This window comes from Lagenorhynchus albirostris, chromosome 11 (assembly GCF_949774975.1).
Source record: "Lagenorhynchus albirostris chromosome 11, mLagAlb1.1, whole genome shotgun sequence".
NCBI classification, from domain to species: Eukaryota; Metazoa; Chordata; class Mammalia; order Artiodactyla; family Delphinidae; genus Lagenorhynchus; species Lagenorhynchus albirostris.
The window spans coordinates 42,790,624-42,851,571 of record NC_083105.1 but is presented as its reverse complement, the minus strand read 5'-3'; the positions used below and the strand labels follow the sequence as shown (position 1 = coordinate 42,851,571).

At 38.3% G+C, this 60,948-nt stretch overlaps 2 protein-coding genes across 5 annotated transcripts; one reads left to right on the top strand and one right to left on the bottom strand.

Annotated features, from left to right (window-relative positions):
* Window positions 1–367: 367 nt before the first annotated feature.
* Window positions 368–19,572, top strand: GLIPR1 (GLI pathogenesis related 1). The gene is made up of 6 exons (XM_060165270.1): window positions 368–663; window positions 1,465–1,710; window positions 10,900–11,012; window positions 15,022–15,107; window positions 17,927–17,953; window positions 18,053–19,572. The coding sequence occupies exons 1-6, from the start codon at window positions 472–474 to the stop codon at window positions 18,205–18,207; spliced, it is 819 nt and encodes a 272-aa protein (XP_060021253.1). The 5' UTR covers window positions 368–471; the 3' UTR covers window positions 18,208–19,572.
* Window positions 18,988–38,771, bottom strand: KRR1 (KRR1 small subunit processome component homolog). Of its 4 annotated transcripts, none has more exons than XM_060165265.1 (10): window positions 38,629–38,771; window positions 28,255–28,427; window positions 26,777–26,911; window positions 26,464–26,589; window positions 26,293–26,376; window positions 24,911–24,967; window positions 23,090–23,260; window positions 21,011–21,088; window positions 20,808–20,901; window positions 18,988–19,300 (listed from the first exon to the last, which is right to left on the bottom strand). In XM_060165265.1, the coding sequence occupies exons 1-10, from the start codon at window positions 38,711–38,713 to the stop codon at window positions 19,158–19,160; spliced, it is 1,146 nt and encodes a 381-aa protein (XP_060021248.1). In that variant the 5' UTR covers window positions 38,714–38,771; the 3' UTR covers window positions 18,988–19,157. The 4 variants fall into 4 exon arrangements, with proteins under 4 accessions (XP_060021248.1, XP_060021249.1, XP_060021250.1 ...); XM_060165266.1 differs by having other exon boundaries at window positions 28,279–28,427; XM_060165267.1 differs by lacking the exon at window positions 24,911–24,967.
* Window positions 38,772–60,948: the final 22,177 nt, after the last annotated feature.

Sequence of the window (60,948 nt, the reverse complement as noted above, 5' to 3'; positions counted from 1 at the left end):
CATTGTGAATGAATTCTAGGTCGAGCGATGATGTTAACCAGATATTCTAACCACGGTGTGCTGATGTGACTCCAAAAAAAATGTTTTTAAAAAGTATTTGGCAAGACCTTTATTGAAATAAGAGATGTTTTTGTTTAACCACCAGAACCTCAGTAAAAATTGGGACTATTATTTCTGGAGATTCCAGAACTTCCTTTGGAAACATCCCCCAACTCAAAAGAAAGTCTGATGTAACCTCGTAAAAATCCATGTTGCAATAGGTGCTGTGTCACTGAGAACCACCGAAAAGACAGGGTTAAGGGCACAAAACGAGCTGCAAACCATATATGGAGAAACCCTTTTCTTCACACTTGTGATGAACTCATGTTCTGCTTTCCGTTTTCTCAAAGCTGAAGTCGACTGTGCTTTGTAAAACCGGCTCACCGACCCTCGGGACCTGCAGTGCCTCTGGATTCCAGCCTCCGGGTCTCCATGCCAGACAGTCTGAGCATGCGAGTCACACTTGCTGTGACACACTGGATGCTCTCTGTGGTCTCCAGTTCTTCCTCTCCAGCAAATACTTTGCCAGATATCGAAAATGAAGATTTCATCAAAGACTGTGTTCGAATGCACAACAAGTTCCGATCAGAAGTGACTCCAAAAGCCAGTGATATGCTATACATGGTAAGAAAAACATGAGGGCTTGTGGCAGAAGTCAGTCAAAAACAACTAATGTGGATTGATTTTGGTGGTGAATCCTTGGTAATCCTGACCAGTGCTCTTGCGGTGATGAAGGTGTGCTTTAAATTCACCACCTGCGATCAAAACGAACCCAGTTTCTCTCTGCATACTCAGTTCTTGTTATAAAGCAAGTATGTTTTACTTCTCTTTTTGGACACGTCCTTTGCACACGTCCTCAGGTGCAATTTATGTCTCTTTTTTGCCTGTTAATTTTTGTGAGGTTTTTTTGGTTTCGTTTTTTGTCTCTAAGTTGACTTTTTTTTGTTGCCGGCAGAGTACTGACTGTCTCAGGGAGGCCGCAGGGCGTCTGGGGGAAAGGCTAGGATTTTGATTCAGTCAGGCTTGGGTTTGAATCCTAGGTCTGTGGCTTTGGCCTGGTTTTTTAACCTTTCTGAGCTGCTTACGATAGGGGCTATCGTAGGTATGAAATTACAGAAAATATGTGAAACCAGCATGTTATTTTGCAACATAATAGACCTTCAGTGAAATGTTGTTCTGTGTCACTCACTTTGATTCTAAATTCCTCGAAACTAGATTATCATGTCTCCCACTAACGCTAGTCAAAACTTGAAGACCACAATATGATCCTCCACATACGGAGGACCTACATGTTCGTGGTCCTTCTCCATTCTGGACATCGTGCCTCACCTCCCATGCAAATTCCCACTTTGCTCACTGCGGTTACAGCGTTGGGTAACAGGCTCCATTCTTGACCCTCCTAGTGTTTCGTATTTATTTCTGCAGACTTGGGACCCAGTACTAGCCCAAATTGCAAAAGCATGGGCAAGGAACTGTCAGTTTGCACACAACATACAGCTGAAGCTACCCCACAAGCTGCACCCAAATTTCACTTCACTGGGAGAAAACCTCTGGACTGGGTCTCTGTACCTCTTTTCTGTGTCTTCAGCCGTCACAGACTGGTACAACGAAATTCAGTACTATGACTTCAAGACTCGGAAATGTGACAAGGTCTGTGGCCATTATACTCAGGTAAGTATCTGCCTTATATTCTCTGGAAGCCGTCGTTTCAAGGGTGAGGAGAAAGCTGGAATCTGGTGTTAACAAAAATATAGAGTAAGCTAGTGTCCCTGTAAATATTAGAGAGTAGGGGTTACAGGCTTACTTTAAAAATAAATAAATGGAGGGCTTCCTGGTGGCGCAGTGGTTGTGAGTCCGCCTGCCGATGCAGGGGACACGGGTTCGTGCCCCGGTCCGGGAAGATCCCACATGCCGCGGAGCAGCTGGGCCCGTGAGCCATGGCCGCTGAGCCTGCGCGTCCGGAGCCTGTGCTCTGCAACGGGAGAGGCCACAGCAGTGAGAGGCCCGCGTACCGCAAAATAAATAAATAAATAATAAATAAATAAATAAATGGAACAGACTTCAATACCAGAGGAGATAGTGCTTGAAGAGTGTAGTTACATGGACATAGGTAAAATGTGAGGCCCACCAATCTGCACAGCCTTTGAATAATTTTGATCACACCTGTCTTCCCGTGGTATTTTGTGCCATTTGTGAACAATCAAAGGACCTTATGAGTAAATGGATTTATTCCAGGTACGAGTTCTCTAGGAAATTTGAGTCAATTGTTCTGGGACTATAAAACTGGGAGAAATAAGCCTCTCAGACAGAAGCATCAATAAGAATTGAAGGGGACTTCCCTGGTGGTCCCATAGTAAAGACTCTGTGCTTCCGCTGCAGGGGGGCATGGGTTCGATCCCTGGTCGGGGAAGATCCGCATGCTGCGCAGTGTGGCTTAAAGAAAAAAAATTGTGGTAATAATAGTTGATGCTTCCATATCCTCTTAGTCTTTCAAACATGGACTAAGAATCTATGATGTGCCACATGAAGACGAAAAAAAAGTCCCAGACCCAGTGGAGAGGTCAACATATAAATTTGTACAAATAATCCTGTAGCTACCCTGTACCCACATCTACAGTATTAGTGTCAATAGCCACATTCAGAGCTTCTCGATGAGATTTTTTCTTTCTTTCTTTCTTTTTTTTTAAAATTCAAGCTGTTTTTGGCTTCCTAACTCTAACTCACATTTGCAACATGGTGGAAACAAATCCCTAGGAAAAGTCTTCTATAATCTTCTTAATATGCTGCCTCCCTATACTGGCCACATTTTATTTATTTTATTTCCTGGCGGTCCTTGTCAAACCAATAACTAAAAGTAGTGAACCTATGTTTGACTGGTTTTAACGTAGAAAAAAATTGTTGAAATGATGTCTGAGAGCAAAAGCATTTCTAACAAGCCAGTTAACTTGGAATATTAGGTGTTTTTAAGAGCAAAATGTTGGTAGAAAAACTCAATATAGTTCAGCCTTATAAAGATACTGACCTCACTGGTGGTGGTATAGATGAAACACGTTTGGCACAGTTACAGGAAATTGTTATAATGAGAGGGAAAGGGTTGATGTCAGTGAAATTTTCATCTTAAGGTTATTGTAATCAAGGAGGAGCTATGAAATCATCAGTAGGCTTGGTCCCTTTCTTGGAAATATAAGTAAGGTCTCCCCTAGACTTGCCCAATAAGCCATCAATTTTGGTTTATATTAACAAATAAACCAGAAAATAAATTTCATTGGATTCCCACAAATCCTAAAGGGCAAGAAAGCTAAATCCAGAGTGCCTACAAGCGGTATCTGGTGCCATTATGCACTATGGTATTAATCTCCAGGAGTAATTGTCAGTCTGAAGGTGCTGACTCTCAGTCAGTGTTTAAGCTTCTCCCCTATTCTAGGCACTTTGTAAGGTACAGGTCATGCGTTTTAGTCCAGACTCCTGAAAAAACAGAGCCTGAGATAATAGCTTACGTGCTAAGATTTTACTCGGGAGTACGATCGCAGAGAAGTGAGAGGGAGGAGAAATGGCTTGTGGGGCAGGGAATGAGGGACACAGCTGGGAATGGCCCCTGACCCTTAGGAGGTGACTTTTATTTGGAAGAGACGTGTGTAAGTGGATGTGTTATAGCGTATAGCTAGTGCAGCTCGGAGAAACTGACAAGGTGCCATGGGAGCAATGGGGACAGAGCAACTGACCTGGCCAAAGGGAGGTATGGAGACACAGGACTTGTTCATACAGCAGGAGACATGTAAGTTGGTTCTTAAACTGAGTGAGAGTTTGTCAAATAAAAAGGAATGTAAAAAGAACTCCAGGCAAAATTAACAAGGTGTAGAAGGTGTACAATGTGTACAAATGAACTTGGCATTTCAGAAGAATGGCAAGCAGCTTAACCCACCAAATACACAGTAATCCAAAGACTGTTAAATTGACAACAGTCTCCTAAACCCTGCAAGTTAAAAGATACTTCATGTCCATCATTCCAGGAAGTCAAAACAAGAGGAGGAAACTTCATTATATGTCATAGAGGCCTGAGATCTCAGAGATGGCCCTTCCCAAATTAACAGAGCTTACTTGTAAATCTTCCTCTTGCATTTAGGGGAAAAAAAAGAGGGCTAATATTTGGGACATAAAACATTTCCTAAAATCCAGTTCCTTTCAGACAGGTAGCAGAGCCAAAGTGAGTGATCCTAACCTGTTCTCTTTAAGAGACCACTACAGTCTACCCCCCAACTCAAATGAGGGAGAGGATGTCCAGGGCCCTCTGGGTCTGGGAAGAGACAGCACCAGCAACTACTTTTTAAATGAATGTGGTACTTCGTTCTCTACATGTAAGATCTCATTCAACTCTCACCACACACCTCTAAGAGATGCTATTATCCATAGATGAATAAACAGGCCCAGAGGGGTCAAGAAGTTGTTATCCCAGTGTCATTTAGCTAGTAAGAGGAAGAGTTGGGATTCAGATATAAGATATGTTGCTTATCTAGTAAAGTAATAGTACTTAGTAGTCATTGAACAAAGTTTAGGTTTCTTCCATGAGCTGTTTTTCCATCAATTGGAAGAAGGCTCTGACAGCTTGATTGAAGACTTCTTGTTTTTATCCTTGCAAGAAATCTTGCTAGGAGGTCCAAGATTACTCAGTTGCCATTTTAAATTCATGCTGGAAATTACCTCAAGTGGGTATTTATAACTTCCCACTTAACCCTCATGTTAATTGTTAATAAAAAGCAAGCTATTTTCAGATTTTGGCCAGTGAGCAGTGGTTGTACAGAGTAAAGACAATAGATTCAGATGCATTTTTTTTTTTTTTTTTGGCTGCATTGGGTCTTCTTTGCTGTGCGTGGGCTTTCTTTAGTTGCGGCGAGTGGGGGCTACTCTTCACTGCGGTGTGCAGGCTTCTCATTTCAGTGGCTTCTCGTTGTAGAGCATGGCCTCCAGGTGTGTGAGCTTCAGTAGTTGCAGCACCCGGGCTCTGTAGTTGTGGCATGCGGGCCCTAGAGCGCACGGGCTTCAGTAGTCGGGGTGCGTGGGCTCAGTAGTTGTGGTGCACAGGGTTCAGTAGTTGTGGCACACAAGCTCTAGCTGTGGTGCACAGGCTCTAGCTGTGGCGCACGGGCTTAGTTGCTCCGTGCATGTCCACTGCATTGGCAGACGTATTCTTAACCACTGCACCACCAGGGAAGTCCCCAGATGCATTATTACTTCATTAAAGTGTGATATTTCTTGACATGTTAACTCAACGCTTTAGTTCTGTCTTCACTAGAGATTTCAATTGTGGAAGAATTCTGGTGTATTGATATGGAAGATTATTTAGCTTAGATATTTTGTTGCCGACAGTTCATCTTTGTAAAGTTTGGGAATAGTTTGACTTAAAAAGCTGGGCGGTGGACTCCTCTGGTGGTCCAGTGGCTAAGACTCCACGCTCCCAATGCAGGGGACCATTTTAAATTCATGCTGGAAATTAACCTGCTCAGGGAACTAGATCCCACGTGCCGTGACTAAAAGATCCCGCGTGCCACAACTAAGACCCAGTGCAGCCAAATAACTAAATAAATATTAAAAAAAAATAGCTGGGTGGGCAGCAGCTCAGGTTTGATAGTGCTAATAATGCCCACTAGATGGCACTATTGATCTCATTTCTTTTTATCCCCACCCGTTGAAATTTTTATTTTTACACCCTCCCAGAACGAACGGAAGTGTGCGATGTTTCAGTTTGTCTAGCTGATTTTGTACATGTTGCATATTACTGATAATGAGTCAGATGGACTCATACTGAGAATTGAAGAAAGGGGAAGATGGTGTATAGGGGTTGTTAGCTAGAAGGAAGAGACATGCCTGCCCCCACTGGGTTGGGTTCCCCAGATGCAATGTTTTTGTTAGGTATAGTTTCCTGATTCTGCTAAAAAGGAGAGCACTCTGGAAGCATCTTGCTTAGGGCATGGACTGTCCTCACAGCACTTTGTGGTCAAGTAGCATTAAGTTCCACCCCTCATCTAGGAAAAATTGGGGCAGTATGTATTTATAGATTTGTTATGAGGTTAAACATGTTGCATGTAACATGCTGAACACTACCGGCCACTAGGAAAATTCTCAGTGAGTAGCTCTTAATTTTTTAAAATTCTTTTTGTTTACCATATGAAAAAATGAAAACATGCAACAGGAATCTACCTGATTAAAAAGAAGTTTCAAAAGTTTTAAAGCAGAAGAAAATTAGTCATAAGAGAATAAAACATGAACATCTGCTGAGAGCTTGCTATGTTCCATAAGCTGTTCTAATCACTTTCTTATTAGCCCATTTAGAATGTCAAAATAAGCCTGTGGAGTAGGTGGTGTTACCCTCATTTAATAGATGAGGAAGCTGAGGCCAAGGTCACACAGTGGGTGGCTGAGCTGAAATATAAACTTGGTCTTTGTAACCCCAGAGCCCACAGAGTTGAACCCAGAAACTGAATGCCCATGAAGCTATTAAAAAGAGGCCAACTTGAATGGATGGATAAACTGATAAATCCATGCAATAAATATTACTCGGCAATGAAAAGGAGAGTGACTAGTAATGAATTCAACAACATGAGTGAATCTCAAATGCTTATGCTTAGTGAAAGAAGCCAGATTGAAAAAGCTACATTTAAACTGATTCCACTTATGTAACATTCTGGAAAAGGCGAAACCACAAGGACAGAAAATAGATTAGTGATTGCCAGGGGCTGGGGGTGGGAGCTGGCCACAGAGGGGCACAAGGGAGCTTTTGGGGAAATGTTCTAGGTATTGAATGTGGTGGCGGCTGCACAACTACATGCTTTTGTCAAAATTCATAACCTAAAACGGACGGCCTCTATGTTAATTACAACCTGATTTAAAGAGAGCCCAAGTAAAACACAAGACGAACGGTAACTAACATTTGCACTGTCTTGGAAAAGAGAGATCAGAAATGTAAAAGAAAGTAGAATAAAAGAAATAGCATAAAGCATTAAGTGTGCGTGGGAGGAACCCAAAGATTAAGAGTACTTGACACTTGAGATACAACACTGGAGGAAAGTGCTCGAAGACCAGAGGATCAGAATATAAAATGATTGACTCAGGCGATCGTACTCCCAACATGGCCCATTAGCATGCATAAGAATCACCTGAGAAACTTGTTAAAATAGAGAAACCTTTTCGCTGAATAATGTTCCAATATGTGTGTGTGTGTGTGTGTGTGTGCCTGTGTGTATGTGTGTGTATATAAATATACTACATTTTCCTTAAGGAAATCCTGTCATTAGCATGGATAGATCTACAGGTAGTACGCTAAGTGAAGTAAGTCAGACAGAGTCAAATACCATATGACCTCATTTATGTGTGGAATCTTAAAAAAAATAAAACGAACTCTTAGAAAACAGATTGGTGGTTGCCAGAGGTGGGGGATGAGTGAAATGGGTGAACGTGGTCAAAAGGTACAAACTTCCAGTTTTAAGATAAATAAGTCCTGGGGATGTAATGTACAGCATAGTGACTAGAGTTAACAATACTGTATTATGTATTTGAAAATTGCTAAGAGTGTATCTTAAAAGTTCTCATCACAAGAAAAAACTTGTAACCATGTGTAGTAATAGGTGTTAACTAGCTATTGTGGTGGCCATTTTGCAATATATACAAATACTGAATCACTGATTCAGTATTGTACACCTGCAACTAATATAATTTTGTATGTCAGTTATATCTCAGTTTTAAAAAAATACAGATTTCAAGGACAATTCCAGTGACTCTCATGCAGTAGGACTGAGATGGGCCCAGAAATCTGCATTTTAAACAAAGCACCCCAGAGGAAGTCACTTTGAGATGCAGTGAATAGAAATGAAGAAATATAAAAGTAAATACAAAAATGATTGGGAAATTAAAGTACAAGCATCAAACCTGAGAATGAATGGCCATAAAACTAGGTGCTCTCGGGGAGATAGAGGCCTGATTTACTTGGTTACCTGGAGTTCCCTGCAGGGGATTCCAGGGTGTGAGATGGGAAGGGAGACACCCCACCTCAACCAGGGAGGGCCGTCCTTCACCAAAGGAGAGCACTGATCCTCTGTGGGAGACCAGTACCTGCCTCCGCAGCTCCTCCCCAGTTGTCACACAAGGAGGAGGACAGAATGGAAAGTGTCCCGGCCCCGCCCCCCGACACTGCCCAGCCCTCCCTAGCTCCTCCCCCACCTCCTACTCCATCCATGAGCCTTGGAGGAGCTGCCTCCATCCTAACCCTCTTCCCCTACTCTACACTCTCTCCCCAGAGAGCTGTTCTTAATTGATTTTTTTTTTCTTTTTTTTTTGAGTAAATTTGACCTTTTTCAGCAGACACACCAGCCTTGTCTCAGTTCTGTGAGTCTTTCCCACCTCGGGGTTGGTTCGCACAGGTGTGCCCTCTGCTGGGAACCTTCTCTGGCCTCCCGGACCAGCTCACTTTCAGCTTCGGCCTCACTAACTCAGAGCAGGATCCCTGCTGTAAACTCCCTGAGCGCCCCTTCACAGAGCTCAAAAACCCTAGCCTAATGGTTTCTTGACTGCTTTTCTCTCCATTTTGTGAAGGCACCCACTGGCTCCAGCTCATTCATCTCCCTGTATTTGGTACAAGTAGTCACAAAGTTGCTAAATATATATATACATATATATATGTAAAAATAATTTAAAATTCTATTTTGTATCACTGTAAAAAGGAGTGCATTTAATTGCTGGCTTAAATCCACACTAGATTTTTTTTTTTTTTTCTTGTGATACCCGGGCCTCTCACTGTTGTGGCCTCTCCCGTTGCGGAGCACAGGCTCAGCGGCCATGGCTCACGGGCCCAGCCGCTCCGCAGCATGTGGGATCCTCCCGGACTGGGGCACGAACCCGTGTCCCCTGCATCGGCGGGCGGGCGGACTCCCAACAACTGCACCACCAGGGAAGCCCCCACATACTAGATTTTTAAAATACTTTACTTTTTTCTTCAGCCTTCTATTACAGCAAACAGTCTTAGTTAGGATGAGCTGTGTAATTTGTGTGGCCTAATGCAAAATGAAAACGTGGATCCCCTTGTTCAAAAATCATGGGAAAAGTACCACTGAAAGTGCTAAAATGCCTGCAGCACTGAATTAAACCAGGTATGGGGCCCTTCTGATCACGGGGTCCAGTGGGACAGCACATCCCTCTCCTGGAAGCTGGCCCTGTTCTTGCTTTCCCTCCTATGCCACTAGCCACTCCCTTTCAATGTTTTGCTGGCTGTTTTTTTTTTCTTTATCCCATGCTCTCATTTAGTTGTTTATTATCTTTGCTTACAAGATCTAATCCATTCCCACGTCTTCCAGGTTTATGTCTCGAGCCATGCTCTGTCTTCTGACCGGCAGATGGTCGTCTGACAGGCATCTCAAGAGTAGCAGGAACTGAACAGAACCCCTTGTCTGTGTTCCCACCCACTTCCTCCTTCCCTCATTTTCCCCGTCTCAGCAAATGTTGTTCAGACCCAAATATTAACTTGATTTTTCTCTCTCCCTCTTACCCCACCCTCAAACCAAAAGCAAATTCTTTCAGCTTTACCCCTAAGCTGAACCATGAACCTGGTCAATTCTAGGGAACCCCACTACCATCACCGAAGTGAGAGTCACCATCTGCTCTTTCCAGTACCAGTGAAGCAGTCTCCCGAATTCCCTCCCTCTTTTCACCCTTGTTCTTCTCAGTCCATCTAGTTTAGCAGCCAAAGTGACCTTCCTAAGACCTGAAAAAGGGACTCTCCCTCCCTCCACTACAAGATTCCCCATGAGCTGCTCCTCTCTGACCTCATTGCCTGTGATTTTCCCCAACTCCTGGATCCCAGCTCCGCTTGCCTTTATTTATTTATTTTTGGCTGCGTTGTGTCTTCGTTGCTGCGTGGGCTTTCTCTAGTTGCGGCGAGCGGGGGCCACTCTTCGTTGTGGCGTGCGGGCTTCTCCTTGCGGTGGCTTCTCGTTGTGGAGCACGGGCTCTAGGCGCACGGGCTTCAGTAGTTGCGGCTCACGGGCTCTAGGCGTGCAGGCTTCAGTAGTTGTGGTAAGTGGGCTCAGTAGTTGTGGCTCACAGGCTCTAGGTGCACGGGCTTCAGTAGTTGTGGCACATGGGCTCCGTTGTTGTGGCTCGCGGGCTCTAGCGTGCAGGCTCAGTAGTTGTGGTGCACCGGCTTAGTTGCTCCGCGGCATGTGGGATCTTCCCGGACCAGGGCTCGAACCCGGGTCCTCTACATTGGCAGGTGGATCCTTAAGCACTGCGCCACCAGGGAAGCCCCTCTGCTTGCCTTCTTTCTGCCACTCTTGCACGCAAGCAGACTCCACGCCAGGGCCTTTGCCCCAAGGGCTCCCTCTGCACGGATGCTCTTCCTCCATCAGTTGGTCTCCTGCATGTTTTGAGCGCTGCCTCTTCATCATTCAGGCCTCATCTCAAATGCTGCCTCCACACTCGAGACGCCTTCCCTGCACATCCAAGTGAAAGCAGCCCTCTTTCTCCCCAGCAGTCACTCTCTATCCTGTTAGCCTGTTTTATTTCTTCATTGCACTAGCTGTCAAAATTAGCTTAGTTATTATTTATGTTTATCTCTCTCTCTCTCTCTCTCTCTCTCTCACACACACACACACATACACATACACACACACACACACACATACACATACACACACACACACACACACACACACACACACACACACTTTCCAACCAAATTCTGACTACCTAAAACTTCCCTGGCGGTAACTGCTTTGCCTAAGTAGAGTTAACATGCCTGTGTTTATGAAGGCCTAATCATACTCAAGTGTTCATTTTAGTATCTCTCTCTTCTTAACAATCTGTATTTTCTTTCAGATTGTTTGGGCAGATAGTTACAAAGTTGGCTGTGCAGTACAGTTTTGTTCTCGAGTTGCTGGCTTTGAAAGTCTTCGCAATGGAGCACATTTTATATGCAACTATGGACCAGCGTAAGTGCCCAAATTAACCTCTTTCTGGGAAAAGAAAAAAAAAACTATTTTAAAAGTATTTATATTCATTATAGAAAATAAATCTGGGTAATAAAAAAAGTTTAAAAGAGAAAATTAACGTTACCCTTAATTACTCTGCCCAGAGATTTACTCCATTTACACTGATACCTTTTTCTTTGTATGTGCATTTGTGTTTCTGTCTGTGTGTACACCTTTATAAACACTACATAAACACACGAACACATTTTTAAGAGTAGGAAAACTAAAATGTTTTCAGGGACATAGATTAATTGGATATTGTAATAACACCACAAGATGGGAAGATTAATATTCCATTTAATATTTATTAACTTATTAAAAACTTTTCAAAGCAGAACAAAAACCCACTCTGAATTGAATTTCTCAATTTATATAACTTATTTCATTTACTTTTGACAGTTTTGTTTTTGAAACAGACATCATTTTTCTCCCTTTGGAAAATGGGAAGACGCATGACATTCTCCTCCCACTTCCTTTAAACTTATATATGTGTACTTATGCATCGTACACATACTTAGAAAACTGAGATGATGGAAATACACATTTTCTATTTTTTACTTAAAATTACATATGAGCATTTTCCATGGCACTGAAGTTTTAAACAGATTACAATAATTAAAAACAATGCCATAACGTTTGTATAAAGCTTACTATGTACTAAGCATAGTTCTAAGTGCTTCGCATATATTAAACTTATTTAATCTTCATAAAATGTCTGTAAGTTCTACTATTACCCCTGTTTTGCAGATAAGACAGCTGAGGCCCTGACAGGCAACCAAGGAAACGAAAACTTCCTACTTCTTTATTGGGCAGAATACTTTAGGTCCCTTTGTCTTTCTGTGTTTTTATTTTATTGAAGTATAGTTGATTTACAGTGTTGTATTAGTTTCTGGTGTACAGCAAAGTGATTCAGCTATACACGTAATAGTTTGCATCTGCTAATCCCAAACTCCCACTCCATCCCTCCCTGACATCCCCACCAGCTCTTGGCAACCACAAGTCTGTTCTCTTTGAGTCTGTTTCTGTTTTGTAGGTAAGTTTGTGTCATATTTTAGATTCCAAATACAAGTGATAGTATATGGTATTTGTCTTTCTCTTTCTGACTTACTTGACTTACTTTGATAATCTCTAGATTCCTCCATGTTGCTGCAAATGGCATTATTTCATTCTTCTTTTATGGCTGAGAAGTATTCCATATATATAAATACACACCACATCTTCCATCTTCTTTATCCATTCATCATAGATGGACATTTAGGTTGTTTCCATGTCCTGGCTATTGTATATAGTGCTGCAATGAACATTGGGGTGCATGTATCTTTTCGAATTATAGTTCTGTCCAGATATATGCCCAGGAGTGGGATTGCTGGATAATATAGCAACTCTATTTTTAGTTTTTGAGTACCCTCCATACTGTTTTCCATAGTGGCTGCACCAATTTACATTCCCAGTGAGGGAATGTAAACCCTCACTGTTGGAGGGTTCCCCTTCCTCCACACCCTGTCCAGCATTTATTACTTGCAGACTTTTTAATGATGGCCATTCTGACCGGTGTGAGGTGGTACCTCATTGCAGTTCTGGTTTGCATTTCTCTAATCATTAGTGATCTTGAGCATCTTTTCATGTGCCTATTGGCCATCTCCATGTGTCCTTTGGAGAAATGTCAATTTAGATCTTCTGCCCATTTTTTGTTTTTTTTTGTTGTTGTTGCTGTTATTGAGTTGTATGAACTTCCCTTCGTCGGTTGCATCATTTGCAAATATTTTCTCCCAGTCCATGGTTTGTTTTTTCGTTTGTCTATGATCTCCTTTGCTGCACAAAAGCTTGTAAGTTTGATTAGGTCTCATTTATTTTTGCTTTATTTCTATTACCTTGGGAGACTGTAGATATCTTTGTCCTAATCATTCCCATCTAGACAAAAGTCAGGCCTTTCCAGTAGCATGTTTCTCCCAAGATGAATTCTATTTCCCTAGAAGTCACAACTGCCTTGTTTTTAGCTTGTTTTTGAAGTAGCAATTTTCCCCTCTTCTTTAAAGTATGGAATGCACAATTAAAGTATGAAGCAGCATAAATGACTGCATCAAAAACATTCTAGAATTTAACGACTCAATGAGTACTGTGCTTTTTAACAATGAAAGATACTCCAGTGATTAATGTCCATTTTGGATATCTTTTATAATTATCAGAATCTCTACTATATTCCTTTGACTATTTTCCACAGGGTAACATAAGCAGAAGGGTAAATTTGAGAGTAAATTTGAGACAACCTAAATTAATTTGGAGCCAAACGAGATTTGAACATATCTTTTTAGTTGGAAATGAGGTTTTAATAAAAAGTAATGTCTCAACTCTGAAAATTAACGCATAGTATTAAGGGAGAAGTGTCCATGAACTTGGATTAGAAAAAAGTTACATCTTTTTCAGTAACTTCTATTGAAAGTAATGTTTATGAAGATAACACTCCAATCATTATCAGCAATAGCTGTGACTGTACAGCACTACCTGTATCTTTATCACAGATATGTTCATATCACTTTGTAGTTGCTGCATCTCTCTCAAAATAGTTTTTATCACTACCTTGAAATTACTGTAATTATTAGACTCCCTGCTAGCTCTTACCTAATACTTGAGAAGTACATATTAGTATATCACAAATATTTTTAACATGTTAATAACTATTTCAACTTAATTTGTTTCCTTTATAATCCTATGAACTTTATTTTCGGTATTTTTAAACTATTTTGAGAAAGGGCCCATGCGCTCCACCAGGCTGCCACAGGGTACATGACATGAAAAAGTTAAGAACTCCTTTCCAAAAGTAGAGTTCCAAAAAAGATTAGAGCAATGGCAGGTTCACTGAAATAAATGTACAGCCTTTCATCATTACTACTCCAGAGATATTCATGGGGATATAAAATGTTTGGTTATTATTTCATTTTCTAATCTGTGATCTTGGTCAATTACTTACATTCTGTGCCTCAGCCTCTAGCTATGGGGATTAAAAAAATTATAGTATCTTCCTCATAGGGTTATTGTGAAGATTGATTCATTCGAGGATACTCAGAACACTGCCTAGGGCACGAAGAGTATTCAGTAATTATTATCTATTATTCATATCACATCTTTTATGTGAAAACAAATTGCATTTTAGAAACTACCCCATATTTCTTATTTTATATATATATATATATATATATATATTTTTTTTTTTTTTTTTTTTTTTTTTTTTTTGCGGTACGCGGGCTTCTCACTGTTGTGGCCTCTCCCGTTGCGGAGCACAGGCTCCGGACGCGCAGGCTCAGCGGCCATGGCTCACAGGCCCAGCCGCTCCGCAGCATGTGGGATCTTCCCGGACTGGGGCACGAACCCGTGTGCCCTGCATCGGCAGGCAGACTCTCAACCACTGCGCCACCAAGGAAGCCCTCTTGTTATATTCTTTTGGAAAGCCCTTTCCCCAGCCAAATGGCTCCCATCCAATAAAAACTATGGAGGTTTGCTAGACTGAGGAGAACAAAAATGTGGGTCATGATGGCTTTTCTAAGACGGACAGTTTTTTGGATGGCAGTGATCACATAGGCCAGACAGTAAGTAGAGGGAGTACTGCTCTGAAATCAGACAAATCTAGGTTTCGTTCTGACTCTGACATCTGTACCTTGTGATTTTTGGCAAGTTACTTTATTTTTTAGAGGATCTGTAAAATAGAAATAAAAATAACTTCTTCCCCGAGTTGTCTTAAGAATTAACTGAGATGATTAAGACATAGGTTCCTAAACACAGGCACCTAGAATGAACTCTGCAAATATTAGCAGGCTTCCATTTCTGCTTCCCCCTCTCCTCTTCTCTTCCCAACCCTCTGAATCTGCAGGCTTTCATCCTAGGATTTAGCCAAGGACCATAATAAATTGCAATTGGGAAAAAAAAAAAGGAAACCAAAAACTCTCCTAATGGACAGTTTTCCTCTACTTCACAGAGGCAATTACCCAACCTGGCCATATAAAAAAGGATCCACATGCAGTGCCTGCCCCAGTAACGACAACTGTCTGGACAATCTCTGTGGTGAGTAAAAGGAGCAATCTACCAATAATACAATGTGTTCAAAACTCTTGTAACTTTCTACAGAGCTAAGAATGCAAACGTTTGCTTTATCCTAACAGCTGTTTTCAGGGAAAGTGGCATCAGGGTTGCAATCAAACCTGGGAATGAATATATGGTTCAAGAGAAATTTAAAGAAGCAAATAATATTCTTTAGTTAGCGCTAATCAGACAAACAACAAACGACTCTGATGCTGGGAAACTGTAGACCCAAGATTTGCTAATTTCAGCAAGATCAAAAATTTGTATAACAAAGTTAACCAAAAGAATTCTGAATTGTGTGATACTACCTGTCCAAGCACTCAAGACTTGCATTTTCATCTTTAGAATCAGATAAATAAAGCTGCAACGTGGCACTTTTTACTAGTTAGACAGCATTTAATGAGGAACAGTGTAGGCCAATGAAGCTACATTTCCAAGGATGTTTTACATAACTTTGAAATATTAATACACAATTGGCCAAGAGTCTATTTATGGTTCCTGTCCCAGACACATTCCTTTCCATCTCAGTATGTTTTTTCTTTACTTTTTGCCATGGTGTGAAGGAAAACCTCAATCAAGCTACTGCAGTTGTGCAAATCCTCTAGGACTTTTGTGTCCAGATCTGTAACTAACTGAACCCCTCAGGGCTGCAGGGCTGGGGCGGGGTGCTAGGAGCAGAAGGAGGGTAGAGTAGACTGAGTTTAACTGCATAAATTTTTGTTTGGCCAAAGTATTGCATTGCTTACACATTTCCTAAGGTCCTTTCCGGGTTTAAAATTATAAAATTCTTTTCAACTGCTTTTCCCTTCCTCCTGATTTGTAAACAGTGAGTTCTCATTTTTACTCCAGCTACAGAGACGCTTTTTCTACCAGCTTTCTGAGCCAGTCATTTCTCTCCAGTTCAACCATTCTTTCCCTCATAATTAGTTTTGTTTAGAGAACTCACTAACATGTAGCCATAGTGCAACAAATCCCTTCTCAGAGCACCAATGTTAACTGAATTTTTCATGTTACTCCAACACTACGAAAGCATGTCTTTTTTTTTTTTCCAAGTTAGACAGTATGACGTAAGAGTTAAAACCACAGATTTTAGCGTTCAATTTCCAGTTCCACCATTGTGACGCTGGGCAAGTGTCTGGACCTGTTTCCTCATTAATGAAATGTAGACGGTGGCACCTCTTCACAGGTTTCGTGAAACGAATGAAAAAAAATTATATCTAGACCAAGTGCCTGGCATACAGTATCACTCAGTAAATATTATCTATTATCCCCAAATTCATCCTTCCTGTAATCTCAGATCTTGAGTTTACTCTTGGTATTTTGGTGTCTTCTTTGTGCCCAAGTTTTAGATGATATGTTTTTATGCTCATGAACAAGACTCACTCATGCTTCTTTAGAATCTCTGATGAAAACTGAGACAATAATTTTAAATTATGTAAAAAGTAATTTAGCTGTTGCCACTGGTTAGCTGTCTTTCCCACTAGACTCTGAATTCCAAACAGGCAGGAATTATGCCTGTCTAATTCAACTTTGTAACCAAAGTGCCTAGTCTAGAAAGCAAATAATTGCTAATTTGCATATTTCCTTAAAAAAATCATTCTCTATAAAAATCTAGACAGTAACACCACCACCAGCACAATGATAACAAGAAGAAAACTGCTGGAGTTTTAGCTTTTAATCTTAGAGATCTAGCCTGAAATGGTCTCTAACCTTGTGGGATAAAATTCAGAAAATTAAGGCTGTAGTCCAATAATGAAAAGCCCCTGGGCTCTTAAGAGAGACAAAGGAAAACGCACGCTAATTTGCAGGAGGGTAAGGGTTAGAGGATAAAAGCTTTTATTTATCAGATTTTGTCTCTGACAAATTGTGGCAAACACTGGAGGAAAAAAATCCCTTTGTGGTCTCCTAGATACTGGTAGGTTCAATAAATACCAATGGAGGCCAAATCAGGATGGTTTTGCAAAATGTGCTGGGCACACCAATGGTACACAAGCTGATTTTTAGCTAGTGCATGGATGACATTTGTTTCAATGTTCAAAAGTTGAATGTTTAACATTTAAAAAAAATATATATGTAAGAAAAAATGTAACTAGCAAGCATATCATACCTTGATTTCATGGATATAACTGCCAGGAAAAGTTAAAGAAGCGGAAGCTTCGTCGCAATTCACCACAGCAAAGCCCAGTCAGTCACAGGTATGATGACCAGGGATGCTCACGAGTACCAGAGGGTCAGCTCCTTGATGGATTCCACCATAGGAGTGCAACAGCAGCTGGCATAGAACCGGTGTAAAAGAGGTGTCTGACCATTTAAAAAGTATAAAGGAGGCTATGGCAGATGTGGAATTCTCTTCCCAGTGCTCTGAATGTCAAAATCTTAATAAAGCTCAGTGGAAGGAGAGGAGTAAATATGACTTTGATATCCAAATGCCCTACTGATATACTAATGACTGGAATGTATGAGAGAGGCCACTGTCTCTTCATTACTGACCATAGATAGTATCATTCTTCTCAGGAGAAACTTACTTTCAGGAAAATATTTTAATAAATTGCTCACACTGATTATTACTAATACTTATTTTTAATTTTTATTTTAATTGCATTTATTTTATCTGCCAGTTACATTATGTAAAATGATTTTCCATTTATAGTAGTGGTATATAAAAAGTTTATATATAAAGGTTATATAAACAAGTTGATTGAAACAGTCAATGGTTATAATTAAGAGACTTGGCTTTTTAAAAGAAAACAAAAGCCTCACCAGTATCTATTCTTTTAATTCTTTTCTTTCTTATTTTGTAGCTAACCCACAACGAGACAAAGTGACACGTATGTATATAAACCTTAAATTGTATAAGATCTATCTGAGCTATGTTACTGCATTATGAGGAATAACATTTAAGAGTATATTTTATATTTGTTTCACAGGTTACTACTCTGTTGTGTTTCCAGACTGGCCAGTATTTCCACGTAACAGATACACATCTCTTTTCCTCATTGTTACTCCACCAGTCCTAATACTGAGTGTTATAATTATCAGTTTGGTCAAGCACAAATACCCTCATTTAGTTCTTCTGAACTAATACAATCCAGGGGGGGAAAAAGCCTCATTCGTACATGGCTTTAAAAAATAAAATTGGGTGTTATTTCTAATTTGCAGCAAACCCTTACTCAAAAGAAATGGTTCAATTTCCTAACATTAGAAGGTAAACTCATCTTTACTTTCCACTTTTTATGAAGAAGCATTGTTTTCATGCTGCCACAGCTGTGACTTTCAGTGAGTAACCTACCCCCCGTGTGCCTTAGCTTCTGAATATGTAAAATCAGTGAGCTAGATTTAGGCGAGTCCTGGCCCTCATCAGTAAAAAGCGTTTCTATGTAACCTGTTGCCTGCTGCTTCAACTCCAAATATCTGGTTTTCCCTGTTCTCTTGCAAATCTGATGTCTTTCTGGTTTACTACTTCCTCAGACTCATATTGGAATAGTAATGGAATTAATTTAAAAGGCCTTGCACTTTTGGATTATGGATTACCCTTGGAACAAAATGTAAAATAAGATTACAAAAAGGGATAAACCTAAATGTTTACTTGTTGCCATCAGAGCACTGAAAAATCTATTTTCCTCAAAACCAAATGCTGGGACGTGATTATATTTAAAGACTAACCGATGGCCTCAGACATTGGATTTGATGGATAATTACAGTAGCTACATTGCAAAAATCTTTACATAAACAACCTTAAGAATTACCCCTAAAACCATGCCTAGATAAAACGTGCCTGGAATAGATTAGGTGCAATGCATATAAACACAGATATACCACCTTCTAGTATAAAAATTTTCAAAAAACATGGAGAATACAATAATTTATAAAGAATTGCTGTTTATGTAAAGAACAAAACAAACTCAGAAAAAAGTGATCAGGGTATTACTTCTCAGGGATAAGGCAACTAATGCCCTAGTATCTCAAAATCCTTTACAAAAGGAGATAGCTTAATAAATTCTAGCTCAGGGATTTTTGTTTGTTTTATGTATGTTACTTTTTTTTCTTCTTTTTCTTTTCATCTGCTTCCATTTTAAGCTTAACTTCTTCAGCTGTAAGGGCTCCCAGTTTCTTACTCTTCGCTTTCTTAACCTTTTCCTTGATGGCTGCCACATCAATTTTAGTTTCAGTAGAAGCTAAATAAAAACAATACATGTAATTCTTTAGATTATACCAAATAAAACAAAGAATACATATATAAGACGATAATTTCAGAGTACTGTTACAATTGAAAGATCATGTTATAAGATATAAAACACTTGCTTAAAGGAAAGTTAGAACTTTCTTCTAACTAGGAGAAAACAAAGTACTTTAAAAATACATTAGTGAAAATATACACGAAAATGGCATTATACTTTAACTATTTGAACCAATTACTGGATTCAACTATTAAAATTACATTTTTTCCCTTAAATTGTTTTAAGATTCTTTTTTCCATATTGGAACTTTAGAGTATTCCTTAAAAAACTTAGTTTTCCGAATATTCAATTAATGACTAGTAGTATTTCATTTAACAAGATTTTGATAATAAAGACCATAATCTGAGAGTATCTGGAGGTCCTCCTAACAGAACCCAACCCCATGTATTTAACACAAAAAGTGTGAACAAAACAGAAAAGCAGTGGAAAAAAACACAACCTTTTCTTATTATTTAAAGAACAGCACTCAGGACATAAAGAACCACAAGATAAAATGTCATCGAACAACCCAGCAACTTGAGAGCAGACTTAAAGCCTCCACTAGAGTGGAATAGCTACACCTTAATCAGTAATAAACTGAGATTAAACTAGCTATTGAATACCTTCAGAGTACATAACTGACAGATTGTACAAACTAGAAAGTATAATGCTTATGATATTTTTATATAACCAAGGATCTGAATAGTAGAATACAATATTTTTAAAGCTGTTAACACTGATATAAATTAACAAACTAGTACTGTTACATCTAGCTTTGACCAACAGGTCATGTGCAATGCTGCTGGGTGACCTCCCTCCCCTCACTGTGCCACTGACTACTTTGGAGAGTTACCTTACAGAGGAGTACACGTGTTACTAGTGGAAAAGAAAATGCGAAAGAGGAGAAGACGGATCAAAATGAGGCTAGGAATGAGAAGAAAAGGCATCAGCGTGTTTTCTCTGAGTGTCTTTAAAAGTCCCTGAGTAAGAAAGATCGTCCTGCTATTTTGTTGGTGTCTTTTAGCCCAAGTGATGAGAAATCCACGTTAACCATACAGGAATCAAATTTGAAGCCACAGATCACACAAGTAAAGAAAGTACAACTTTTGATAAGCTCTTTTTAAAGGGCATGATAGCAGAGCTCAGGGATCTTACTGTTTTATTTTTACAGAAGATTCACTGCTCTGGTTTATATCTTTCACAACAGAGTCCTTCCTCAGCACAGCGGTCAGGAAGGGACTGTCAATCTGGGATACTCTTAAATAAGCATTAGCTGCTACTAAATTATAAATTATCTCAGTCACCACCGCTTTTCCCTAGGATTTGTGATTAATGAAATGCTAAGAGAATTGATGAAACGCATGGTTATTTCTTAACACTCAAAGAGCTTCAGACAAATCCACTATGGGTTTACTTTTCCTCTAACAGACTTACAGCATACCAAGAGTTGGAAAACAAGCATTACCTTCCTTAGGTTTCACAACTGGTTTTTCTTTAGGTGGAATAAACGCTTTGTTTCTTTCCTCTTGTCTCCTACTAAGAGCTTCTGCTTGTTTAGCCTACATCATTAAGAAAAAAAACTACATTAAAAAACGCTTTTGTAGTTAAATAAGAATTCAAGTATCTATAAACTTTGCAACTAGTGTTGTAAGCTAGACATGGTCTTACCTTTATTGCTTCCATTTTCTGTCTCCTCTTTTGACTTGCCTTCAGAAAGTATTCACCAGTAGCCAATTCTTTATCAATCTGTTGAAATCAGTATTTACAATACATCATAAATAATGTAGATGAGAAGTCAATTCCTAAGAAATTAACAGTGACCTTGAGGTAAAGACAGTGGGGTCAAAACTGATTACTCTATAAAGGTAGCAACATAAAAAGAAGGAAATGTCCTCTAAGCTGAGGGGAATATATATGCACAAAAGCATGTAGGTAGGAAAGTAGGTGATGTGTTCATGGAATACACAACAGACTGCTTGAGGTGGGGTGGAAGGTCAATGATTCAGAAAAGTGTGAGAGGAAACTGGAAAGACAGTTTTGGGGAAGCATGAAGAAACATGAATGACAGGTAAGGGAAGTGGGATATGACTGAGAAATGACTAAAGGTTCCTGAGAAGAGTGAAGAGAGCAAAGTAGCACTTTATGAAAGGTACAGAAGAAAGGAGAAGAGGTAAAAGGCTGTTTTTAAAAAAAGGCTGCAGCATACAAAATGAAAAGCAAGAACTGTCAGGATGTGGAGACTAAGTACTAATTTGCAGTAGCAAATTCATTAAGTAGTCAACATATAATTAATTGGTCTACCTAAGGCAATGTTCTACTAAACTCTAATACTAAGCTCTCTACACTTCCTAACTCACTTAATCCTCATTAACAATTCTTTGAGACAGGAATGATCATTATCCCTATTTTCTGTACAAAGAAACTGAGGCATGGATGGGGTTAAATAAATTATGCCCATAATTACATAGCAAGTAAGTGACAGAATAAGTCAAATGAGACATCGCTGATTCAAGAAGCTTACAGTCATTAAAAAAAAAAAGATAAAACGACAACTACTTACAGTACAGGGCTATACAAAATAGATCAGGTGTTACAGAAGCATGGTTTAGTAACTGGAATACTCGCTTTCCCCCAACTAACACTTCTGGCTTCACTTTGTTTTCCAAAATAGACCTCAAGATCCAACACTTCCATTTTTACTATGATCATCATTCCTTTTTTACCTTTGACCTTTCATCAAACCTTCCTGGAAAACTACAAACACAGGGCTATGGGGAAAACAAGATATAGTACACAGAAAGAGATGGGTTTACATGCTAAGCACAAAGAACTCGTAAAAGGGAAGACTTTAACATACAGCCAAGGAAGGGAATAATAAAGCAAGACACCTCAGAAGACAGGTGACGACAGAATTCAAAGAACAGAAAAAGGAAGGATTGATGCAGATGGAAAAAAAAAATTGAGATAAGAGGAAGTTGAAAGAGTTCTTGCCTCGTAGTCTCAAATATTTCTAGTAGATGACATTGCATTTTATTTTACTGGAGTAGGAGGGTGGCTAAAGAATTAAGAGGACACAGAGCTGCCAGAGAATACTGAAGACCTATCTGAGATTGGAAACGTGAATTTTAAAGGGATATAATCCAAAGATACGACTTTCTTCAGTAGCTATGTTCAGTAGCCACGTTATGGGAAACAAGTCAAGTTTTAGGACTGATCTAAGTTTTAGTTTTGTTGGGCAGGTGTGATTGATAGAAGAAAAGGGAGTATGAAAGAAAACAGTGATGGGCAAGAGAGAAAAGGAGATTTTAGAAAGGGAATGATGCCAGAGGACAGTTGACAAAATTAGAGGCATTCATGTCTTAAAAAAAGGATAGATATTAGACTTAAGATTTCAAATCCAGAGCAATCCTATAGTACATGGTCACATGAATGATGCTAAAGCAGAGCAGAAAGCATTGTGGACTAAATCGTTGAATTTTTTTTAACCATGGAACATTTATAGTGGCTACAGATACACAACTGACACCACCTACCTTGATGGAGTTCACACTCACAGTATGAAGCTTCCACTCACCACCCCATACAATTAGTTCAAAATAAGCCTATTCACACTTACTTACCTTCAGTTTCTTAAATCTCTACACACCCAAACATACATACACAGAAATTCCACCCTCAAAGTTTCCGACAAAAATAGATTAAAATGGTTTCCCCCTCATGTAAAGAAATTCAACATTTAATACTGACCTGACTTTCTGGCTGTGGTGGTGGGAATGGTGTATACTCCTTCTTAACAGTTTTCTTCTTTGGTTCCTTGCGTTTATTCACATTTTTGTGCTTGAACTGTGGCAAAAATCTTTCCCAACTCTGTGATCTTAACTCAGAATCTTTCGCCAACTCTCGTTTAATCATTAAGGTCTTCAACCATGGCAATATATGAACAAAGTAAACTTTTAATTTAAAAAAAATTTTTTTTTGATGTGGACCATTTTTAAAGTCTTTATTGAATTTGTTACAATATTGCTTCTGTTTTATGCTTTTTGGTTTTTTGGCCGCGAGGCATGTGAGATCTTAGCTCCCCAACCAGGCATCGAACCTGCACCCCCTGCATCGGAAGGCAAAGTCTTAACCACTGGACTGTCAGGGAAGTCCCAAACATTTTTAATTTTAGCAGTCATATGTTTCGCAACCTAAGACATTATCAACATTGTTCCTATAAATAATAAAATTAAAAGGAACAATTCTTAGTCTCTTCAGTAGGATTAAACCAATTCTGGAAACAAAAAATATATAATCTCAAACATGCATAATTAACCAAGCATCAGAAAACCATTAGAAATTTAGACAGAATTATTAAAATAAACTGAGATGAAAATAAGACTAACTCAGTTTTTCAACCATTATTTCATTAAAACCTTTAAAATTCAACCTAACAATTAGCAGGGAGAGTTCTTAATTAGTGATGTTTCCTACAAGCAGGAAGCTAGCACCCTGAAATATGACGGAAAGAAAAAAAGTTTCTCATGATCAACAAAACGAAATGTTTTCACACTTCCCCTACTCCATCTGAATTTTATAGACACTGAAACATCAGAGGATGCAAACGAGGCATCAGATGCAAGATGTCCCAATGTAACTCAAAATCGTTTTTTCACCCCAATCTAAGAGTGACTTTTCAACTTAACTTCATTAAATTCAAGGATTGTTTAACAAATATCCATCATAAAACAACTCATTATACCGTGGTTACATTTCCAAGAATAATCAAGAACTTTATGCATACACGGATATAACAGATCTCTCTCGAAGAGCCTATAATTTGACTGTTAAATTCCAAAATAGGTTTTAATGCAATCTCAAATATTCCAGACTTTACTTATAGAAAAAGGCAGAATTCAGGACTTCCCCAGTGGGCCAGTGGTAAAGAATCCACCTTCCAATGCAGGGGACACGGGTTTGATCCCTGGTCAGGGAAGATCCCATATGCCACTGGGCATCCCATATGCCACCGGGTGCCTCAACTAGAGAGCCCATGCGCCTGGAGCTGGCAGCCACTAGATAGAAAACCCGCACACCACAACCACAGAGAAGCCCGTGCGCTGCAACAAATGATCCTGCGTGCTACAATGAAAGATCCTGTGTGCTGCAACGAAGACCCAACACAGCCAAACAAAAATCTTTTTAAATTAATTAGTTAAAAAAAGAAAAAGGCAGAATTGTAAAAGATCACATCTTTAAATATAATATGTGGGCTCAAACCCTAAGAAAACTGGATTGGTACCATCTACTACAAATCCTATGAAGCTTATTTTATTTGTATTGGAAGTGAATCACTACATTACACTGTCCCCTTCAATAGCTTTCAAACTGTACTCCAAAGAGGCCTAAACTTCCAAAGAAGTAACTATAGGACTGGGATAGAGTTGAGTGGGCTGAACTCTACCCCAATTTACCCCAAATAGCTCTGCTTTATCTGTTTTGTATATTAGGCTTTCATAAAAGATTTACTTTCAAGAAAGGTTTCTGTAGCTAAAAACAACTTTGTAGTAGTATACAGTGAACACTCACTTTAATGTTATAAATTGGATGAATATTCTTCATAGTGTCTAGGACTACTTTTCGAACCTGAAATTTGCAAAGAAAAATGAATCAGTCATGTATAAAGATTTTAGTGAACTAGGTAGACGAGGATTAATATATCACAAAATAGCCTATGAACCAGGCAATGGCTACCAAATTGGATACTGTAGTCCCTTCAACTGTTCTGAGTGGCTTCTAGGTCTTTCATAATAGTCAACCTCCCCTGGATACAATGAAGTCTCTCAACTTTACTGATAAAAAGCTATACACAGAATTAACACAACACTCTGGAGCTGTAAAATTCAGGGGGAAGAGGGCTGGATTTAGAGTTAGAATATATGCACTCAAATAGTGGGACTGCCACTTCATACGACAAAGGCACTTAATTTTCCTATTCCAGCTTTTTCATTTGTAATATGGAAATAAAACTACCTTAAGGATCTGTCATAAGAAGTAAATAATATACTTACTCTACAAAACTGTGAAATATTCAAAATATTTAAGTTATTATTGCCCCATGAGAAAAAAGCAGATAACTTATGAGAAAGAGGTCCAATAGAATTAAGGTTAAAGGCCCTGGAAAGCAAGTAAGACCTCACTGCCAGATACAGATAACAAAAGCCTCAAAAGGAGTTAATAGAAAGAGTATCTGCTCCACAGATTTTCTCATAACATCTGACAAGCTAAAGAAGATGTTCATAAAAACATTAACATTCAAAGAAAATATATCTTAAAGGAAGTTTTCTGAGCCTGACCTCTACAGGCTGAATACATTACTGCAAAGAACAAGATCTGTTCAATTCTCCAGTCATTAAAATGCATGTAGGGGCTTCCCTGGTGGCGCAGTGGTTGAGAGTCTGCCTGCCGATGCAGGGGCCACGGGTTCGTGCCCCGGTCCAGGAGGATCCCGCATGCCGCGGAGCGGCTGGGCCTGTGAGCCATGGCCACTGAGCCGGCGCGTCCAGAGCCTGTGCTCCGCAACGGGAGAGGCCACAACAGTGAGAGACCCGCGTACCGCAAAAAAAAAAAAAAAAAAAAAAAAATGCATGTAATTACTTCGTGTTTCTTATGTTTGCTACAGACTGAGACCTTAAATGCCCACTTAAAATTCGAGTGGAGGGAGTAATGACGTGCAGACCTCCTAATTCAGAAATGGATCTCTCTTCAGTTACCAAAGGTTGGCCGTAATATGTTAGGGTCCAGGAAATTACATGAATTCCCTCAAATTACATGAAGAATTTACTAATGGAAAATCAAACAAAGCATATTCTAAAAAAATATATATAAAACAATATATTATCCAATGAACTATTATATTATTTCATTTATTCTCTGTGGAAAATTAACTGAAGAGAATAAATAGTTCTCACCTCTTTTAAGCCACTAAAAGGTCCAATGGCTGAAACCGTGTTTCCCTGTACCATAATGTAACAGTTTGTTAAGAGTTCCAACGCCTACATCAAAAGAGCAATAAGTTGAAATTCAGTACACTTAAAAACTAACAAAAGAGGAAGACATACTTTTTCACTAATAAAAAGTACCTTCAACGTAGATCCTTTGGGACCAATAAGCCGTTGTCTTCTTTTTACAAATCTTTCTTTATTTCTTACTAAAGAACCTATTTTAATGATGTCACATGCAACATCATCCTGAAGAATTCGTACTGCCTTTTGGGAAAATAAAAAGAAAACTCCATCAATATTCTTGACAAGTACATATTTTCTGCAAGCCAAGAAATTTAAGCACAGTTAAGCACAAAAATGAAAACTTTATGGTGCAGGAGGAGACGCAGTGTTATATGTTGTCTCTAATGTTGAGGCAAATAAAGCAAAGTCTCTGTAATTCTTAATTTACCTGTTCAAATGAAACACTCCTTGCTAACAGTTTTATTAGGTCTCTGGCCCTAATGATGATATATGGATCAAATGTCTTCTTTGTTGTACAGACAGTCATGCTGCCCTCGATCAGGTCCAGGGTTGCATTAACATGCTACAATACAAAAAGAGCAAGCAAGCAGTTGTCTGAAAATGAATTCAATTTTAGATAATTACAGAGCCGATCCTAACCAAATTAATAATTTGTCTGCTATTAAGCTATCTCAAAATTCATTAACTCTCTCCTTGAAGAAGCTAGAAAGTTAATGTAAATAATTGATTACTGTTAGACTTCAAAGAATATAAAAAACTCAGGCAATTGAAAACATTTATAATTGGCTTTAGAATAATTTATACTTATTGGAATAAAGATTATCTCTAGTTTAAAAAATATATATCAGTCAAAATGAGGCTACATTTTTAAATTAAGGTAAAAATGTAAAGCTATATAATTTCCCTACCTTGGCTGGATCCAGCTCTAATCTCTAATCTGCTCCCTAGAGTGAGAATGGACTTTCCCTTTCAAACTTTTTTCTAGCTGGTTTGTATTAGCTAAATACAAAGTAAAAACAAATTATCATAGGTTTAAAAATAAAAGCAGTGATTATGATTACTACAGTGATTAAAACTATGCATTAACTTTCAAATGGAAGAATCAGATTTCAACAAAGCAAATAAAAATGCTGTTTTCTAACTTGTGAGCATAATCTGAAGAATATTTCAATATAGTGAATGACGAACAATTAAACCTAAGGTTAGGTGTCTATAAGTTTACGAAAAAACCCCCAAAATTGAGTCTAATCTCCGATGTAGACAGCTGTAAAACACGCCTGCAGTTTGCTAAACCACCCTCATACCTAATGCACACAAATGACTCTAGAGCAGTGCCACAGCTGACAAATACATTTTCTATCAATCTAGTGTACATACACACACAGGTGAACCAAAAGCTTCATTAAATGATACTTATCCTTACCACATGTGATACATTGATGTACTTTTTTCTAAAGGCTCATTATATCCACTAAATTGACTTCTTGATTCACTAAGGGGTCTCAATCTAGTTTGAAAAATAAAATCAAATACACTGCTCTAGGGGCACGGCAGAGGGAAGTTAAACAATGCCAGGAGTATGCCTCAGCTCAAACTGTACAGGTTCGTGGCAACCATTATAGTAGCAGACATTCTGAAATTTGGAGTTCACAAGTGAGTTTCAGACCATCTGTGAATCCCCTAAATATTTAAAGGCATGTGAATTTTTCCAAGTAATCTATTATTCACAAAACTAAAAACAAATGAACTGTAAGGATAATTATCTAGTCTGTTTAAAATATCAAAGGAATCAAATTAACCAGCTATGGTAGCACCTTTAAAAAAAAAATCCATCAGCACACATTCAGTTACTTAAAAGATATAAGCAAAAACAAAATCTCAAAGAAATACATAAGATATGCATACATGTTCACTCAAGGCTTTCTGTACCAATGGCCAGCACTCTTTCAAGTAAGCCTCTCTATATTTTGGAAACAAAGTTGCAAAACTGCTCTCCTCCAAGAGTCCTCTGGGATTGTCCTCTTTGGAAAAAGCTGGCTCCTTCCAACCATCAGGAACAGTGAGGAGTTCTGATTCATCTACAAAGGGGGAAAAATCTATACATCAGATTTAACTTCTTTTGGACACTTTTTGAACACTTGTATGCATACATTCACAAGCTTCCCAATACTCTCCTCGCATTTCCTTTTCCCCTGCTTTTTATATTATTCAACAGTCCAAGAACGTGCCTCTGTCATTATCACCAAAATACTGTATTAAAATTGTATGTATTTCAGTCGCCTCAGAAGACAAAGTTCCTTAAGGGCAGGGACTCTTCTTCGATCCACACTTATTGGCATACACCTGGTACATATTCAACACTTACAAACTTCTACTGCACCACACTATCTTAGAGTTGAAGATCCAAACACCATTTTGTTTACATTACTATTTTAAATATAAGTAACCTTTCAGACTCAATGAAGTGCAGCCTATGTGTATATATATACGTGCATGTGTGTGTACATAAAACTTTCAAAAGCTTGATCCCAGTGTACCCTTTCAGTTAATATTCACTAGTACAGGGTTTTAGGTTTTCCAAAGACCTTTCACGTGCGTTATTTCTGTATTCTCTCACGACTACAAAAGGTAGGAAGAACTGGTATTATTATTCCCATTTTATAAAAGATATTCAGTTCAAAAACTTTAAGTGACTTGTAAGGGAATATGAAGCTCAGTCTAGGTCTCCTCTCACTAGAACAAAATGCCTCCTAAGGGCTATAAATTATTTCCCATATCATTTATCAAAACTCCTGGTCCTGGATTTTTAGAACCTCTTAAATCCAACAGCTGTACTTTAATTCAGTACTACTCAAAGATATGATCCATAGGCCTGAAGCACCAGCATAAACTGAGAGTTTGTTAGAAATGCAGTTCTTGGGCTCCATCCAGACCTACTAAATGTGAATCTCTGGGATGAAGCCCAGGAATCTTTCTTAACAGTCTCATGACGAGATTCCTATGCATACTAAAGTTTAAGAAGCAGGTCTTATAGTTCATGTTATCCACTCCAGTCAGGTAAACTTGCTTTCTGTTTCTTAGGTAAACTTGCTTTCTGTTTCTTATACTCGCATCCACTTTGTTACTTCTGGCTCAAATCACAGAGAATTAGCTAGTCTTTATTTATCGTTCACTTCTCAATATCCCCCCCAAAACCCTCAAATTCTACAATAGTGATTACTTAAAATGCATATCTGACCAAGATCTTACCCAATTTAAACACTTAAATGATTATGAATTTAAAAAAAACAAAGAAAAAAAAAACCCACTGGCTAAGGAAATCAACAGGAGTTGCACAATGGAGGAAGTACAAATAGCCCCAAAACATGTAAAGATGTGTAACCTCATTAGTAATCAGGAAAGTCTGATTTAAAAACACAATCAGATATGATTTCACACTTAACAAAATGACAGAAATGAAAAATTCAGGTAACAGCAAGTGTTAGTGCTCATCTACTGACATCGGGAGTGTAAAGCAGCACAACTCCTTTGGGAAGATTTAGCATTATTTGCACATGCCCTACCCTACAATTCAAGGATTCCAATCCCATGTAAGGTACATAACCAGAGAAACTCTCTAACATGTCAACAAGGAGGTATGTACACAGATATTTATACCATATTGTTTATAATAACAATGGGAACAATAAAATGTCCAGCAACATTAAAATGAAAATACAGAGATTGCCTCATCCACCAGAGGGCAGACAGCAGAAGCAAGAAGAACTACAATCCTGCAGCCTGTGGAACAAAAACCACATTCACAGAAAGACAGACAAGATGAAAAAGCAGAGAGCTATGTACCACATGAAGGAACAAGATAAAACCCCAGAAAAACAACTAAATGAAGTGGAGATGGGCAACCTTCCAGAAAAAGAATTCAGGATAATGATAGTGAAGATGATCCAGGACCTCAGAAAAATAATGGAGGCAAAGATCAAGATGCAAGAAATGTTTAACAAAGACCTAGAAGAATTGAAGAACAAACAAACAGAGATGAACAAAACAATAACTGAAATGAAAACTACACTAGAAGGAATCAATAGCAGAATAACTGAGGCAGAAGAACGGACAAGTGACCTGGAAAACAGAATGGTGGAATTCACTGCTGCGGAACAGAATACAGAAAAAAGAATGAAAAGAAATGAAGACAGCCTAAGAGACCTCTGGGACAACATTAAACGCAACAACATTCGCATTACAAGGGTCCCAGAAGGAGAAGAGAGAGAGAAAGGACCAAGAAAATATCTGAAGAGATTATGGTCAAAAAATTCCCTAACATGGGAAAGGAAATAGCCACCCAAGTCCAGGAAGTGCAGCGAGTCCCATACAGGATAAACCCAAGGAGAAACATGGCAAGACACATAGTAATCCAATTGGCAAAAATTAAAGACAAACTATTGAAAGCAGCAAGGGAAAAATGACAAATAACATACAAGGGAACTCCCATAAGGTTAACAGCTGATTTCTCAGCAGAAACTCTACAAGCCAGAAGGGAGTGGCATGATATACTTAAAGTGATGAAAGGGAAGAACCTACAACCAAGATTACTCTACCCGGCAAGGATCTCATTCAGATTCAACAGAGAAATCAAAAGCTTTACAGAAAAGGAAAAGCTAAGAGAATTCAGCACCACCAAACCAGCTCTACAACAAATGCTAAAGGAACTTCTCCAAGTGGGAAACACAAGAGAAGAAAAGGACCTACAAAAATGAACCCAAAACAATTTAAAAAATGGTCATAAGAACATACATATTGATAATTACCTCAAACATGAATGGATTAAATGCTCCAACCAAAAGACAAAGGCTTGCTAAATGGATACAAAAACAAGACCCATATATATGCTGTCTACAAGAGACCCACTTCAGACCTAGGGACACATACAGACTTAAAGTGAGGGGATGGAAAAAGATATTCCATGCAAATAGAAATCAAAACAAAGCTGGATTAGCAATACTCATATCAGATAAAATAGACTTTAAAATAAAGAACGTTACAAGAGGCAAGGAAGGACACTACATAACGATTGGAGGATCAATCCAAGAAGAAGATATAACAATTATAAATATATATACACCCAACATAGGAGCACCTCAATACATAAGGAAACTGCTAACAACTCTAAAAGAGGAAATCGACAGTAACACAATACTAGTGGGGGACTTTAACACCTCACTTACACCAATAAACAGATCATCCAAAAGAAAATAAATAAGGAAACAGAAGCTTTAAATAACACAATAGACCAGATAAATTTAATTGATATTTATAGGACATTCCATCTAAAAACAGCAGATTACACTTTCTTCTCAAGTGAGCACGGAACATTCTCCAGGATAGATCACATCTTGGGTCACAAATCAAGCCTCAGTAAATTTAAGAAGCTGAAATCGTATCAAGCATCTTTTCTGACCACAACGCTATGAGATTAGAAATGAATTACAGGGAAAAGGACGTAAAAAACACAAACACATGGAGGCTAAACAATACATTACTAAATAACCAAGAGATCACTGAAGAAATCAAAGAGGAAATCAAAAAATATCTACAGAAAAATGACAATGAAAACACGACGATCCAAAACCTACGGGATGTAGCAAAAGCAGTTCTAAGAGGGAAGTTTATAGCTATACAAGCTTACCTCAAGAAACAAGAAAAATCTCAATCTAACGTTACACCTAAAGGAACTAGAGAAAGAAGAACAAACAAAACCCAAAGTTAGCAAAAGGAAAGAAATCATAAAGATCAGAGCAGAAATAAATGAAATAGAAACAAAGAAAACAATAGCAAAGATCAATAAAACTAAAAACTGGTTCTTTGAGAAGATAAACAAAATTGATAAACCATTAGCCAGACTCATCAAGAAAAAGAGGGAGAGGACTCAAATCAATAAAATTAGAAAGGAAAAAGGAGAAGTTACAACAGACACCGCAGAAATGCAAGGCATCCTAAGAGACTACTACAAGCAACTCTATGCCAATAAAATGGACAACCTGGAAGAAATGGACAAATTCTTAGAAAGGTATAACCTTCCAAGACTGAACCACGAAGAAATAGAAAATATAAACAGACCAATCACAAGTAATGAAATGGAAACTGTGATTAAAAATCTTCCAACAAACAAAAGTCCAGGACCAAATGGCTTCATCACAGGTGAATTCTATCACACATTTAGAGAAGAGCTAACACTTATCCTTCTCAAACTCTTCCAAAAAACTGCAGAGGAAGGAACACTCCCAAACTCATTCTATGAGGCCACCATCACCCTGATACCAAAACCAGACAAAGATGTTACAAAAAAAGAAAGCTACAGGCCAATATCACTGATGAACATAGAAGCAAAAATCCTCAACAAAATGCTAGCAAACAGAATCCAACAACACATTAAAAGGATCATACACCATGATCAAGTGGGATTTATCCCAGGGATGCAAGGATTCTTCAATATATGCAACTCAATCAATGTGATACACCATATGAACAAACTGAAAAATTAAAAACCATATGATCATCTCAATAGATGCAGAAAAAGCTTTTGACAAAATTCAAAACCCATTTATGATAAAAACTCTCCAGAAAGTGGGCATAGAGGAAACCTACCTCAACATAATAAAGGCCATATACGTCAAACCCACAGCAAACATCCTTCTCAATGGTGAAAAACTGAAAGCATTTCCTCTAAGATCAGGAACAAGACAAGGATGTCCACTCTCACCACTATTATTCAACATAGTTTTGGAAGTCCTAGCCACAGCAATCAGAGAAGAAAAAGAAATAAAAGGAATACAAATTGCAAAAGAAGAAGTAAAACTGTCACTGTTTGCAGATGACATGATACTATACATAGAGAATCCTAAAAATGCCACCAGAAAACTACTAGAGCTAATCAATGAATTTGGTAAATTTGCAGGATACAAAATTTTTTTTTCTTGTTTTATTTTTTATTTTGACCCCATTTACTTTTTAAATTAAATTTTCATTTAAGATCATTGTAGATTCACATGAAGTTAAGAAATACAGAGGAGTCCTGTATTGTTCACCCTGTTCTCCCCAATGGTAAAATCTCACATAACTACAGTACAGGATATTGACATTGACACAATCCTTTGATATTATTCAGATATCACTAATTTCATGCATGTAATCACCACCACAGTTATGACAAAAAGCAGTTTCACTGCTTTTTCACTGCAAGTACAAGCCATTGGTACTTGAAACAACTTGGATGTATCTTCAGAAAATACATCCAAGTTGTTGCAAGTACCAATGGCTTGTTCTGAAGATACATCCAAGTTGTTGCAAGTACATCTGAAGATACATCCAAGTTGTTGCAAGTACCAATGGCTTGTTCCTTTTTATTGCTGAGTAATATTCCATGGTATGGATGAACCAGTTTGTTTAACAATTTACCCACTGAAGGACATTTGGGTTGTTTCTAGTTCTAGGCTATTACAAGTAAAGCTTCTGTGAACATTCACATACAGGTTGCTGTGTGAATATAAGTTTCATCTGTCTGGGATAAATGTCCAAGAATGCAATTGCTGGGTCACATGGTAATTGCACATTTAGTTTTATAGGAATTTGCCAAACGCTTTCCCAGAGTGGTTGTATCATTTTTAAGGTCCTATTAGCAATGTATGAATGATCCAGTTTCTCCACATATTCTCCAGCATTTGCTGTTGTCATTTTTTTAAAATTTTAGTCATTTCAATAGGTATGCAGTGATATCTCTTTGAAGCTTACATGTGCATTTCCCTAATAGCTAATGATGTCAAACATCTATTCATGTGTTTATTTGCCACCTGTACATATTCTTTTTTTCCACACACACACACTGTATTTTATTTTTACAAGAGAAAAATAAACTGACACCAAGCATTGTAAATGGATGACCACAACAAAAGCAACAATGATTGCAATTACCAAACATGAAACACACTCATACTATGTCATAATATTGACCTTCAGTCCAGTAATCCTCCACTGTAACAGGTCCTTTACTTTGCAGTGAAAATTGATTTGTATATTTTTTGCCTCTGAGTCCTTGTGGGATTTTTTTTTTATTCAAACAGAAAATTAATGCACAGAAATCTCTTGCATTCTTATACACTAATGATGGAAAATCTGAAAGAGAAAGAAACCCTCCCATTTATCATTGCAACAAAATGAATAAAATACCTAGGAATAAACGTACCTAGGGAGACAAAAGACCTGTATGCAGAAAACTATAAGACACTGATGAAAGAAATTAAAGATGATACCAACAGATGAAGAGATATACCATGTTCTTGGATTGGAAGAATCAATATTGTGAAAATGACTATACTACCCAAAGCAATCTACAGATTCAATGCAATCCCTGTCAAATTACCAATGGCATTTTTTATGGAACTAGAACAAAAAATCTTAAAATTTGTATGGAGACACAAAAGACCCCGAATAGCCAAAGCAGTCTTGAGGGAAAAAAACAGAGCTGGAGGAATCAGACTCCCTGACTTCAGACTATACTACAAAGCTACAGTAATCAAGACAATATGGTACTGGCACAAAAACAGAAACATAGATCAATGGAACAAGATAGAAAGCTCAGAATTAAACCCACACACCTATGGTCAACTAATCTATGACAAAGGAGGCAAGGATATACAATGGAAAAAAGACAGTCTCTTTAATAAATGGTGCTGGGAAAACTGGACAGCTACATGTAAAAGAATGAAATTGGAACACTCCCTAACACCATACACAAAAGTAAACTCAAAATGGATTAGAGACCTAAATGTAAGACCGGACACTACAAAACTCTTAGAGGAAAACAAAGAAAGAACACTCCTTGACATAAATCACAGCAAGATCTTTTTTGATCCACCTCCTAGAGTAATGGAAATAAAAACAAAAATAAATGGGACCTAACTTCAAAGCTTTTGCACAGCAAAGGAAACCATAAACAAGATGAAAACCAACCCCCAGAATGGGAGAAAATATTTACAAATGAATCAACGGACAAAGGATTAATCTCCAAAATATATAAAGAGCTCATGCAGCTCAATATTAAAGAAAGAAACAACCCAATTCAAAAATGGGCAGAATACCTAAATAGACCTTTCTCCAAAGAAGACATACAGATGGCCAAGAAGCACATGAAAAGCTGCTCAACATCACTAATTATTAGAGAAATGCAAATCAAAACTACAATGAGGTATCACCTCACACCAGTTAGAATGGGCATCATCGGAAAATCTACAAACAACAAATGCTGGAGAGGATGTGGAGAAAAGAGAACCCTCTTGCACTGTTGGAGGGAACGTAAATTGATAGAGTCACTATGGAGAACAGTATGGAGGTTCCTTAAAAAACTAAAAATAGGGCTTCCCTGGTGGCGCAGTGGTTGGGAGTCCACCTGTCGATGCAGGGGACGCGGGTTCGTGCCCCGGTCCAGGGGGATCTTGCGTGCCGTGGAGCGGCTGGGCCCGTGGGCCATGGCCGCTGGGCCTGCGCGTCCGGAGCCTGTGCTCCGCGGCGGGAGAGGCCACAGCAGTGAGAGGCCCGCATACCGCAAAAAAAAAAAAAAAAAAAACTAAAAATAGAATTACCATATGATCCAGCAATTCCACTACTGGGCATATATATACCCAGAGAAAACCATAATTCAAAAAGACGCATGCACCCCAATGTTCACTGCAGCACTATTTACAACAGCCAGGTCATGGAAGCAACCAAAATGCCCATCGACAGACAAATGGATAAAGAAGTTGTGGTACATACATTCAATGGGGTATTACTCAGCCATAAAAAGGAACAAAATTGGGTCAGTTGTTGAGACGTGGATGGATCTAGAGACTATCATACAGAGTAAGTCAGAAAGAGAAAAACAAATATCTTATATTAATGCATGTATGTGGAACCTACAAAAATGGTACAGATGAACTGGTTTGCAGGGCAGAAGTTGAGACACAGATGTAGAGAACGTATGGACACCAAGGGGGGAAAGCCGCAGGGGGTGGGGATGGTGGTGTGATGAACTGGGCGATTGGGATTGACATGTATACACTGATGTGTATAAAACTGATTACTAATAAGAACCTGCTGTATAAAAAAATAAATAAAATAAAATTTAAAAAAAACGAATACTAAACTTACTTCGGGTTATTTGTATGGAAATGTGTTAATATAAATATTTCGGACATTACATGAAATTCCTAAAATCTTATATGTTCTGGTATAATTTATAGGTCATAATTCTAGTTATTATTTTAAAATGTATACCTCAGAAATAACTAAATTTCCCTGTCAATTGCATTATTATGAACTTTCATCAAATCTTTAACCATGGTCATTTTTTAAGTCTTTTGTCATTTGCAGACAGTTCTGGGTGTACTCTGATGCTTTTGCAAAAATGTTCCTATAAAAGGGTTTCATCTTCAAGGAATTCATGGAAAAGACTCTGAGAAGTACAGGTTTCTGGTAACTGACTATACTGCTGAACTGAAGGAATAAGCATTTTCAGAACTCTAATAGAAAACTGATGGATTCATAAAAGTGCTAACAAAAGATCAAGATGAAAAAAAATTAATTACATGGGACCGAATGAACTGATGAGGATGATTATAATTTTTGTGACTTTCTGTTTGAAGAAGAAAAAAGAGACTGTAAAACGTTGTTGTTTAAATTATATTGCTTTTGTGGATTTAAAGTGGGTTTATAATTGTATATTATAATATATTTAGTATAAAAATAGAACGTTAAAAAAAAGAGACACATGCACCCCAATGTTCATTGCAGCACTATTTACAATAGCCAGGTCATGGAAGCAACCGAAATGCCCATCGACAGATGAATGGATAAAGATGTGGTACATATATACAATGGAATATTACTCAGCCATAAAAAGGAATGAAATTGGGTCATTTGTTGAGATGTGGATGGATCTAGAGACTGTTATACAGAGTGAAGTAAGTCAGAAAGAGAAAAACAATATAGTATATTAACGCATATACGTGGAATCCAGAAAAATGGTATAGATGATCTTATTTGCAAAGCAAAAATAGAGACACAGATGTAGAGGACAAGCGTATGGACACCAATGGGGGAAAGTGGCGAGGGGTGGGGGTGGGTGTGTGATAGAAAAGGAAAATGAAAACATAAATTAGCCTGTATTCATACAAGGGAATATCATACAGTAGAGAAAAGAATAAATCACAGCTACAAGTACTGCCCTGATTGAATAATAACAACAAAGTTTAGCCTAAGAAGCAAGACACAGAAGAATATCTACAATCCTTTCTCATTCATATAAAATTCAAAAACTGACGAAATTAAAACATTTTGTGCATAGGTGGTCAAGATTATGAAGAAAGGAAACAGAATAATCAACACGATTCAGAATGGTTACTTTAGGGCATGTAGGGGGCTCTGGGGGTATGGTAATGCTCTATTCTACTTAATGGTCTGAGTGTGCTCCTTTTGGTTTTATTCTTTAAGCTGCATATATACTGTCCTCTCTGCCATACGCTTAATTAAAACAACAACGAATCACGTTTAATATCTCCCTTATGCCTATACAATGAGAGTTCAAGGTTTTTAACACTTCCAATAAGTCTGGTTGAGCAGGCCCCGGGCTATTTCTCTGGCCTTTCTGTCAATCATACAGAAGTTAATGGATAAAACAAGATTGCAAAGCAAGAGAGCAATTAACGCAGTTGAAAGAACAGGAACTGTGTTGGCAATACTTCAGCAACCCGATAAACAACAATAATAAACGTTCCAAAATTTCTTCACTGGCTGACAAACTAGCACTAAAAACACGCCTGGTATCTCCTTCTATCACCATGTCTGTCTCAGTCCTTCATTATCACTCGTTCACTCGTTCACTCATATGCATAACGACCTCCTACTCCCACCTCATCCCACCCCTCACTCTGCCAACGATTTCCAGACACCGCCGCGAGTTTAAGGTCCCGAAGCGCCCTCCTCATTCTTTTACAGAAGACGCATCCAGCAAGACCCCTACTTTGGGGGTTTCCAGCAAAAGCAATTAGTTAGGAACACGCGCCGGCGCCATACAGGCCAGTCGTTCCTGCGAGTCCGGCCAACAACCCCAACCTTCAGCAATTACAGGTACTTAACTTCAAGGCGGCGTTACACGTTCCAAGGCGGCGTTACACGTTCCCAGCCAGCGAAAGGAAAAAACCCCAACTCAAAACCCCCAAACCCCAGTCTTTGGTTTTCAAACAACCTCACCTCGGCTCTCCGGCTTCGGCTTCTGGCTACGAAATTCACTTTTCCTAGACGCTGCAGCTTGTCCCTCCTGCTTGGAGGACGCCATCTTCAAACTGCTTCCCGGGCTACCGGAAGTGAACCCTTTCTTAAATCCTACCGGCTAAAATCCCCGTGCTCAAAGTGAGTTCCGCAGAACTCAGACGAGATCTGCGCAGTCTCCGTGTGTGCTTAAGCTAGAGCCCGTGTATTTGCGTACACTACTACGCTTCTCCCGCGGAGCCAATGGCGAGCCGGAGACTTCTCTTCCCGGACGCACTGCAACTACGGAATTTCACAGCATGCTGGGAATTGTAGTTTAGCACTGGGGGTGAGTCGGAGACGGTTTTATCTATCATTTTCTCTTGGCCTCAGGGTCTAACGCGGAACGCATTTAGCCGGAGTGCAACCTGAATCGTACTGATATCACTCGTTCACTCATTCGATAAATATTTATATGATCGACCAATATGTGCTAGGCGTTGGGAAGTGGTACAGATATGAGAATATACGGTCCATGATGGCAAGAAGCGACAGTAATAACTACCACTTATTGTGAGACTACTTTGTGCCGGGCACTTTATTTGCATTATTTCTAATCCTTAAAACAAAAACAAAGTTAAAACCTCTCTAAGGTTGATTTATTTTTGGAAAGTAAGCTTTCAAAGTCATTGCTTCTGATGGTTACTTTCTTGGATCGTGGCATTTCTCTAAGCCAGAGGTGTAGTAACTAAGCGACCCTTCTGAAGTTTTTCACCTAGCCTAACATTTCCCCAAATGACTAACTCCTGTGTATCCCAACACTGCATATATAGCTGACGTCAAGATGTGAGGTTCATCTCTACTACAAATCTTTATACTTCTCGGAACCTAAAAGTTCTTACACACGATAAAGGTAAGACTTCTTTTGATGAATGGTTTTATTGCTTGCCGTTTTAAAATTTTTCTGCAGCACAAATAGGGAAAGTGTTTGATAGGCTGAATTTCTTGCATTAGTGAAATGGGGAACGTTTATCTGAAAATCACCCTCTTGTATCTTCTATAAAAGATTTTCTTTTATAAGATACATGAATAAAATAAACAATTACTTAGGGACAGAAAATCACAAGACACATAATTATGTAAAGGTTTTTGCTTTTATCCTGTGTGTCTTCTAAATGACAGGCAGTGATTTCATCCCTATATTCTTAGCAATTTGCTAAAATTAAAAAAAATTTTTTAAAAAAGGACAAATCCCTAAAACCTAAAATAGAACAAATAACAGCAGGTGAAAGTTATAAAGTGAGAAGCAACAGCTTCAGTGTTCCCAGAAACCCTATGAGGCAGGTTTTTGGTATCCTTATTTTAAGGAACTCAGTCACTAGTAAGTGGAGAGCTAGACTTCAGGTCCAAGCAGTTTGACCTTTAATAGCTCCAGAAAGGCTACTATACCAAAAGGATTAGTTGTTGCAAATATGTTAGCAGGAGGGCTCGGTTTTCTGCCTCATAGCCTTTGGACTTGAGCTGCAGTATCGACTCCCCTGGGTCTCCAGCCTGCTGGCCCACCCTGCCAAAAGCCCACATTTTGGACTGTCCATGCCTCCATAATCACCTAAGTAATTCTATATTCTGTGTCTCTGGAGAACCCTGACAAATATAGAAGTTTATAGTAGAGCAAATCCAAACGGCTGATGAACATGACACTCTACCTCACTGTCAGAAAAGCACAGAGACATAACAATAAAATATCACTTCTCACCCACTACATTGGTAAAAAAAACATACATATATATATAAAATATTTTTTAAATGATAATCTGCTGAAGGAAAGAGGACTCTCATATACTGTTGGTAGAAAGGTAAACTGTTACTGCCTTTTTGCAAAGCAACTATCAATATAAAGTATACAGGTAATGTTCCACAGTAATTCCACTCCTGGGAAACTGTCAACTAGAAATAAAGCACTATTCCATTAGGATGTATGTACAATGGTGTTGATTACTGCCTTGTATAGAACTAGTTCTGTGAAAGGTACTTTGGAGCCATACTGACTAGTTTGCCATCTACTAGCTATACAGCCTTGGGAAAGTTTCTTATCCACTGCTGTTCAGTTTCCTGCAATGGAGAGAATAACCTTAATTCAGTGACTTTATACACGTAAAGTGCTTAGAAAAAAATACTTTGCATGTGGTACACACTCAGTAGGTGTTAGCTATTATTTCTTTACTGTGGCAAAAAAGTAAAATCATCTTGACTATCAATTAAGGATATAGTTAAATAAATTGGTGTTGCCTTCATAACTGTGAGATATTATGTAGCCATTCATAAGAATTAATTAAATCTATATGGAGAGATTACCTAGAGGCATTGAGGGATAAAAGCCAGATACAGAAAGATGGGATAATTATATATATAGAGAGAGAATAATTATAATAATTATATATACATGTATATAATTATCCTACTTTTATGAAGCAAACCATTCATTCATTTAACAAATATTTATTGAGCATCTATAATGCTGCAGACACTTTTAAATACTTGGTTCTGTTCTATGTTCTGGACATAATAATAATTATGTGTGTGTATGTGATTATACAATGAACAAAGATTTGGAAGGATACACATTAAGCTTTCAAGGCTACCTTAAGGATGAAGGTGATTAGAAAAGAAAAAGGAACTAGGCAAAAAGACTAAAAAAACTAGACGTCCATGATAAAACAGCAGGCATATGAATATTTATGTAAAACTGTCCATATGTGTGTGTGCTCCTGTGTGCTCATAAGGAAGTCTATGAAAAAACGGTCACCAAAATGTTGACTATGTTACCTCTCCATATAGAGACATTTCAAAGGATGGCAATTTAAATAGCAGTACAATGTAAATCAGTCACAATTTACATCATTTTATTTTAACTTCCTTGGAAATCTGAATATAAATATGTACTCAGATCTGCAAGGTTATTTCCAGAAATTGCACAAACAACACTAAAAGGGGAAAGCAAAATCGCTGCCTCTAGAGTTTCTTGGCACAAATCAGGCTAGGAAGGTCTCTCTGGCAGGCAGACCCAATTTGGTTTTGACTCCTCCCCTCCTTGGACTGTTAAGCAACCTAGACCCACATACAGCTATCTTCCTATAGATGATACCTTTCACCAGTTCTTACCCTGCTTATTCATTTTCCCATGAAAAGCAAATTGGCTTCACAACTCTCCTTTGGAATTAGAGACCTTAATTCCCACAAAATTAACCCAGAGGGTAATGGGCAGAGAAGTCAGGATGTGTGGCTTAATGTCAGGGGTGTGCATTTATTTCTTACTTTAAAAAGCAAAAAAAAGTAGGCAAATAAGTGTGATTTTTTTTCCATTTAACATTTCTATACTCATTTATCAGAGGTAAAAAATTTTTTTCACAGTAATCTATTGTGGGGTGGTTTTTTTTTTGCTAATTTTTAAAAAATAAGCAATCAAGAGAGGGTTTCTAAAATACAAAGCTTTGACACATTTTTATTTTCTAACATGGATAAGCTGCTTTCTATTCCAGTCAACCTCACAGACAAGTTTAAAATCTTCAATCAACATTTATCCATCGACATGAAAAACAATAGTTTAATAACTGTGGCTGTAAAATAAGGCCTCTTCTAACTCCAAGTGGTTGCATATTAAAAAGGGACCTCATGATAACAGTTGAAAAGAAAAAACACAGTAAAGCAGCCCAGCTGTAAACTAATCACGTTATTACCCTATCTTTTAAAAAGTAATGTCAATAAAAGTGAAGTATTCTGCATGAAAACCTAGGAAACCTGGGAATCCAGGAGAGAGACCAAATTAGAGAAACATATTCATCCAGTCTTGGAATGTTTTCTGCTGTGCAGCAGAATGTTTCATGTGTCAGGGTGCTGGGAAATATCTGCAGGATTTCCACCTCTTCCTGCAAGGCCATGCTTAGCAAACTCTCTGCATAAAGAGTTGTGGTGTACTGCCTGGGCTGCTAACCAGCTGTTGCATCTTGAGTAGGCACTCACTCAACCTCTGTTTCTTCCGTTGTGAAATGAAGGAGTTGAGTTAGATTACTGTTTCTCAAACCTTAGCCAACACCAGAATCACATGGAGGGGTGACCCCACTCCAAGTTTACAGTTCATCAGGTCCAAGAATTTGCAGCCCTGACAACAATTACACAACCCCCAAATGTCAATAAGGCTAAGGCTGAAACACTCGGGTCTACAGGTGTTCTTAATTTCTATGATTCCACCTCGAAGGGCCAGTTAGGGTTTTACGCTCCTAATCAGGCACACAATGAAAACCAAGTTATTTTCCACTCTTTTTACCTACCTAGGGCAGAGCTTGCTTGGTGTCAAAAGCCAGAGTTTCCAGATGGCTGTTCATTATTATGCTGGGATCCTCCATAGACAATCCTGCTCCATTTCCCTCAACTCTGCCCCTGTCCTTCTGGAATTCTGTTGTCTTATTACCCAAATGAACAATGGGACTTGTACATACAGTAGATGCTTGGGGTCTAAACCACTCATTACTGCTTGAGTATTAGTCTGTCCAGGCCCCAGCCCCACAACACATCAATATTTCACTGGGAATCCAATCTAGCCTCTCCAACTGTTTCCAGGGCAATCTTCTTTCTCTTCCAGATTGTTCTTGTTGATAAGCAACAGCTTTTGATTTAATGTTCAGTTATAATATTCTCCCTAAAGGAAAGCTGGAACACATTTCATGATATGAGGTTCCACCATAGCAACAGAAGGCTTTTTAATGCATGCATGAATATTCAAGATCTAATCAGTGGCATGTGAATGAATTGATACTGCTGAGAATTATTATTCTATGCAGATAGAACAAGCAAACTACAATCTTTTATTTGTTTACATGACACTGGGGGGATATTTGAACTTTTCTAGGATGCAGTTTCTAGTCATTTGTTAAATCTATATGCCTCTTCCATCCTTCAGATAGTGGAAACTACAGATGGCCCACAATGAAATGAACTTTTAGATGAAGTATTTTAAACATTTAATGGGTTTTTATTTAAACAGGTAATTTCGTGGTGTTAATAAGATGGTGACATTGCTTCTTCATTCTTTCAAATTCTCTAATTAAAAAGTCTAGCTACCTGACACACTTAGAGTCATGGAAACTCAGACTTTAACACTATATTTTGCCTTTGATCATCTATCAGAGATATAACCTCTTTTGGTTTACCAGTCCCTTTACTAATGTGATGAAATCTATAAACCCTTTCCCCAGAAAGCACATATATTTGGGTACACATAACATTTCACCACAATTTGATGGGATGTTCACACATTCTTCATAGAACCCCCAGAGGATCAGGTTATTGAGTTAAGGATCCTTGCCTTAAAGCAGCATGGGAGGAGTGTCTCAGAAGCCTGGATCAGATTTTATGCGCTCTCCAGTTCCCTGCTCTTAGAGCTCCCCAGGAGAGGCATGGGGTTGGAGGGGCTCCTTTACCTTAAATAGGCACATACCTTCTACAGTTAGAATTTTAGGATGCTTTAGTACTTGCATATAGGTATGTGCAAGTTTCCTTTGACTGCAGGTCATAGAAACTCAAAGTAACAAGTGAAAAAGAGGATTTATTGTCCTACATACCTGGGAACTGGATCTAGGACTTCAACAATGTCATGGAGACATTCATGCTTTTTCTCAATCATGATCTTGAGACCTCTGTCTCCCTCCCTCCCTCCCTCCTTCCCTCCCTTATCTTTTGGCTCTGCTTCTTCTCCGTTGTCTTTATTCTGAAGCAAAAAATGTCTACCAGCAGCTCCAGGATTAAATTCTCAACCAAAGAGGAGTTTCTTTCTTTCTAAGAGTTCCAAAAAAAGTCCCAGGAAGACTCTCAGTTACCAGTCCCAGATCACATGCTGCAGCCAGCGGCGCATCATAAACCATGTGGGCTGGGAACAGGAAGGAATGATCGCTAAGGGGAGATTGAGAGCTGCTGGTAAAGGAAGGGGAATGGATGCTGGCCAGAGGGGCAAACACATAATGTGTACTACCATACGGAGAGCAAGTTACCAAGGGATTAATAAAATGTCAGGCTTTATCCATCATCTTCCCTCATTCTCATGTCACCATTTCATTAAAATAAGCCACACACTTAAAGAATGACTTAGACTCAGTCACATATAGGTGGAGGAATTATTAGCTAAAATTTTATTGGGGGAGGAGGATAATAATTCTCTATATTTGCCGTGAGGTTTTAAAAATGCATTGATTGGTCTAATAAGTTGATTACTATTTCTCCAGGTACATGTGGTGATACTGAAAGGTTGATCTCCTGAAGTTGTGGTGACTTGGTGTAAACTTCTATAAAAGGATTATTCTCCCATGTAGCATATTTCCCTATGGTAAATGACTATATTTTTTTCTTTTAATTTTCAAAAAAAAGAATAAAAAAGGAAAATGCAAGGAACAATGCAGTTGTCGTCCAAGACCCCTCTACCTATAATTAATAAATGTTAGTATTTTGTCATTTTTGCTCCAGATTTACATAAATGTTTATACAATAAAATCTTACATAAATGCAAAATGAAGTCACCCTCTCCACAGTCCTATTTCTCTATTTTCTAGAAGCAATAACTATATAATTTGATTTTTTAAGAAACTATTTCAGACTTAAAAAAAGCAGATAGACTAATATAACAGATGCTTTGTAGTCATAATTAAACTTAGACATAAAATATTGCCAGTTAAGGTCCCTGTGTATACACTTCCCTAATCTCATTCCTCCCCCTTTCCACCACAGGTGACCACTACGCTGAGTTTGGTGTTTATCACTTCCATGACTATTTTTGTTTCTATGGCTACTACTGCTACTACACATACACATACACACACACACACACAATTTTTAATCAAGATAAAGTAGACTTTAAATATTTTATATATGACATTTATATATTATACATTAATAAATTTATATTTAATTATATAATCATATAAGTATTTTATATTAGTTATAGGTATATAAAGTATTTACTATACATATACAAAGTTCTACACATATAAATGCTGTATGTACTTGTACAACTTGCTGTTTTAGTGGAATAGTTTGTTTTGAGATTTACTTATGTTGAAGCTATGTAATTCTAGTACATTCACCCATGGTATGTTACATTTGAAATTAATCTGTAAAAGACATTGCAGCTTCTGGCTTTCTCTCTCTCTCTCTCTCTCTCTCTCTCTCTCTCTCTCTCTCTCTCTCTCGTGCTCCCCCTGCGGAAGCCAGCTGCTGTATCTTCAGCAGCCCTGTGGACAGACCCACATGGTAAGGAGCTGATGCCTCCAGCCATCAGCCTCCTGAAAGGCACTGGAAGCACATCTTGTAGTGTAGGCAAGCTCTCCAGTGACTGCAGCCTCCTGAGAGACCCTGAGCCAGAAGCGCCCAGCTAAGCTGCTCACGAATTCCTGACCCTCAAAGAAACTGTATAAATATTGTTTCCAGCTGCTAATTTGGTGGGGGGGGGGATTTTTACATGACATAACTAGAACGATATTGAAGCAAATCTAAGCATTCATCAAAACACCACATTTTGATGGAGTGCAGACATGAAACTTTTTCTCAGGAGGAATAATTTTCCTTGATTCTTACCACTAGAGGGCAAAATAGTCACAAATGATGGCTTGAGGAAAGAATTGAAAGGCTTTTTCTCTTTCCATGGAACTACGGATGTCAGAGACACAGAAAAAAACCTTAGAGATCATCTGGTACAGCCTGTGAGGTCACAGATGAGGATTCTAATGCCCAGAGATATAAATTGACTGGTTCGAGGTCACACAGACTTAGGTCTAAATGTACAAACTCAGTTGCATATAATAACATGTAGACCAGGTAACTGTTAATCAATTCTGTTGTTGTTTTTTAAATCGCTAGGTACAGAATAGAGAGAGAAGGCTTTTTAAAATCCTCTGTATTTCAATTAACCTATTAATATCCCTAAGACCAAAAAATGTATAATTGGGTGCCTATTACGAGCCACTTACCAGACCTTATGTACTACTATACGTCTTCTCATTTAATCTGCACAACAAAGCTTTGAAACTTATACTTATCAATGCATGAGGGACAGTATTTTCCAAGGACATATAGCTAGAAAGAAGGAAAACAAATTTGAATCTGGTACAAGTTAAATCTCACTACAATAATTTTGGCAGGGGTGAGGGGACAACTCAATCTTTGATTATACCAGAAGTTTGTTGCTTCTGGAAATCTTTTAGTACGTTAAGATACTTAGGTGGTTGCCATATAGCATTAAAGAGGAAAGAAAAGAATAATTTTGATGACTCTCCTTCCTTTCTTCCCCGAGGACACACTCTTTCTCTTTCCCCCCTTGCCTCTTCCCTTCTTTCTATCTGAGCAGCTGTATGATCTTGGTTAACCTTCCTGGAGCTTCATTTTGTTGCACCCCCTTCATTTCCAAAATGAGAATACACCTACCTCCTTCAGACTTTCAACAGGGATGCTGTGATGATTAATGAGGAAGTCTTTACGAATCTCATTTGATTTTGCTGAAGACAGGTGTTTACTAAAGCTGATGAGTCATTATAATGGTAATTAGTCATATTTTAGGACAGATGGGCAGATGTCTGGCAGCAGTGACTTGGCTGGAGCTGTCACCACACCAAAACAATACAGCGCTGTCAACGTGTCAACTGCATCAAGTTAGGAACAAAAAGAGTGCAATATCTGCCCAACTCACACACTGCTTGATCACCATCCCTGCCTGGTACATACTGGTGCACAGTCACAACAGTCCCAAGGCAGGCAGGCATGCAGACAACCCTGGAAGAACCACCTTATTACTGTGATATATAGTCTCCAAGGAGAGCCACCATTGATGCCTTCTCTCCTTGTACATGCACACCATTCCTCGTATATGCACGTCACACCAAGGGATTGAGCCTATTTCTCCTCCCCTTGAATCTGGACTGACTTAGACCAGTAGGTTGCTCTGACTATGACTCTGCTTATTCCAGGTCAAGCCTTCAGGAGGATGGCAGCTTCTGCTTCCTCCCTCTTGGAAGAGAGCTGCAGTGCAAGGAGTCACTAGGAGGAAGCTCAAGCTAGCCAAGTGGAGAGACGGAGACAGAGACATGCCAACCAGCTCTCATATGTTCTAGACATCACATCTGACATTATGGACATGAGGAGTGAAGAAGCAATCTTAAACATTTCAGCTCCAGTAGACACCATGTGAAGCCAAAGAACTCTCCAGCCCAGACTGCAGAAACAGGAGAATTAATACATATTCGGGGACTTCCCTGGTGGCGCAGTGGTTAAGAATCCGCCTGCCAATGCAGGGAACATGGGTTCGATCCCTGGTCTGGGAAGATCCCACATGCCGCGGAGCAACTAAGCCAGTGCGCCACAACTACTGAGCCCGCATGCCACAACTACTGCAGCCTGCGTGACTAGAGCCTGTGCCCCACAACCAAGAGAAGCCACTGCAATGAGAAGCCTGCACACCGCAACAAAGAGTAGCCCCCGCTCGCCGCAACTAGAGAAAGCCCGCGCACAGCAACAAAGACCCAACGCAGCCAAAAAATTAAATAAATAAATTTAAATAAATAAATAAAGCTGAGAGGGACCTAACAACAACAACAAAATACATATTTGGTACTGGGAAGCCATTTTGTTCTCAGGATGTTTGTCACCTGGCGATAGATATTTGAAACACCTATCACCATTTAAAATAGGGTTATATACCTCTTGATACTCTCTTTGCTAAAGGAAATAGAATATTCTTTCAGAGAAATGAAATGAGAAAAGTTTCAGTTGGGTAAAATGGAGGGGAGTAATTCCTTTTTAGAGGATAGATTTTGGCCTCATAAAAGTTCTGTTATAATAGAGCATTTATTCCTTTCTGCATTCATTCACTCAATAAATATTTGTTGAATAAATTTATTGTCCGTTGTATATCTGGTACAGTTCTGGGCATGGAGTACATAGTGCTAAATGAGACACATATAGTGCTGACATCCTAATTGGAGAAGACAAACAACAACTACAAAATAAGATTATTGCAGCCAATGATAATGCATCTGAGAGGGGGTAATGTGATAGCATTATCATAATCTTTCCAAGGGTCACTTCCTCATGTATCTGCAATAAACAGAAATAAAGAAAGAGTTCCCCCTAAGCTTGTAATACAGTTTAATTATCTGCAACCTAATTAGCAGTTTCTTGGTGTGGGTACACACTCACAATTTAGGGCCTTCCCATTTCAGACTTCACGTCTGTAGCTTGGCTAACACTGAAATAGATCTGATAAGAAAGGGTTTTTTCTGCTACCTTATCACTTTGCGGGAGGTGAAGGTGGGATGTGCTAACATTGAAGGAATAGGTGCTGTGAAGCCCAGGCCGGGTCTATTAACACAATCTGAGCCATGGCCACTTCTGTGCTCAAAGAAAATAAGTTTGAATTAGGAAAGAAACAAGGAGCTAGATATTTGATAGTCCAAAATTTCTGGAAGGTTTAACTTACTGATTTTCTTCTAAAGGAAGGGTACTTTTCATGAGAGAATTCAAGTGGAAAAACCACTCTTCTCTCATACATAACATGGCTCTCTCCTATCCTGTGAGTCTGCTCTCGGGCACTTCCTTATTCTTTTAAAATTAGCAGTGACTCCTTCGAAAGCAGTGATTCTGACTTACTTTCTTTGCTTCTTCAGCCTTTCACGCAATATCCCTCCCATAGCACATGCTTAATAAATATTTGTTGAACGAGCACATATTGGATAAAGAGACCAGTATCTGCATTTGAATCCTAGCTCTGCAACGTACTAGCAGTGTGACCTTGGTCAAGTTACTTAAGTTTTCTATATTTCCATTTTCTCAATTGTAAAGTAGGAAACATAATATTTACATGATTGGTTGTAATAAAAATTAACTACTCACATACATATGATACATACACAATGCAATTAATGCAGAGGTTACATGTGGTTGAAGCTAATTAAATGTAGTTCCTCCCCAAAGAGGGTATTTGCCTTTAGATAAAATCTGGGAAAAGTGGAGATCACTGCTATGATCTGAATGTTTCTGTTCCCCACCCCCCAAGTTTATACACTGAATCCTAACCCCCAAGTTGATGGTATTAGAGGTGAGGCCTTTGGGACGTGATTAGGTCTAACCAGGTGGATGGGATTAGTGCCCTTCTAAAAGAGGCCAGATAAAGCTCCCCTGTCCCCTTCTGCCATGTGAGGACACAGCAAAAAGACATCTGTCTTTGAACCAAAAAAGCCAGCTCTCACCAGACACTGAATCTGCAAGCGCCTTGATCTTGAATCTCCCAACGTCCGCAACTGTGAGAAATCAATTACTGTTGTTATGAACCATTCGGTCTATGGTATATTGTTATGGCAGCCCAAATGGACTAGAAGGATCACTATTGCTAGAATTCAATTTGAGTTTTTTTTTATTTAAATGGTGACTTTTCAAACTCTGCTTTCACCTAAGATAAATTTCTTATTTGGCCGCTACTACTTGCAATATATGAGTATCTATTATAATTTATCAAGTCACTATTTTGGAAACAATAATATTAAGCTTTAAATCGACCATGTAGTGATCAAAGTTTGCTAAGGCAAAAGAGTTGGAAGGACAGAAAAATAAAGCAGCAAACCTGACTCCTTTTACAAACTACAGTCTAACACCAGAAGAGCTAATCTTGAAATGTCTGTTCATAGGAAACTCACTGTAAAGTCCCATGATGTCAATGGGATAAGCAATATATCCTTGCCAAAAAGACACCCAGCTAGATATTTTGGAAAAATGTGTCTTCGATTAAAGGCTATTACCTAAAGAGAAAAAAATGACACAAATAAATAGTTTTTGTCACTTTTTTGTTTATCTCATATTTGTGGAATATGTGAAAATGGAATTACTGATACAAAATTTGAAAAATTCAAATGAGGTGATTATTATAATTTTTAAATTATAAGCTTTATTTGGCAAGGTGAGAACATACAAGAGCTGAGATTCACCAGTATTTTAAAATGAATGATAATGAGAAAAAATTATGACTAGGACAATCAGCTTAACATTAAAAGCCACTTGTTTTAGACTGTAACTTAACAGGAAACAAAATGATGATATTCAGTTTATGGCATAATCTCTTTAAGTGGCAGAAACTATAGCCTTTAAGAAGATTCAAACCTTTTCTTCTCTAACTACTAGGGAAAGACTTACCTGTTCTCAGGAATTACTGAAATAAGCATTCTGATCTTTCAAAATCTGTATGATTGCTAATTCCATGGTGCTTCATCCTGCATGAACATAAAGGTATGTAAATAGATTTAGAGATAAAAAAAAATAAAAACAGAGCTACCATATAATTCAGCAATCCCGCTCCTGGGCGTATATCCAGAGAAAAACATGGTTCAAAAGGATACATGCACCCCAATGTTCATAGCAGCACTATTTACAATAGCCAAGACATGGAAGCAACCTAAATGTCCAGCGACAGATGAATGGATAAAGAAGATGTGGTACATATATATATATATATGTATATATATATAAAATGGAATATTACTCAGTCATTAAAAAAGAATGATATAATGCCATTTGCAGCAACATGGATGGACCTGGAGATTATCATACTAAGTGAAGTAAGTCAGACAGAGAAAGACAAACATCCCATGATATTGCTTATATGTGGAATCTAAAAAGAAAATGATATAAATGAACTTATTTACAAAATAGAAATAGACTCACAGCCTTAGAGAATGAACTTACGGTTACCGGGGGGAAGGGTGGGGGGCAGGGATAGATTGGGATTTGGGGATTGACATATACACACTGCTATATTTAAAATAGATAAACAGGGAATTCCCTGGCAGTCCAGTGGTTAGGACTCCATGCTTTCACTGCCCACTGCTGAGGGCGCAGGTTCGATCCCTGGTCAAGGAACTAAGATCCTGCAAGCCACGTGGCATGGCCAATAAGTAAATAACCAACAAGGACCTACTGTATAGCAAAGGAACTCTGCCCGGTATTCTGTAATAACCTAAATGGGAAAAGAATTTGAAGAAGAATAGATACATGTATATGTATAACTGAATCACTATGCTGTACACCTGAAACTAACACACTGTTAATCAACTATACTCCAATATAAAATAAAAATTTTAAATAAATGTAAGCTAAAAAAAAGTGAGATAGCAACAAGTGATTTGTCTTCCTATAACGCATTCTTACTTGGGTAACAAATGACTGAAAGATTTCCAACGACTCGCGTGCCTTGCTGACTAGGCAATCTGCACTCTGAGAGTTTTCTCTGGCTCTCAATATTCTAGATGGCATCTCTGTTTGGGATTAGAACGATTACCTCTGTAACCTTAAAAACACTTTGCCATCTTCCAAAAGCAAGCCGTTAAAAACATAAGATAAACAACAGACCCCAAGGATATGGCAAAAATAAAATGAGGTGTTTTTGTCACTGGGCTCCAGCTGGATACAGGGTATAAGCTAGAAGAGTTCGTGAACTGGTTATGCGTTCTGTACCACACCACACAGATCAATGACGATCCCTTAGGATTTACCGTGACAGACATTATTATAATCTCTTTAACTCTGCACTTAAAAGTATATGTTTGGCTCAATTTCTACCCAGAATTCCTGGGTCTGTGTCATTGTCAGGTAACTAGTACCTTCTCAGAGAATGGAACATTTTACTGAAGATCTGTCTATTTCCCTTCACTCACAGATTCACAAACAGGGGGTACTTAAATGCTCCTCAGTCCTGGGAAAGTGGGTGATGAGGAAGGTCAGGAATGGAATAGGTAGAAAAATCTTCCCTAGTCTAACACTGTATCGGCTCTTTACCCAATTTCTGCTAATGAGCTGAATCACAATGTCCTTGAAAATACTGGTGTTTGGGAAAAAAAGATTTCAACCTCTATCAGGTGTTGCTTAGCCCCTTCAGACCATCTAGTCTTCCATTTACTGACTCCATAAAAAATACATCAAGTATTTACTTTATCCCCAAAGTTGTACCAGCCCCTAGAAAAATACTGCATTTAATAAGATGGACATAGTCTGTGCCTGTAGGAGAGTTTACAGCTTAGAGGTGAAGGGTACTAAACAGATGTTTGCAGTTAAGTGTTGCATATACACTGTGGAAGTGTTCCCACTTCTTCCAACTGGTAGAGTAGAAAAGGACACCAAAGTTACCCTTGTCTGGGTATCCTGGTGCAAATAATTTCATGAGATTCAATCAATTTTTTCAGATGAAAGTAAGAGGGCTTGGACTAAATGAATTCTAAAGGTTCCTTCCAGTGAAAAGGTGCTAGAATTCTATTCAAGTCTCTTCAATCCCAACGGCATACTCAAGGTCTTTCTCTTAAAGGATAATTTGAGAACTTCCTGGGGACTAAGGACAGACAATAGTTATGTCTTGGTCATCCCTAGAGTGGCAGTTGTGAAGCTCCAATTCAGAATCCTGAGATGCTCAACAACCTCTTGTGGAAATGTTCCGGGAATAAGGTCCCTGTGGTACCCCATAGAGTTTTACTTTCTGTTTCCCAAAGGACCCCTTTTCTGTATATGTACCAAGCTGGGTGGGGACACTACTCTCTTCTGGTTCATAGTGAGCTGTCACATGCCCCAAAGGTGCCACCTCAAAAGGTTGCACCCTATCATTTTCTCCCTGAAGTAACCAAATGGATTAGCAAGAACCCAAATTATCTTCTTAGACCTTTCATTTACCAAAATATGTGATGAGTCATACACACAAACAGAGACAAAGAAACATCCCTATGCTCTCCATCGTTTCTGAGGTAAACATGCAAATGACTTCTGTAGTCAACACCATCGTATGGCTCTTCCAATACCTTTTCCAACCCTTCTGTCTTGTTTTCTCCATTGTTGAGGCTAGAAAACAAAAATGTTCAACTCTCAACCTTTCTCTCACCTAAGAGTAGCTATGTAGCTCAATTCTGGCTTATGAGATGTAGATGGAAGTCCCTGGGGACTGACAGCTTCTTGTTGCTTTACTTTCCCCTATTTTTCCTGCTCGAAACATGCCTGTGATGGCTGGAAGTATAGCAGCCATCATGAAACCACGAAGATGAAAGTCATCACTAAGGTTGATGGAGCAGAAAGAGAACAAAGTTAGTTCTTTGCTGACATTTAGAGATGCTGCCTCAGCCTTGGACAGTCTACACTAAACCTGATATTTTAAATGTCTTTTGGGTTCTGTTTCTCACATATTAATATCATCCTAACTTACCAACATCTACTAATAATGCCGATTATATACAGAAGGGTCATATATAGAAACTTCAGAGTGGCCTGGTGTACTTAGCAAGAGCCTGAAATTGATCAGAACATGCTTGCATGTGTTTGGGTGGTGTAAAATCATCTTGGTTCTTTCATAGCACTTTATCTTTTATGTATGAGATTTTAGTCAATAAAAATTGGAATATCTGAACTGAATGGAAACAAAGCTACCAGCACCAACCTATCTCAACAAGAAGATAAAAATACTTTTAATTTTGAGAAGCTCAGAGTTGTGACCACTCTGAATTCAACGGTGAGGTGTTGTGCCCCATTTTGAGGAAGAGTCTGAGCTTGAAATATGTGTTTTTAAAAATGCAAGGCTGCCACAAGTTGCATATTATGGGACATATTAAATACAAGTTTCCACTCTGGAGAAGACATTTCTCAGGTCTTTAAACATTTGAGGAATATGAGCAGTTCCTTGTGTCTTATTAAACAAAATGTGTTTTGAAAATATTAATATCTCCACTCTAGGCTCTAGAGTCAGACTACCTGGCTCAAATCCTTGCTTAAATTTTCACTGGTGGTGTGATTTTGGACAAGTAATGGAACTTCAGCAATGCTCAGTTTCCTCATTTGTATAAAAGAGTAATAACAGCAATTACCTCCTAAGATTGTATACATTGTGCAGTGAACTGAATGTTTGTGTCCCTCCAAAATTCATATGTTGAAATCCCACTCCTAAACGTGATGGTATTAGGAGGTGGGTCTTTGGGAGGTAATTAGGTCATTAGGGTGAAGCCCTCAGGAGTAGGATTAGTGCCCTCATAAAAGGGACACCAGAGAGCTCACTCAACCCTCTTTCCATCAAATGAGGATACAACAAGAAGATGGCCATCTGCAGCCTAGAAGAGGGTCCTCACCAGAACCTCACCCATGTTGACATCCTGTTCTTGATCTTCCAGCTTCTAGAAGGTCAATAAATAAATTCCTGTTGTTTCTGAGCCACCCAGTCTATGGTAGTTTGTTATAGCAGGACAAACTGGCAAAGCCATATTGTATGAAAATTTCCAAGTATTATCTATTATTATAATTGTCAGGATAGAAGCTTTACTTTGAAGGTTTGTTTATATTTCATTTTAGTTGATATAAAATTTCTTTGTGTGTGTTTAGTGTATATCAGTCTTTATGTGGTCATCAGTTATATTTTTAATAGATGAAATATAAGCCCACTACACTTGTTGAAGTCATTGGAACTCCTTGGAGGCAAAAAATATTTTTGTCCAGTGTCAAACATAGTGTCTGGCATATAGTAGGCGTGTAACAAACATTTGTTAAATAATCAACTGAATGAATGCTAGGAAAGAAGGTAAGAGGAATTCCCATGGGCAACTTTTTATCACATTACATTTTTGAAGGGCCAAATACAAGAGCTATCATTAAAGCATCAAGCCCGCAATGTCTCTGTGTACTAATTTCTGAGTTCCCAGAACTTGTTTTCAGCCACAGTATTATTAGCATCATGAAAAAACCTCAAATTGCCTGGGTTCTCTTTGTTATTTATTTATTAGCATTGTTTGGTTTGTTCAAGTGGGATAGCAGTGGTGTGGGAATTAACTTTAAGCCACTGAATTATTCATTAAAATCTAATGTTCTCATGCAGGGAAGAACAGAAACACAAAACAAGAAACAAATTGCATCAACTCTCAGTAAGCTATTTTTGGGTTTCTGCTGACACCACACATAGAACCTAGGCACCTAATTAACAATAGATTAATACTTTAGATAAGAATAACCTGAACAGAAACTCTTGAAGGTAAAATTAAACAAAAATCATGAAAAATTATTTGGTTAGCCACAGGCCTTCTATGAAGTTTTTAGGCTATATTTGTTGGTATTCATTGTTCATGAACACAATCTAAAATTGTAGATGAAAATATAAACTAAGAGGAGTGAGTTCAACTGTTGACCCTGATTACCCTAGTCATGCAGGGGTTAGCCAGAAACTCCTGCAAAGAGACAATAAAATGATGATTTCAGATTCTGTCACTACAGAACAGGAAGAATAAAGAAATTCCTGAAGATACTGAATTACAATTTTCTGAACTTCAGATTAGATAAAAAGTTGATGTCTGCCACTTTGTTGACATAGGACATATTCTTAGGTACTCTATATACATTCCTAATCGCATTAATTTTGTTTGGTTACAAGTTTAAATTAACCCCAAATAGTCACAACTTAAACTAGATAGTTAATTTCTCTTTCATGTAAAGGGGTCCAGAGTGAAGCATTCCTCGATTGGAGTAGATATTCTTGATAAACATTTATCTCCAAGGCTAGGGAGAAACTCATGTATTTTAAATAGAATTTTGGCAGATCAGGGTGATCCCATGTGATGGTTTTGCTATGTTTTGATTCCAGTGAACTCTATGTGGCTCTTAGCTAATTCCAAAACTCACATTCACCCTGAAATAACAAAACTTTGTCACAATTTAGAATATTTTTAAAAAGTAATATAGAATACTATATCAATTTAGGGAAGATGTAACAGAGACATTAATATAAAAAGAAAGCAGGTTCAAAAATATGTTCAGACACACACACACACACGCATGTGTGTGTGTGTGTGTGTGTGTGTTCCTGGACCACAAATTGGAATAGACAAAGACATTTTTTTATATATGAGCCTACAATTTCTTTTTTATTGTATCCATTCAACAGATATATTTGCCTTCAAACATCCTAGGTCTGCAATGAGCAAGTCACCTGCATATATATATATATTTTTTTGCGGCACGCGGGCCTCTCACTGTTATGCCCTCTCCCGTTGCGAAGCACAGGCTCCGGATGCGCAGGCTCAGTGGCCATGGCTCACGGGCCCAGCCGCTCCGCGGCACGTGGCATCCTCCCGGACCGGGGCACAAACCCGTGTCCCCTGCATCGGCAGGCGGACTCCCAACCACTGCGCCACCAGGGAAGCCCCACCTGCATATTTTTTAAGATGTAGTACTGGCCCTGAAGGAGCTCTAAATCATAAACATAGAATTCCAAAGACACATGCTATGTTCCAAGTGGCAAGGGCTATCCCAGAAGTAAACACGGATTGGGGGGTGGTTGGTAGGGGAAGCCAGAGGGGCTTGTGGTTTTCTTTGCCAGGTGATAGGAGAGAGACAAGGGCTGCAGAGAAGGGGATCTGGCAGAGCTTGAGAGTCTTGGGCCAAATGGCAGAGCACCTTGCAGCCATAATTTTTATTCAGCCAGATCACGTCTTTAATCAGCTTTGCCAGCAGCACCTTTGAGGCAGTTCAGCCACCCCCAAAGAAAGAATTCCTAAATCTGGCTTATGGGGAGTGAATAGGAAAAGCCCATCAGTGCTTAGCAGCCTAACATCTCTTTAGCAAGCATGCAAGGCTGGAGCCTCACTGCCAAACGAGAGGCAGCAGGGTGTGACCAAGAGAGACAAAAATACTGAAATAGCCCTGTTCTTCATGCCCTCGTCTGCATCCTCATTTAAAGGAAGAAAGTAAACTGAAAACTCTCCAAAGAGAAATTCAACTCAGCCATTCATAACTCTCTGCTTTACCCTGAATTTGCTAATATCCATAAGTTGTCTGTGTCCTTTGACATTTTCAGTAATTCAATTTATTAGGAGACTAGATTTATCTACCTCCAATTTTCAATTCCATTCTGACGATTTTCCATACCCTCATCATCTTCAGAGACAGCATTACACAGGGACACAGACGTGCACCCAGGCTGAAAACATGGTTTGCTTATTCTTCTACTGATCAAAGCTCTTTACCAAATATAGCTTTAACTCTTGGGTAATGTATGTAATATGTCCAGAATAAGGCATAAGACTCTTTTATAAGAATAATTTTTTCCATTCTTTCTTTAAAAAATCCAATATAATGTTGAATAGAAGTATCACACAGTTTTTAAACATCCTCTGATTAATCAAATATATGCACACATGTGTATAAGTATATTTCATTTAAAAGTCAATGTCTGTTTAGATTTTGTTTAATTACGAAATGTTTTAGACACACAGAAAAGTACAGAAAAAATAAAATTGTCACCTACTAGCCACTACCTAGAATAACATTTTGTCATATTGGTTTTTGGAATTCCTAATCCTTCACGCCCAATGATTATCACTGTCCTAAGGCTGGCAAGTGTCTTCTCCATGCATGTCTTTACACTTTTATAACATATAAATACACCCATAATATCATACAGTATTGTTTAGTGCAATTTTAATGAACATAAGTATTGTACTGAACATATTTTACAGCACGCTTTTTTTCTCAATATGCATCCTCATCACCATTTTACCAGACAGTCTCAAAATAGTATTACATTGCATTGCAAACAACTTCTCCCAGTATACAGCTTTTCTTTTCACTTTTTTGTGTCATCCTTTGATGAACAGACATTTAAATTTCAATACAATCTAATTTGTAACACTCTTCCTTTATGATTTGCAATTTTTGTGTCTTGTTTAAAAATTTTCTCTCCATAAAATATGATTATAAAATATTCTCATTTTTTTCTCCTATAGCTTTCAGGGTTTTATTTTTACACTTTGGTCTTAATTCACCTTGAATTGATTTTTCTGTGTGATGTAAAGTGGGAATCAAATTGTATTATTTCCAAATGGAAAACCATTTGTCCTAAGACTACTGATTCCACTATCCTTTCCTGTGGCTTTGCAATGCCTTCTCTGTCATAAATCAAATTTCCACATACGGGCTTTCAAGTCTGTTTCACTGGTTTACTTAGCTATCTCTGTACTAACACTGTACTTTTTAAAAATATATAAATAACAATATGTAGTAGTGAGATTTTCTGCATCTTAATCCTTAAAAAAAATTTGCCTGGGCTATTCCTGCTAGCCACATTTTAATTCTAAAAATTAAATGTTTTAGAATCAGTTCTCTAGTTACAGACACAAACACACATATTGGGATTTTATTGTGATTGAAGTGAATTTAAAAATAATGGAAGGGACTGACATCTTTATGTATTGAATTTTTTATCCATAAGCATGGTATAATCTTCCCACTTAAGTCTTCTTTAAGGTCTTTGCATAATATTTCCTACACTTCTACATATTTAAAGAGGTATTCCAAGGTATCTAGCAATTGTGTTATTTTATTTATTTATTTAAATTTATTTGTTTGTTAATTTGTTTATTTATTTATTTTTGGCTGCATTGGGTCTTTGTTGCGGTGCACGGGCTTCTCACTGTGGTCGCTTCTCTTGTTGCAGACCATGGGCTCTAGGAGTGTGGGCTCACCTAATAGTTGTGCCTCATGAGCTCTAGAGTGCAGGCTCAGTAGTTGTGGCGCACGGGCTTAGTTGCTCCACAGCATGTGGGACCTTCCTGGACCAGGGCTCAAACCTGTGTTCCCTGCATCGGCAGGCGGATTCTTAACCACTGCACCACCAGGGAAGCCCTGTGTTATTTTAAATATCTTTTAAAGTTACATTTTCTGTATTGTAGATAGTTAGGAATGTAATTAATTTTAACATATTAATATTGTATGTAGCAAGCATTCAAGACACGCATACATTTTATTTGTAGATTCTCATGGGATTTTTACATAATCAATAAGGTAATCTCTTTATAATGGTAGTTTTGTTTCTTTCTTTCCAATCCTTAACCTTCTATTTCTTTTTCTCACCATGCTGGAGTGGACATCCAATATAATGTTGAATAGAGGTATCACACATTGTTTTATAATATCCTCCAATTATCCAAATACACCACACACATACATACATATATATTTGTTTATTTTAAAGTCATTACCCATTTAGATTTAATTACATGTTTACCATTCCTTTGCTCACTACTGCCACACTCACATTCCAGATTCAATTCCTTTCTCACTGAAGTAGAGCTCTGAGTAATTCTTTCAGTGTGGGTGTGTGAGCGCTAAACCCCACCTCTTAGCCTTTTTAGATAGTGTCTTTATTTTATTCTCACCCTTGACGAAACTCCCTTGGGTATAGAATTCTAGGTTTACATATTTCAGCATTTTGTGGATATTTTTCAATTGTCTTTCTGCCTTTATTCTTTTTTAATTGGGATATAGTTGCTTTACAACGTTGTGTTAGTTTCTGCTGTACAGCTAAATGAATCAGCTATATGTATACATATATCCCCTCTTTTTTGGATTTCCTTCCCATTTAGGTTACCACAGAGCACTGAGTAGAGTTCCCTGTGCTATAGAGCAGGTTCTCATTAATTATCCATTTTATATGTATGTCAATCCCAATCTCCCAATTCATCCCACCCCCCTTTCCTCCCTTGGTGTCCATACGTTTGTTCTCTACATCTGTGTCTCTATTTCTGCTTTGCAAATAAGTTAATCTGTACCATTTTTCTAGATTCCACATATACGTGTTAATATACGATATTTGTTTTTCTCTTTCTGACTTACTTCACTCTGTATGACACTCTCTAGGTCCATCCACATCTCTACAAATGACCCAATTTTATTCCTTTTAATGGTTGAGTAATATTCCACTGTATATATGTACCACATCTTCTTTATCCATTCATCTGTCAATGGACATTTAGGTTGCTTCTATGCCCTGCCTGTTGTAAATAGGATTAAAGACCTAAATGTAAGATCTGCCTTTATTGTTGCTGATAGCAATACGGCTCTCAGGCTAATAATTGTTTCTCTGTAGCTAATCTGTGCTCTTTCCTCTGGTTGCTTTTAAATTTTTCTCTTTATCATTAGAATTTTGTAGTTTCACTACAGTGTATCTATATATGGATTATTTTTCTTTATTCAACTTAAGACCTGTGTGTTTTCAGTCTGTAAACTCATATTTTCATTAATACTGAAACTCTTCTTCTATTTTCTCCTTAAATATTATCTCTTCCCCACTGCTTCTTTTCTCTTTCTGGAATTCCCATTAGAGTTTTGTGGTTGTCATTATGTACTCCATTTCTCTTAACTACTTTTTCATATTTGGTATCTCTATGTGTCTCTATTCTTCATTCTAAACCAGTTCCTTAGAAATGTCTTCCAATTCACTATTTCCCTTTTTAG

Bases quoted from the DNA above. Each gene is read 5' to 3' on its own strand.
- KRR1 (XM_060165265.1), bottom strand. From the start codon at position 38,713: ATGGCGTCCTCCAAGCAGGAGGGACAAGCTGCAGCGTCTAGGAAAAGT. The intron at 26,377-26,463 runs GTACTTTTTATT...CTTTTGATGTAG, and splicing joins CCAAAGGATCTACGTTGAAG to GCGTTGGAACTCTTAACAAA. The intron at 21,089-23,089 runs GTCAGTATTAAA...TGATTTCAACAG, and splicing joins CACCACAGCCAGAAAGTCAG to ATTGATAAAGAATTGGCTAC.
- GLIPR1 (XM_060165270.1), top strand. From the start codon at position 472: ATGCCAGACAGTCTGAGCATGCGAGTCACACTTGCTGTGACACACTGG. The intron at 11,013-15,021 runs GTAAGTGCCCAA...TCTACTTCACAG, and splicing joins ATATGCAACTATGGACCAGC to AGGCAATTACCCAACCTGGC. The intron at 17,954-18,052 runs GTATGTATATAA...TTTGTTTCACAG, and splicing joins ACAACGAGACAAAGTGACAC to GTTACTACTCTGTTGTGTTT.